Consider the following 70,424-nt stretch of genomic DNA (forward strand, 5'->3'; position numbering starts at 1 on the left):
CGATCTCGAGGTAGATCACGCTTGTATATGATACATCGTCATCAATATAATCGAAGCAGGACGTAGGGTATTACCACTTCGAGAGGGCCCGGACCTAGGTAAATACTGTCTCCTTCGTCCCTGTTACCACCAATCCGAGATCCATAGCTCGGGACCCCCTACCCCGAGGTTTGCCGTTTTACCACCGACAGTGGTGCTTTCTATGATTCAACACAAAGCCCCTTGGCTTATATAGATGCCGGGGGTATCTAGGGTTACACATAGGTCAGTTACATCTGAAGATAAATATTCCAAAGATTGCATTCCTCCCATGGACTATGCACCAAGTCTTCGGAGGATCCATATTGATTCCTCCATGGTGCCTGACGAATGTAACCCACTGGTTGGCTGTTTGGGGGTCCTCGACCCAGCCCATGTCTGGGAGGCACCGTGGTTACCACCCCCTATCCAGGACACCATCATGTGCACCGCCCTATCAGGACTGTTGCCGGTTTTCTATACCGTCAGCATCAGACGCCTTTGGGTGCCTGGTGGAGTTCTACCACAGTGGCGACGTGTTGAGCTATTGTCAAAGGGTTTACGCTGCACGAGGTGTCTCCCCGTCGTCGTCACTGTCCAGCGTCTGTCGTCTTCGTAATCCTTAACATGGGCTTCTCCCCGACCTTGGCTGGTTGTGTAATGTATGTGAGGGGCGGTGGGCAAAGGAGGAAGTGGTGACGCACTACAGCCGGATCCATGGCCACCGTGTCGCCCTCGCCTGGAGGTTGGCATCATTTGATAAATCCACTGCAAAAGTAGTGACACAACAACCACCACAACGAAGGAGAATCAGCCCAGCTCCATTTTTTCAGTGTTCATCCACTTGCTCTAGGTGGAAACGCGCCATCCACTCTTTTATGTTTGGTCCCTTTTTAACCATGTAGCGGGTTTTGACACTCGGCAAAGGGTTTGTCGAGTACCCTTTGTCGAGTGTGACACTCGGCAAAGCCTTTGCCAAGTATTTTCAGCCTTCATCTAGTACTCAGGGTACTCGACAAACAATCAGATTCCAATAGTGAATACTCACCCTCAGCCAAGGTAAAAAGTAGCGCGCTATACAAAATAGCGTTGCCCCTGAAAATATGCTATTGACGAGACATTATACACTGATAAATTCAGCGAGACAATCCTCTACAAGCTACAGCGTGCTATTAGCGACGCCGCAAAGTTCCTTTGTAGCTCAGGCTACATGGAACCTCTTATCCTCAACCCTCCAGCCTTGCTTTGAGATCCGTACTCTCCAACTAACATACAATAAGAAGATTTTTCTTTTTTGTTTCTCTAAAATGAAACAACATATGAACTTCAAACTTTGCAGATCGAACAAACACTAGAACATCAATGTGTGGAAAACCTTTCATATTTTTTGGTCTGATATAAATATACAAAATGAGATTTTGTTTGACTAAAAATATTATTTTAAGTATTTCAAATGCATGAAAAAATCTGAAAGTTTTTTCCCAGATTGTAGTTAGAATGTATTGTTGTTCTGCAAAATTTGAAGTTTATATGTTGTGTCGTTTGAGAGAAACAAAAAAGACAAATGCGTCTGCACGGATCGTGATGCGGAAATGGATGGCAAAGATAAGGGGTACCATGTAGCCTGAGCTACAGAAAACCATAGCGGCGCTATAGCACGCTATTTTTTCCAGTGCCCTTAGCCAACAGCAAGGAGAGGCACCAGCATTCCAAAAGACGAGGAAGGCAACAACATAAAACAAAACCAAGTCACCAGCAACCAACTAGCCAATCAGGTAGAATTTACATAGAGCGGCCTTCCAACAGCGGCCCATTAATTGGACATAAACAGGTATAGAGTTGAGACATACATTAACATATGACAAGAAGTCCGCCAAGGACCTCCAAAGCAAACAACCATTGAACATTGTCTACAATCTTCAAAGATGCATACACCCCATCATGCCAGGGGTCACTCCACCTAGGCTGTTGCTTCAGTTATTGCCACTTTACTTAGGACTGTAGGCCTCGATTTGCTGCTCCAGCTGCATCGAAACAAGAATGATAGAATAATGGTTAAGAAAAGTCTAAGGCGCATAATGGTGCTCGGGTCAAATGGTTTCATAAATAATCCATATTGCAAGGTGGTCGATATCTTTTTCCGGTACTTAGCAAAGCTTAAGTTTAAGCTGGGAAGGAAAGAAATTCCACTTCTTTTTCTAGAGCTATCCCATACATCTAGCAAGTGTAAATTACAAAACAAAAGACATTTCAGAGACCTCAGAAACCAAACAGTATATCTAGATAAGTTTCAAACACCAACATGAACGAGAACAAGATTACTCTTTTTTATCTTAAAAGCGAGCAATCTACATAATTATATAGTAGTGTGAAGTTGTAAGTCAAAAGCAAAGATGGGCACATAAGGTGCTTACATGCATCATGGTCTGGAACTTGTTGCGCACATCATAGAACTCATTCCTCAAAAGAGTCAGCACAAAGAGGCATCTGACATAATGAAAACATACCACACTCTTAAATTTTGGAGAGATTAAGTAAACTGAACTAAAATTGTTTGAAAACTGTAACCATCTATTTGAAGAAAAATAACTCAATCCATCTTAGAATCTAGTTGTCCTATAAAAAGATGCCTAGAGTCAACAAGTTAATATACAACATCAAAGATTGGCTTATTCAGATAATAAACCAAATTCTACGAATCATGTGTTATATTAAGTGAACAAGCAGGTTAGTTCTTAAGAATATTTGATTGATATGAGCTTAATATAGTGCTTAAAAGACAAAATCAGCTGGCAGGGTTTACATACAGAATTTGAACAATGCTGTGAGTGTACAACAATTATTGTGTAACATATCTTCTATATCTAAATAGTTAGCCATCACTAACATATTTCCCTCAACATGCAAGCATGTCACCACGCCATGTAACATGCATGGAGAAAAGGTCCAGCTCAACATGCAACCATGCATAAAAAAGTTCCCAACTCAGCATGCAAATATGCATGAGAATTTCCCTCATGTTATGTTATTGATAATTAATTAAAAAAATTACAAATATACAATGATCAATCATAACAAATTATATGTATTTTCAGTTTTAGTCCCCATATTACTACTCCAAATATTCACGTTCTATACAACCAACATCATCACTAATATATTGCAAATAATTCGGCAACAACATGTGTAGTATCATCTAGTATAAATACGAATTGAGTACTGACCCTTTGGGTTTTTCCTTATAGAACCGACGGAAGTATGTGCAGGAGACGCCCAGTTTCTTAGCACCAATGCTGATACATGCCAAAGTGAGCAAGATCAGGAAACTAGAAAAAAGAAATCTCAAACTTAATGCCATGGCATGTTGATACAAATAAGCATACTTGCGATGTCATGATAATATTCTTGAGGAGCCATTTCCTATCATCATTGGTTGTCGCAATAAAATAAATTGTTCTATAAACCATAAATTAAAAAAACTAATTGTGTTACATGCAATAGCAGATCAGTAGTTGCAGAAATGTTTAGGAAACGACAAAGTACTCCTAGCCGATCCATATATAGCATTGGCATGAAAACCGACATATTCTGTTGCATGAAACACAACTAAGAATTTCTCAAACTTTGTTGGCTGAATACCGATTCAATAGTACCAGAAATGTTGTCAAGACGACAAAGTTTTCCCCTTCTTAAAAATTGACAAAGTTTTCCTTGTTGAGGTATAGTGTTGCCATTGGCAGGAATACCAACAATTCTGTTACACAAAACACAACTACACTCGGGTAAGTACTTATGTGTATACGACAACCGCAATCGATACCGCACCGACGACACATTAGAATAGAAATAACAAACTAGAAAAGGTACCATTGATGTTACACGGATCATTAAAACACTAGGAACGCTCGCAAGACGACAAAGTATTCCTCGCCGAGCCATAACATATATTGTCGTTGGCATGGATACCGGTACTTCCGTTACACAAAATACAACTAAACTCAGCTCTTCTACTTATGCATATACGGCAACAGCAAACGACACCACGCCGACACATCCGAACAGAACGCGTGCGGACAAACCAAAAAAAAACTACCATATTCCTCGCCGAGCTATAACATTCCCATTGGCATAGAATACCAGTGCTTCCGTTACTCGAAAGGCATAAATACCGGTATCTCCGTTACTCGAAACACAACTAATTAATCTAGATCGTCTCTTCTAATCATGGCCAGTGGCGGAGACAGGGGTGCCAGCCAGGGCCCTGACCCCCCCCCCCCCCCCTAACATCACTGATTTAGGCCTAGTATGAATAGTAACAGCGATGTTTTTTTCTGCTAAAATGGTGTTTTTCGATGGATTGGGCCACCCCAACAAGCTTTAACAATACTCGGCCCCCCACTGATCGGCATGCCCATGACAAACACATCTGAACCGCATGACATCTCGGTGCAGCGGAGCAACAAGCAGAGAGTTAAAAATGGACGGCGGGGATATATAGAAAAGAAAAGGGTTTTTATATCATCATCAACAACCTGCTGCAGCTCCCCTTGAGCTGGCATACTCTGTTGCATGAAACACAACTAAGAATTTCTCAAACTTTGATGGCTGAATACCGATTCAATAGTAGCAGAAACGTTGGCAAGACAACAAAGTTTTCCTCGTTTTTCTGAAATTGACAAAGTTTTCCTTGTTGAGCTACCTATGTGTATACGATAACCGCAACCGGTACCGCACCGATTTCTGGTATCCCGGCCAATGTGGCAGGGATACCGACAATTCTGTTACACAATACACAACTAAACTCGGGTACTTATGTGTATACGACAACCGCAATCGATACCGCCCCGACACATCAGAATAGAAATAACAAACTAGAAAAACTACCGTTGGCGCTACACAGAATAGCATAGCAGATCATTAATACCAGGAACGCTCGCAAGACGACAAAGTATTCATCGCCGAGCCATAACACATATTGTCGTTGGCATGGACACCGGTACTTCCGTTGCGCAAAACACAACTAAACTCAGCTCTACTACTTACACGTAAACGGCAACAGCAAACGGCGCCACGCCGACAGACCCCAAAAAAAAAACTACCATCTTTCCTCGCCGAGCCATAACATTCCCCATTGGCATAGAATACCAGTTCTTCCGTTACTCGAAAGGCATGAATGCCGGTATTTCCGTTACTCGAAACACAAATAGTTAATCTAGATAGTCTCTTCTAATTATGGCCACACGACACCGCAACCGACATGATCGGCATGACCATGACAAACACGTGCGTGCATCGACATCTCGGCCAAGCAGCAGCAGACAGTTAAAAATGGGGATGGAAAGAAAAGAAGGGGTTTTGTATCACATCAACAACCTGATGCAGCTCCCCTTGAGCTGACGCACCAGGGCGTCCGCCTTGTCGACGTCCACCACGCGCTGCTTCCTGCGAGTCAGCCACAAAGCAGACGAGATGAGATAACGAAATCATAGGGGGAGCGGGGGCGTGGGGCACGGACATGAGGCCGGCGAGGTCGGTGAGGATCCTGTCGGCGTCGCGGATGAAGAGGGTGACGGCGTCGGCGACGAAGCCCGGGGGCGCGCTGCCGTCCTCCTCCATCGCCCGCAGCTGCTTGAACTGCTCGTCCAGCGTGCCCTAGAACAGATCGAGCATCGATCACGTACGCCGAAGGAGAAAAAGGTCAGGCCACTGGTCCTCACCGACTGGCTACAGCTAGATGTGGGAGTGGGAGGTGAGGGAGGGACTCACCGAGGCGTGCATGACGGCCAGAAGCGTGTTGAGCTTTGCCCGGAGCGAGACGAGCGGCATGGCGAGGCGAGGAGGTCCGGAGGGAAGGAGATGGATGGTGCCCTCTTAGTACATGGGTGAGCTCACGAGGTTGTCTCACGGCGGGCACGGCGTCGTTTTGGCAGCGAGTGGTGGGTTTACTCTACCGCCCTCGTCCGGGCGTGGCGCCATTGATGCGCTCCGAGACGGCGTGCATGCAGCTGGCGGGCGATGGCGCCTTTCCAAAGTAAAACAAAACCGCAACGACGTTATGTGTCTGCTTGTCCACGTGTTCACCGTCAACGAGTTGAGTGGTGGCTTACTCGGAGACTGCCGATCGTTTGGCCTCTACCCCTCTCTAGCAAGTAGCAACGAACAAGCAATGAACTCTGGTGTCTACCGATGGTGCCGCCCATATCTCTCCCTCTCCTCTGGCGCCGCTCTCCGGCAAGCGGCGGTTCCCCCCTGCGGAGGCGCGGCAATGTCCTAACGGTGGCGGAGGCCTGACGGCCAGCAGCACACAACACAGTGATAACGGCCAGCAGCACCAGTTCCGGCGCAGTTTCAGAGGAACGGCGAGCCTCCCCCCTTGCGCAGAGGGGAAACAGCACGAGCATTTCGAAAGACGCTCAAGAGGACCCCAACAGCATACAACAACAAAACCCAAGTCACCAGTAGGAGTTTACACGCAGCTTGAGGGCGGGCACAACACAAACAGAGGGTATAGCGTTGACACGGTACAAGCAAGTTCTGTTTCAAGGGGTCGCGAGCCCGGGGTTCCGCCGCGGGAATCGGTCGGTCCGGTCCCGCGCACACGCCCTCCAGAGCCCCCGACACCCCGTTACACTGCCTACAAGCTTCAGAGATACATACACACGTCCCCCCATCATGTCAGGGGTCACATGGAGGGAGCTAAGCTCCTTTGGCTCCGGTTACTGCTACTCTACTTGGGACTGCACGCCTCGATCTGCTGCTCCAGCTGCATCAAAACAAGAATCATAGATCAGTGATCAAGAGAATACTTCCTCTGATCTAAAACAAGTGTCATGATTTTAGTTCAAATTTGTACTAAAATCAGGACACTTTTTTTGGATCGGAGGGAGTACCAATCTGTAGATTATGATACTACTAGTGAGAAGTTGAAGCCAAAGGACAACATAGGCACATAAGGAACTACCTGCATCATGGTCTGGAACTTGTTGCGCACATCACAGAACTCACTCCTAACAAGAGCCAGCGCCATGAGGCACCTGAAATAATGCGAACATACCACACCGTCAAATTCTGGAGAGATTAAGCAAACTGAACTGAAATGGTTCAGAAACTGTAACACCCTGTTTGGGGACAAAAAAAACTCAAGCCATCTCAGAATTTAGTCATGCTACAAACAGAAGTCTAGAACCAACAAGTTAAAAGAGAATCGCCAAAGAGGTGTATTCAGATAATAAACCAAGTTCCACCAATCACATGATTGCAGATGAAGTGAACACTGAACAGGCAGGTCCGTTCTTAAGAATATTTATTGGTATGAGCTAAATATATAGTGCCGTACAAGACAAAATAAGCTCGCAGGTTTACATAAAGAAGAATTTGAACAACACAGAGTGGAGAATAATTACTGTGCAGCATATATATATATATAATAAAGTACTGAGTACTGACCCTTCTTTGCTTTTTGCCTCATAAAACTGGCGGAAGTGCATGCAGGCAAGCTTCACTTTCTGAGCACCAACACTGAAAAATGCCAAACAAGTGCTGGTCAGGAAATTGGAAATAGGCTACAGTAAGCAATGCCAGGAAATATGCTCAGAGCCTCAGAAGCAAAATGTTCACAAAAAAAAATATAGTGTTCCTTTCCAGGCCAAACTACAAGGAAATCTGATAATTTCTTTACACAAGACACTACTAAACTTGGCTCTTCTACATATAGATATAGGGCAGGGCAAACGACGTGAACTGCATGCCCATGGCGTAGACACCCAGCACCGACAAATCCGATCAGAAAAAGATTCATTTGAGTTATGTAGAATAGCAGATCATTAATAGCAGAAATTTCACGAAACTACAAAACAACAATTTTTCCCTTGCCAAGCTACAGTAATGCCATTGGCAGAAGCTGAATAGTAGATTCGATAGTACCAAAAATGTTCGCGAAAGGACACGAACGGCATATGCCCACTGCACCGAGACACCTGAATGGAAACAACATCGATGCCGTTGACAGACCAAAAAACAACACATTGGTGTTACATAGAACAGCAGATCATTAACACCAGAACTGTTTGCAAACCGACAAAAGTTTTCCTCGCTGGCCCATAAAATTGCCATTGGCAGGAGTACACAGTTCCATTGCATGAAACACAGCTAAACTCAGCTCTCCTACTTATAGCTATACGACAGCAGCAAACGACAGAAACCGCATGCCCATGACGTACACACACTGCACCAACATATCCGCCCGTCGACAGACCAGAAAAACCACCACTGGGTTACGCAGAACACCAGATGATCAACACCAGAAATGCTCACAAAACAGATATTTCGTCGCCAGGCCAGGATATTGCCATTGGCAGTAATACCGACAAATCCTTTGCACCAATTGCAACTAAACTCAGGTCTTCTACTTATGGCTACACAACAGCGCAAACGACACAAACAGCATGCCCCACTGCACCGACACACCTGAATATAATAGATATTTCCTCGCCAGGCCAGGATATTGCCATTGGCAACAATACCGACAAATCCTTTGTACCAATTGCGATTAAACTCAGCTCTTCTATTTATGGCTACACGACAGCGCAAACGACACAGCGGCATGCACCGACAAATCCTTTGTACCAATTGCGACTAAACTCAGCTCTTCTATTTATGGCTACACGGCAGCGCAAACAACACAGCGGCATACACCAACAAATCCTTTGTACCAATTGTGACTAAACTCAGCTCTTCTGTTTATGGCTACACGACAGCGCAAACGACACAACGGCATGCACCGACGCACCTGAATAGAAACAACATCGCAAATTCCGTTACAGGGAACACGACTAAACTCAGATCCTCTACATACGGCTATACGACAACCGCAAACGACACAAGCAGCATGCCCGTGACGCACACAGTGGACCAACACGCCCAAATAGAAACAACACCGATGCAGTAGACAAACCAGAAAGGCAGCCATTGGCGTTGCACAGAGTACCATACCATTATTACCGGAAAACGTTCGCAAAACAACAGATATTTCCTCGCCGAGCCAGGATATTGCCGTTGGCGGCAATACCGACAATTCCGTTGCGCGCCCAAATAAACTAAACTCAGCTCCTCTAATTACGGCTACATGACACACGGTGCGCCGACACATCTGAACCGCACAAAGATCGACGGCGCCCGGGGCGGAGAAACAAACGCACAGTTAAAAATGAGCAGTAGTGGGGGTGAGGGTAAAGTCTTTTGCCATCATCACCTCGAGCTGCTCCCCTTGAGCTGGTGCACGTGGGCGTCCACCTTGTCGAAATCCACCACCGGCTGGTCCCTGGACAGCAAAGGCGAAGGCAGACAGGATGAGCTCCCGAGACGAGTCAACGAAAGCAGAGAGGGAGAGATTGGGGGGGTACGTACAGCAGGGCGGCGATGTCGGCGATGATCCGGTCGGCGTCGTCGATGAAGAGGGTGGCGACCTCGGCGACGAAGCCCGACGCGCTGCCCCCGTCCTCCTGCAGCGACTGCAGCTGCTGGAACTGCTCGTCCACCATACCCTAGATCGCACGCAACCCAAAGTCAGCCAGCCGAAACCCGTCGCCCGCGCCCAGAGAACGGCAATTGCAGCCCACAGCCGCACGGCGGTCAGATGCGAGGGGCGTTGAGGGAGGGGGAGGGGGCTCACCGTGGTGAACATGTTGGCGAGGAGCGCGTTGAGCTGCGCCCTGAGCGCGGCGGCCGCCATGGCGAGGCGAGAGGGCTCCGATCCGGAGGTCCTGGAGTCCGCCGGGGCGACGCGCGGCGGTGGACGCGGCCGGAATTCGCGGCGGCGGCGGCGGCGGCGGCGGGGGGGTGGACGGGGACAGGAGTGGGGGAGGAGTATGGGGGGATGGATATGGACGGGACCCCCCTATAAACTCGCGTCGATTGTAAGCTGCCGGCCGGCCAATCCTTTTGATTTTCCAGTTTTGGAAAAGTTTTTACATTAGGGCTTTTTTTCACCTTGCTTGGTGCCTCTTTTCCCCTTTTGGAAATTTTTAGAATCTTTCTTTAGTGTCATCGATGATAAATAATGTTCCTTAAAAAGATGAGGGAGTGAAGGTTGGGGGTACTTTTTTCGGCAAATGATGGGTTTCAACCCGGAGAGCACGTTTGAGCAAAATCCAGAGCGGAGCCTTTAACCACAAGGACCACAAGGGCATAATGTGCAAAACATCGACATTGCCAGCTGCAACCGTGGAAGCACATACGCTCAAACCCAGGGTTTTCACGAGGGTAGGGATACTTGGCCTGTAATTGTTTGTGTGTTAGTTCGGTGGGCTCGAGAGGAAGGAGAAGCTATCACACGATAAGGGTAAAGGGGAAGAGCTCGACGGCTGCACGTGGTCTAGAGGGGAACGTGTGGATCGGGCCGATCACACCATTCCTCACCAAGCGCAAGCGTAGGAATAAAAGCAAGTATGGGGAGCAATCAATGGAGTCGGCGATCGAGCAAGAGGGCGGACAGGGAAGGGGGGAGAGTGCATTGGTGGAGAGGGGAGACGAGACTAAGTGGAGTGACGGGAGGGGAAGAAGGAGAAGCGGTTGCATGGTAAGCTTAACTCGATGTGGTAAGGGAAAGAATCTCGACAGCAGCGAGACAGGTGATAACATCGGGGCGTGGTCTAGAGGGAGGGACGAACAAATCATGACGATGACAACATGCCCTCGCCAACTATCAATGCAATGAAGGAATCGATGGAGTTGGCGCGGGGGGGGGGGGGGGGGGGGGGGGGCAGAGTCCATTAGTGAAGAAGGGAGGTGACACTGAGTGAAGTGACAGGGTGAGGACGAAAAAAGAAAAAAGAAGTGGTTGCACAGTAAGATTAACCCACAACAATCACAAAGTCCTTCAACATTTGAAAGGTGGACGTTTTGCACTTGAAAAAGTGGCAGTTCGAACCAAGGTAAGTGATGGTGGAAGGGGTGCAAACTGAGAAATACCCCAAAAAATATGTGCTTTGTAATTGGCACGTCATATGCAAAAATCGGCAATATATTGGACGCCATATTCCAATGGACATAATATTTGAACTTCAAATATTCAAAAGGGCATAATATTCGATAATACATCTTAGTATGAAAAACTCGTTAAATAAGATTTACTTACGTTTGTCCTCCATTCCATAATGTTTGAACTTCTAGGTTTGTCAAACGTAAAAATGTTTGACTTAGCACAAACCTAAAACTTCATTTTCTTTTAAACAGATGAAGTACCATTGCTATACACAAAACCTTTTCAGATTCACCGCCCGAAAACCTATAACAAATAGTAATGGCGGGTACCTTGAAAACACCGTGTTTGCTTTTACACATCTTTAGAAATATTGTTAACGAAGAAACAACAATGGTCAAGTTTCATAGTATTTAGACACTGTCTTGCTGTCCAGATCCTCATATATTCCCAAACAGAGGAGCAACTAATAACAATTTGCACGGCAAGCATCACCATCACCATCAACATGATGATTCCATGAATTTTATACTACTACAATTAAAATACAATATCATGCCATGATCAGATCGGTCTCCAAGGCCGGGATATGCTCCCTGCTGGCCAGGGAGATCTGTCCACCACCACATTCACCCTTGCTTTCGGTGGAGCACATGATCCTCCTTGTCCCTCTGTCTCTCTGTCTATCTGTCTCCATGCCTCTGAAAGTTTTTCCTCTCCATGATTGTCACTCTCATTTGTTAAGGTGGTATGTATATATCATTGTGGGAGCACATGCTGGGGGATCGAGGATCGAGACTCGATCCCCGGCCATGTGAAAATCACTAGGCTCTGTACTCGTCGCCGCAGTCGCCGATGACCTCCATCAGGTTCCGCCCCCGCTGCGACGCCTCGGTGATGCTGCCCATGTCCTCCTCGTCCAGCAGCAGCAACAGGATGGCGTTGGTGTCCCTGATGTGCTCCGAGAGACCCAGCCTCACGCCCACCATCGACCCCGCCACCGATGTCTGTCCCCAAGAACAATCACGGTGTCAGCAGTCATGGGTTATGGCGAATACCATGAGCAAACAGAGATGAGATGATAGACCTCGAGGCCAGTATGATGAATATATTACTTCTCCAGAGGGAGAAAAATATGATGAAGATGTGGAGCGTAGAGGATTACCTGATTCAGGATGTATCTTACGGCGACGGTCGAGATGGGGACGCCGTGTTTCAGTGACACCTTCTTCAAGGTTTGAAGCAGAGCCTGGAACAGGCTCCAGCCACCCCAAGCGTCGATCATCTGTCGTAGGATCAATAATGAGAACAGCAAGAGAAGACTGGATGGAAGGTGGGCAACACGTTCAACCGAAAGGATTACAAACTGCTCACCCTCTTATACTTCTGCAGGGACGGGGTATTCAGAGGAGGTCCGGCGAAAGGTATGTTGATGTTGGTGTCGAGGAACTTCTCGGACAATAGGCCACCCATCACTGTGCCATACCTGCATCCAAGAATAATCTCCCAAACTTCAAGCTATGTTCTACTGAAGGAGAAGAACAAGACGGGATGGAGGGGAGGGAGCAGACGTTATAAGCTTCACTCCGGTAAGCTCGCAAAGTTCTGCCATCTTTTTCTGCGGGCGCATATCCACAATAGAATGTTGAACCTGGTAATTTTACATCATCTCTCGTTATTTTATCTGAGGACCATATGATCATTGACACTAGTAAGGGAATAAAAATCATACATGAGATAAGTAAGCAGTCATATAAATACCTGGTTGCTGACAATTGGTATTCCATTTTCTAGAATTATTTGCAGCCTCTCTGTATCGAAGTTTGTCAGAGCTACAGTCTTTATCTTGCCTTCAGAATTTTCAGAACAAGAAGGGGCATGATGTAAGATAATTTATTCACACTCAAAAATCATAAGTGAACTATTATCATCTGGTACAAGTTTAAAATATTACCTTCCTCCTTCAGGTCTGTGATGTGCTTTAGTGCATCTAGATATCCGGGATTTGCGTAGTCCCACCTGTTATGTGACAAAGGGTCAGCAAAAAGTACTAGCTGTGGAAGTAGTTATATGATGCCCCCCCCCCCCCCCCCCCCGCCCCCCAAAAAAAGAAAGTACTTGGCATGATACACGATCCTCAGGTTTTGAACAAAATGACACTTCTCGTGTTTTGGAATTTCGATAGGCACATCTGCATTCCAGATATTTTTGTCTCTGTATCGAAGGTTTTGAACAAAATGATCCTCAGGTCTCTCATGCAACACATCTAAGAGTAATGACAATGGCACAACTCTCGGCATACTTTTGTCTATGAACGAGCATTCCAGATATTTTTTCGAAAATGAAAACAAGTAAAAAAAAGATGCCCCATCTGCCACCAAATGCTAGCAGGAAGATACCTAGAGGTTTGAAGGACCAGAGGAAGAGCGACAGCGAAAAGAAAGCAACATAGATACACAGCGCACAGGGCTTCGAATACATCTACGACATCAATCTCTAAAATCAAGGAACCAGGACCAAACTTTATACTGAGCCCTCTAGCATATTAACAAGCATTCCATATGATCAGGATGAACTTATTGTCCAAAATACTAGACAGGAGATTCACTACTTAGTATCAACAGGGATCCATTTCCAAATGAATTCCATCAAAAGCCTTCCAGTTGTACTGACAATGAAGATGAAATGCTCATGAAATGGACCCACACTTCCCAATTGCTAATCAGCACGCCACGCAAACATACCAATGGAACTGCAGCATGTCCAAGGCAGCGACGTCCATCCTCTTCCGGGACCTGTTGATGTTCTCCTCAACGAAGCTTCTTGTCATCTTAACCGGCGGCGGCACCCACTTTGTAAGCCTGCACAAGCAGCTCAGCAACAGTCAGAGAACAGCAGCAGGAAAATGTGCTACGGCCGCATCTCCATGGCACCAAATCGCTCGCTCACCCCCTGACTTCTTCCAGCATCTCGGGCGGGCGCTCGCGCCGGACTTTGTTGATGAACATGCCGTATAAATCCTCCGCCGGTCCATCTGCCAAGACAACAATCATGTTTTCATACCAAGTTGAAAATATGCTCCAGTCAAGGAAAAAAATAAAGACCATCAACTCATGTATCAACATTTAACGCTTCGACGATCGTTACTTGCAGCTCATAATAACACAGAAACAGAGCACGCTACGTACACAGCCTCCTGCTCGAATCAAACCTGTCATGGACCAGAATGCTGATCAGGCTACGCCATCACGCCAGGAAAACAGACACACAAGCAGAGGAGGTTTTCTCGACGTCCAGCAAGGATAAGTGTGCCTGACTCACTGGACAATTTAGCAGCGCTGGTTTCAATGTGTTTCGGAGCGTCGTCGTGTGGGTGTTGGATTTAGACTCCTGTAGCTTTTTCAGTTGGTGTGATTTGGCCAAACTGTAATGTAACTGAAACTCTGAACATGTATCCCCTCTGCTTCTATCTAAAACTGTAATTTTGTTCTTCGGCCCATAACAAAACCCAGTTAGCAATTTGAAAAATTGAGCATCTTCAGCTTACAATGCATCAGTTTTTCAAGAAGCAATCAGACGGCATCGAGCAAGCCTGCCCACTAGTGTCAGATATACTCTAGCAATTCATCCGTGGGAAACGGGGCCCGAGGCGCATGCACGCGAGGTGTTCGCGCAAATTCCTAAGAGGGACTGCACACAGAGATGGGCGAATGGGTGGGGGGCTACGGACAGTGGTCGGCCATGTCGAAGGTGGAGAGGCCGGCGTCGGCGTAGGCGAGCATGGCGTCGACGGCGTCGGCGCGGTCGATGCGGCCCCACCCGCCGCTGGTCTGCCACATGCCGTTGAGCACCCGGCAGATGGCCAGCGACGAGTCGGTCCCGCCGCGGCTGCTGGCGAGGGTCGCCGCCCTCGCGCCCGGGGTCGCCGACTCCACCGCCGGGCCCACGAACCCCGCGCACCTCGCGGGCCGCACGCGGCGCGGTGGAGTGGGCGCGGGCGGCGCCGGCGAGAGGGCGCGGGCTGCTGACGACGACGACATGGCTGTTGCACGAACGGAGCGTGCGCGCGCAAGAGGGAGATAAGGCGCTCTTGGCCCTTGCGGCTTCAGTACAAGTGAGAAATTAATTTCTGTAAATTTCTTACGCTATACAAAGTGTCTCAAAAAAAGAAACTTACACTGTACTACTCCCTCCTCCGACAAGTATTTCCGGACGGAGTTTCCAAGGTAAAGCAACAGTGTAATTTTCCAAAGTGGCACAAGTTTATTACTCCCTCCGTTCCTAAATATATGCCTTTTTTGATAGTTTAATTTTTACAAAGCAACGTAAACAGGATTATATCGAGGCTTTTCAACCATCGACGCACCGTTGTCGCCGCTTCCCTACCGTAGTCAGGTCTGACTTTGTCGACGACAATCCAACAGTTTTTGTCAATGACTTCAGATCACGCCGCCGTCGTCGTGTGCGCGCGGCGAGAAACTCGGTTCCTAAATACTTCCTCCGTTCCTAAATATAAGTCTTTGTAGAGATTGCACTATGAATCATATACGGATGTATATAGATGCATTTTAAGTTTAGATTCATACATTTTGCTCCGTATGTACTATGTAGTCCATCTAGTAAAATCTCTACAAAGACTTGTATTTAGGAACGGAGGGAGTATATTTTTCTAGCAGTAGATTATAACGTAAGTTAAGCACAACGTGACAAACGAAGCAAACTCTATGCTATGAAGAAGCCGGCAAAGGGACGGGCATTCCGGATAGCATGTGTTTTCCTTTCTTCGCAAACCGAAAACAGATAGATATTCAGAGACATCAACACAGTTGGGCGCACCGCAACTCAAAATCGCACAGAAAAATAGACGGAACGAGCGGCCGTGAGGCGCCAGCGTGTGCGCACGCGGGACGCGGAAGCATGATCCAGAGCGTGCGGAGGCGAGACGATCCTACTCACAGATGTCGGCCATGTCGAAGGTGGCGAGCCCGCCGTCGGCGTAGGCGAGCATGGCGTCCACGGCCGCCGCCGGCGCCGCGCGGCCCCACGACGCGCCGCTCACCTGCCACATCCCGTTCACCACCCGGCACACCTCCAGCGCGTCCCCCGACGCCTTGCTCCTCACCGTCGCCGTCTTCCCCTCCCCCTTCTCCAGCCCCGGCGCGCCCATCGCCGCCACCGCCACGGTGCGCCTCCGCCTCCCCCTCGCCGGCGCAAGCCGAGGAAGGCCGGCGGCCATCACGGCGCCGGCACCAGAGCGGCCACACAACAGCATCCTCACAAAAGCTTATGCCAACAAATGCGTATTGAACTGACCGCAAGGGTGCGGGCTTTATTGAAACCTCAAAGGTGCGGAGAAACTGAGAGAGTATGTGGTATACAGACATCACAATAGCATCGACCAATTATACTATTTATGCGTGTATGTATTTGCAAATCTAATGTCCAACGTGACAGACACCTCAGCAGCAAAGCCACATCAGATCTTGCTGGCGAACTGGAGGCCGGCGGCCTTGAGCTCGTCGGGGCTGGCGGCGGGCGGCTGGGCCCTCGCGAGCTTGGCGATGGCCGCGTTCTCTTCCGGCGACCCGCCCTCCAGGAACGCGCCCACGCACTTGCCGTCCTTGACCCAGTACGACCCGAACTTGGGCTTGGCCGAGCCGGGGTCGGCGTCGCCGAACAGGATGGCGTCGCCGACGTTGTCCCCGTAGAACTGCCACGACAGGTCGAACGACCGCGAGTAGAAGTAGGGCAGGTAGTCGTACTCCTCCACGGCAGACCCCGCCTCCTTCCCCTTGATCGCCTGATGAAGATAGAGATGTGGCGTTGGTTGTTGCAGTTCAGAGGCCATATATGGAGAAAAATGGAAGATGAAAATATGTCCTCACCTTCACAGCTTGCTCCGCGGACTTCCTGGAATGGTCGACATGCTCCACTCTCCTCTCGTCGTTGTAGATCTTCATCGGGAAGGTGGCCACGTCGCCGACGGCATACACTCCAGGGACACTTGTTTCGAAAAAAGCATCGGTCTGCACGAAATTTGCTCAGGCGCATCAGACATTTGGGCATAAACAAGAACAAGCGAGAATGGAACTCAAGATGGCCCGGGCTGACAAACGCAGCTGCTTAGAGGAGAAAATAGCACACGCTGTGGCAGCACAACTGCCGTTCTTGCTAAGGGGGCATACAGTTGAAGAATCATAGACACTTTCTTTAACTGGAACAACGACATAACCTTCTGCACCAAAAAAGGGCAAGTTCGAAGCAAACTAACCTTGATTCCACCTTTCTCCTCGGCAACTTGGCCTTTGAAGAGATTAGTCAACGGTCTGCCCCCAACACCGACGACAACAATATCAGCGTCGAGCACACTGCCGTCCTTTAGCTTAACTGCAGTCACCTGGCAAGCAGGAAACAAAGTGATAAGCATATGCACCCGCGATGAGAACAGTAGAGCTGAATTCAGATTTGGAAGCTGTACATACATCACCATTGGCGTCAGCATCAAAACCAACAGCAACTGTACCCTTCAGGATCTTGACTCCTTTGTTAGTATAGTAACTCTCGTAGAAAGCCGCAATCTCGGCAGTGAAGAGACGAGGCACTACAAGAAATGAAATTCTTGCGTTATACAGTTGTTGTAAAAAAACAGAATAACCTTCTAATTATAGTTTGCTTCACATCATAACTGCATGCCAGTGGCATGAGGCCATGAGGCGAAGTTGAATAAGGATTAGTGATGGTATGTGAGTCATGGACACTTACTGCACCAAGGTTCAGGAAACACCATAGTCACATCAAGATCGTTCATCTTCAATACTGCGCTTAGTTCAAGGCCAATGTAACCTCCTCCAACAACCACTGCCTTCCCACCCTTCTTTGCTTGGATAGCTGCATAAAGATTGTCCGCGTCGTCAATTTCCCTTAGGTACAGAATGTTGTTAGAATCAGCTCCTTGAGTGCCAAAATCAGAGAGCTTAATGACCTGAAAATCGAGTCAAAACAGAAGTTTTACATCATAATAAGTAACAGCAACAGCAGCTAGTAATTGATAATTCTTTTATAAGGTCCGAGGGCAACATTTTGTTCCATCGTATACCCTTCATGTACAAAACAAACTGCTGACAGTTCAAAATCAAAATAAGAAGTCAATGACACATACCGAGGAGCCAGTAGCAATTAGCAAGGTATCATATGTAAAGGTTGTTCCAGCTGCACTAGTCAGAGTCTTGGAAGCAAGATCAGCTTTGACAATTTCAGTGCTCAGGATAAGCTCGATGCCTGCCAACACATGAATCATGAGTATGCTCAGATCCAAAATCATTACATTAAGATCAAACACATGGAATGGATACTCTTGCAGACATATATTGCTTTGTCAACCTATAGTTCTCAAAAGGAAAATAGACCCTGGGAAAATCGTCTGCTGAATACTAAAAAAATTGAATAGGCCAGAATAGTTTCATCTGAGGATCTCTGTTTCGTATGTTACAAAATTATTTACCACGAGATTCAACAGGAAATAACGTTTCCTGATTAATTCCTTGAAAAACTAGAAGATTGAGTAGTTACTTAAGCAGTAGGATTATCCACACATGGGGCTAGTGCAGTGAATAAGATATAGCCAAAGGCGATAGTATGACAAGCTAATACCGCCAATTGGCCGGTGCCTGGGCCATACACCCTTACAGCTAAAGAATAGTGCAAGGAAGTAATCACAACTCAGTTTGGATAACTTGTGTAGCATGCAGGTTAAAACGCACACAACCATGAACTGCCAGAAAAATACAGGGGACTTGGTCAGAAATACATACCTTTCTCTGAGTACCATTCAGGCAAGAGCCTCTCGCCTCCACTTCCCACACACACATGGAATCCTGGCAATCTTGCAGGATCTGTTCACAGACAAGAACGCAAAGTGTGTGTGTGTGTGTGTGTGTGTGTGTTAGTCTTAACGAAGTGTGTGATAATCAAATGCGGTTTAGAAAAATGGGGTGGATCATGCATCAAGGGAAAAAGGCATGGACTGAAGAACTTACTCTGAGGGAACAGGTACGCCTTGCTGAGGGCAGGGCGCTCGTAAGGAGCCACCTGAAGCAAAAATCATGGTAAGAAATATGTTGTATCATATCATCTCTCAATAGATAGATAAGTAAAACCACAACTTGTTTGCGGCGACCAAACGGATAAACATTAGCAGCAGCAAGACGGGCAATAGGCTAATCATGGCTGCTACTACAGGGACCCAGGGAGAAGGTTGGCCAGCCCTGCTAGAAATCTAGTTTTCGCTTACATACGGCTAGCAGTAACCATCATGATTTGAGTGACTAGTCCCGACTTGTACTACTCCGTCCATCACATATTAAGTGTCGCTCAAACTGATGTATCTAGCACTGAAATGCGTCTAGATACATCCGTTTTAGAGAGAATTAATATGAAACTGTGGTATTAGTAATTTGAAGATAAACCGGAGATCAGTACGAGCAGGCTATGGTGATGAATTCCGTTTATTTATCCATGGCACAACTGTGATTCAGTGAAGGTACGGCTGCCGGGGTGACAGAAACGTCTAGGATTGAAATCGTGGAGGGGAACGCCGGAGCCCAAAACGACCATCCAGAAATGCGTAGAGGTAGAGCGGAGAGGGGAGAGGGGGGAAGGGAGAATTATGCGTACGGCCTCCTTGGAGATGATGGCGAGCTCCCCCGGCTGCACGCCCTGCTTGGCGAACTCCCGCACCGCGTACCCCTGCGCCAGCGAAAATCGCCATGTGAGATCCGGGAAGGAAGGCAATCGATCGAACCCCCCGAAACAGAGCGGACGCACTTACCCCCGAGACGCCGCCGCCGAGGACGATGTACTTGAAGTGCTTCCCGGACGCCATGGCTGGTGGCGACGACGGACGGACGGACGGGCGCGCAAACCCTAGCGCGTGGAGGTAGGATCTGGCGAGCTGACCGGAGACGGAGAGGATGGAATGGACGGAGCGGAGGCGAGGGATTTGGGGGGGTGGAGTGGTTGGTTGCTTGGTTGGTTGTTGAAGAGTGTGGCAGGCCGAGCAGCGGCCCCGCGCGGGCCGGCTGACAGGCGGGCCCGGGCGCGCGGGCCGGCCAATGGGAGGAGGCCTCGGCGGCCGATTGGCTGGCTGGCTGGGCTGACTTGGCTGGGCGGGGCACGTGGGCCGATCCTGGCCGCCCAGGACTCGTGATGGCCGTCCCGGCAACGTCGTCCCGACTGCACAAGAGATGGATCGATGCCGGCCAGATGGTGTTCGATCAGTGGTGCACGTCACTGGCCGGCCGGCCGGCTACTTGCTCCTCCACTCTCGGGCACAATCAGAATAAGCTAATGATGCCACTCACTCCCTGGCCTCTTCCGGACGCTGGATGCGCGATGCGCGCCGAGAACCATCATCCATCTCGCAGTAAAAAACGACCCCCGCGTCGCCTCGCTCTGGCCGCTCGTGGGGCAGAAACCCTAGCGCCGCCGCCGTTCTCCTCCTCCCCCGCCCGTCTCGCTGCCGCCGGAGGGCGCGTGCCGGCGAAGCCGGGCCGGCCTCGAGGAAGGCGGCGGCGGGGCTCTATCCCCTGCCGGTGCGGGCGCCGAGAGGGGTCGCTTCACGACGCGTCGAGGAGATCCACTGGCGCTCGGCGGCGCTCTGGATCTGCGGCTCGCGCGCCGGGAGGGGCCGCTTCACGACGCGCCGAGGAGATCCACTGGCCCTCGGCGCGGCTCTGGATCTGCGGTTCGTGCACCGGATCCGCATGGTGCGGGTCCTTGGCGGCGTGGTTGAGGTGGCTGGCCGCGCGCCCGTCCAGCCCCTGGTGTGCGTGTGCATCTGTCTGCGCGTTGGGGAGTTGGGCGCGGTCACTGCGGCACTGGGCTAAGAGCGGCCGGGTTTGGAGCTAGGGCGGCTGGAGGGCCGGAGGTGGCTCGGCTGGTGACTATTTGCAAGCGGATTGCGTGGTGGCTCCCTGTCGAGATGATGGTCTGGGGTGGCGTGGTCTGGGCAGTGCCTCCGGGATGCTCTAGACTTGCACCGTCGGTGATGCTCCGACTAGCTTTGTGCGGGGCAGCAAGTGGCATCTACTGCTTCGGTCTGGTGGTGGTGTGTCGGAGACGTCGTCCCGACATAGGTGCTCGGTTTCCTACCGAAAGTCATGCTCAACTCGGTTTGGGCTGATGGGGAATGATGCCTTCGGGCGGGGCCATCGAGGGGATCCGACACCTCTCCCTGCTCCATGTTCTTGTCTCCTAGTGAAAACCCTGTGTAATGGTGGCGTCGGTGGTGCCATTACTTTGTTGGAAGCATTGCCTTGGAGTCAAGTTCGGTGTCGGGAGCACTTGGTCTGTGGTGGTGTGGTGGATCTGGAGCGGGCAACATTTTTGGTGAGCTTGGAGCTTTTGGTGGTGCATCCTTTTGGGGCTGGTCGTTCGGTCGATAGTGAGAGCAGCAGGAGCAACCTTCGCATACAACAGTAGCTTCGGGCGAGCTATGTCTGCTTGCCTCCTGGGATCGGAGTGGCATATGTCTCGCTCTTTCGGGCATATTGTTCCTCTCAGGTATCCTCGATGTTTGTAGACATGCTCGTGGTAGCCCAGTACAGTACGACAGTTGTCGGTGTGCACTCTGGTAGCAATGTAGGCGCTCGAGTGCCCGCCCGGGTGTGTTGTGGGATTTTTGGCTTTTCGACGCCTTGTATGTGCCGTGTTGCTTTAGGCCTAGTCTAGCTAGGCGCTGATTGGTTTTTGCCCGGTTTTCCTCGATAAATTGTGCAACAATATTTTTCTTCTTCTTTTTTACCATTCACCTTTATGCGGTGCTTTCCTCCTTTGGGGGTGTTCTTGTAATACCTCTTTTTGATCAACAAATTTGGCAGCTCTCCAGCCAACGTTCAAAAAGAGAACCATCGATCTCAACCCTGGACACATCGGCCTCGTCCGTAGTTCACGAGGCTGCCAGACACTTTGCTCCGAACATCATGCCTTGGCGTCCGAGGTGCTTCACGAAGATTAACCATTGAATCTTTAGAGATGAACACTTTTAAAGATCTTTTGGTGACCATCGTTGTCGTGGAGCTATAGAAGGTAACTGCAACACAGTATGTAATCACCCCGCTCGTTCGACCGTATCTGAATCACCGCCATCAAGCCATGGACCATAGCGCTATCAGCCTGTCACCGCCAACATAGAAGTGCAACACCTCACACCCATGGTCCACCTCCTAGTAGAGAGCCTGACGCACGCGATCCCAGCTGTAAGGGCATTTTTATCCCTTAGTTGGTTTTGGTGATTGATGACAATGCTTTTGCGGACTAATCATGTGCATCAAATATTTCAGATATATTGACTAGGCACAAGATGATTGGGTTCCCCTCAAAGGCTATAGAAGACGGCGTTTCTCTTCGGTTCTTTTCGGTGGTATTGAGTCGTAGGGAAGCCGTACTATTAAGAGGGGGTCCGCTTTGGAAGGTTGGGTGGATTCATCACGTACACATCGTCCCTTGCACCTCCTTTCCTCTTGCCTTTGGAGCATCCTAAGTTTTCCTTGTCTATGCAATTATAGCTCTTGTCTGCCGAACTAGGAAGTGCGGTAGTACTGCTCGTCAGAGCGGTAGTACCGCAGGACCTTGCGGTAGTACCACCCGCCGGTGCGGTAGTACCGCAAGGCCCCACGGTAGTACCGCTTCTGGTAAGCGGTAGTACCGTGGTCCCTGCTTAGTTTCGCAACTACGCAGCTGTAAGGGGCGGATGTAATTTTTTACATCCGCACCTCGCGCGGTAGTACCGCGGCTGACTTACGGTACTACCGCGTCGGGTTTTTGCATCGACTCCAACTCTGCGGAAGTAGCCACGGATGTAATTTTTTATATCCGTGCCTTCCCATCCCTGGACAGCCCCTGCCTTGCGGTAGTACCGCAAGGGGGAGCGGTAGTACCGCGCCAGCAGTACTACCGCCCTCTGCCGTAGTGCTGTGTGGCTGTTCTGGTCTCTGCTGCATGGGCGGTAGTACCGCGGGGCTCTGCGGTAGTACCGCGTGCCCCTGCGGTAGTACCGCGCCTCAGGTGCGGTAGTACCGCGTGCCCCTGCGGTAGTATCGCGTCTCAGGTGCGGTAGTACCGCGCTGCGCAGGCTGAGTTGGTGGATAACGGTTGGATTTGTTCTCCCACTATATAAGGGGTGTCTTCCTCCTTTAGTTGACCACCTCTTCCACCTCCAAGCTCCATTTTCGCCCGATCTCCTTCCCTAGCCAATCAAACTTGTTGATTCTCTAGGGATTGGTTGAGGAGGCCCCGATCTACACTTCCACCAAGAGATATTTGAATCCCCCCACTAATCCCTTGTGGATCTTGTTACTCTTGGGTGTTGAGCACCCTAGACGGTTGAGGTCACCGTGGAGCCATAGTCCATTGTGGTGAAGCTTCATGGTGTCGTTGGGAGCCTCCAATTAAGTTGTGGAGATTGCCCCAACCTTGTTTGTAAAGGTTCGGTCGCCGCCTTCAAGGGCACCAATAGTGGAATCACGGCATCTCGCATTGTGTGAGGGCGTGAGGAGAATACGGTGGCCCTAGTGGCTTCTTGGGGAGCATTGTGCCTCCACACCGCTCCAACGGAGACGTACTTCCTCTCAAAGGGAAGGAACTTCGGTAACACATCCTCGTCTTCACCGGCTCCACTCTTGGTTATCTCGTGCTTTTACTTGTGCAAGTTTATTTGTGCCTTATCTCTTGCTTGCGTGTATGCTTATTGTTGGTGCATCATATAGGTTGCTCACCTAGTTGCATATCTAGACAACCTACTTTGATGCAAAGTTTAAATTGGTAAAGAAAAGCTAAAAATTGTTAGTTGCCTATTCACCCCCCTCTAGTCAACTATATCGATCCTTTCAATTGGTATCAGAGCCTCGTCTCTTTATTAAGGACTTTGCCGTTCGAAGAGTATGGTTGACGTCGTAGACGGTGTGGAGGAGCACTCCGGTGTGAATCCGGTCTCGTCTACGGGAGATGGGGGAACCGCGGTCTCTCGTGAGGAATTAAATGTGGCGTTGGACACATTGAAAACCTCCATGACTACCGAGGTCGAAAGCATGTTTAATAAATACTTAGAAGGGCTTAAAATTTCAACCGCACCGTTGAAAGTGGGTGATCCCGCCAACAAGGTGACGGATGCTACCTCCGACAAAGGGGAAGCTACTAGCGAGAAAGCTCCTTCTTCTAGTGGTAAAAATGGCACCGGCATCTTTGCCCATGTGGAACCTCCACCTGTCTATGGTGGACCGCTCCCTTCCACTCATTTGAATCATGCCGGCCCGGCTCCGAAGATTGAGAAGAATGTAGATTTTGATTCTTGGGTCTATCGTTTTAAGCGTCATTTAAATCATGTGAACACTAACCTTTGGAGAATCATTGAAGAAGGTTTTTATCCGCATGACCGAAGTAACTTCACTCCTAGAGAAGTTGTGGATCATCAATTCAATGAGAATGCTCTCTTCATCATCCAAGAAGCAATCCCACCCGAAGATCTTCCTCATCTCCGGCCCTACACCGTGGCCAAAGATGCTTGGCTCCAAGTTGTTTCCCTCTATCGGGGAAGCGCAAGCATTCAACACTCCAACTATGAAGTGGTGCAAGATGAAGCCGATGAGTTTTCAATGAAAGAAGATGAAGAACCTCGTGAGCTTTTTCGGAGAGTAACCAAACTCGCGGTCTCTCTCCGAGATCATGGAAGTAAAGATACGGATGACAATTGGATCAAGCGCAAATTCCTCAAGGCAATGATGCCCTACCACAAAGCCATGTCCTCTGTCATTCGTCAAAGGCCGGACTTCCACACCTTGTCCTCAAGTGAAGTGTTGGATGAGTTCGTTGCTATGAGCATCTTGGACAAGACCGCCGACAATGCGGTTCTTCGCTCTCAAAGAGTAAAGAAGCCCAACCTTGCTCTAAAGGCCAAGGTTAGTATGGAGGAAGAGGATGAAGAGGAAGAAGAGGAGGGAAACTCGAAGATACGAAGTATGCCTATCATGAACACATGGCTCTTGCTTCAAGGCAATTTTGGAGCAAGAAGAACTCAAGGCCAAACTTCAACAAGAACAATTCAAGTGGCGCAAAGGGCAAGCAACGGGTGAGGACTTCCTTCAATTGTGGCAATGTGAGCCACTTTGTTGCGGAGTGCCCTTACGAGAAGAGGGAAGACAATGGTGGCAAGCTCATCCGAAAGGACAAGGCCAAGTCATTCCCCAACAAGAGCAACTTCACCAAGAAGACTCCTCCCAAGGCATTAGTCGTACAAGAAGAGTACAACGAGGATGATGACGATGATGAAGATGATGAGTCGGTTGCCATGGCCTCTGTGGCCATTGCGATGACTCCACGGATGTCTCTCTTCGACTCACCCAATGAGAACATCGCCGCCAAGTGCCTCATGGCTAAAGCCACCAACAAGGTAACCCCCAACATCAAAACTACCATCATTAATCATCCTTCTTCGACGGATAGCATTGATGAACATGAGGGGACAAATGTGGAGGAAATGAGTTTCAGACCTTTATGGGTAAACTCAAGGGCAAATCCAAGAAGCACTTCGTTGCTCTCTTGGAACAACTTGGTGAAGCCAATGACATGATCGAGGCTCACGAAGACACCATCTCTAAGATGGAGGGGCATAGTCGTGACTATGCCGATGAGATTTCAGATCTCTCCAATGCTCTTGACGAAGAGCGTGGTCTTCGTTTGGCTCTTGAGGAGCCATACAACGATGATCATGCTAAGTTAAAGAAAGATCTTGATCATGCTCTTGTTGTGTCTCGTGTGCTAAACTCCAAGAAGGCAAAGCTTGGGGTTGATCTTGCTAGACTCAAAGAGGAGTTTGACATTCTTGACAAGGCTCACAAAGTCTTGAAGGGTGTTCATGCTAGCCTCAAGGAGTCGCATGATCAACTCCAAGTGAAGCTAACTAAGGAGAAAGCCACCTTTCCTCATATGGTGTTAATTGATAATGCAAATGCTACTAATCCTTGTTGTGAGCATGTGCATCTTGTTGAGGAGAATGCTAAGTTGAAGGAGCAACTTGAGAAAGGCCTTGTGTCATGCATACAAGGTGAGAAGAACCTCAACGACCTTTTGAGCAATCGAAAGGAAGTTGTGGCCAAGGAGGGGATTGGGTTCGCACCCAAGCCCAAGAACAAGAAGAAGAATGACAAGACCAAACGACCTCCTCCTCTCAAGCAAACTTTTGTGAAGGAGGGAGAGGGTGCTTCCAAGGAGAAGAAGAACAATGCGAAGGGTGGCGGTGTCAAGAAGGGCAATGCCACCCCTTCCAACAAAGCCGGCGACTTTAATCCTTCTTATGTGCTATGCCGTGCTAGTGATGGGCATGTTTATGCCAAATTTGTTGGTTCTCCTCATGAGTATATTGAATGGTCTATTTGGGTTCCTAAGACCCTTGTTACTAACATCAAAGGACCCATTACAAAATGGGTACCTAAAACCAAGCATTGATCTCTTGTAGGTGTTTGCTTCCGGTGGGGGATCATGGTTGCTCGATAGTGGAGCTACAAATCATATGACCGGAAGCAAGGACTTGGTGGTGGACGTGCACAAGATTCCATCTATGCCCACCAATGTCGAGTGGGGTGATGCCTCGTCCTCTAAGGTATTGGGACTCGGCAAAGTTGTCATTTCTCATGATCTCACGATCGAGAAGGTCATGCTAGTTGAGTCCCTTGCATACAATTTACTTTTCGTTCGTCAACTTGCAATCATGGGTTTTGCCACTTTCTTTGATATTGATACCATGGCCCTCTTGTGGAGCAAGACTCTTAAAGTAGCCTTTGTTGGGCATGTCAAAAACGGTCTCTATGTGATCAACTTTTTGGAGCGACCCACTAAGACCGCGACATGCCTAATGGCTAAAGTTGACGTGGGATGGCTTTGGCATTGCCGGTTAGCCCATGTCAATATGAGATCTTTGCAAAGTCTTCTCAAGGGGGACCATGTCCGTGGACTAACAAATGTTAGTTTTGCTAAAGATCGTGCTTGCAGTGCTTGTATCGAAGGAAAGCTACATGAGACGGCTCACCCTCCCACAACTATCATTTACTCGAAGAGGCCTTTGGAGCTCCTTCATTTGGATCTCTTTGGGCCTCCATCCTTTGATAGTCTTGGGGGTAGGAAGTATTGCTTGGTGATTGTGGATGACTATTCAAGATACACTTGGGTGTATTTCTTCAAGAGGAAGAGCGAGACCCAACAAACCGTCATTGACTTTGCGAATGAAGCCCAACGTCAACACAATACAAAGATCTTGACAATAAGAAGTGATAATGGCACCGAGTTCAAGAACTACACCTTGGATGATTTTCTTAGTGATGAGGGGATCAAGCATCAATATTCCGCACCTTACACCCCTCAACAAAACGGTGTTGCGGAGAGGAAGAACCGGACGTTGATGGATGCGGCAAGGACTATGATGGCGGAGTTCAAGTCTCCATACAACTTTTGGGCCGAAGCCATCAACACCACGTGTCATGCATCCAATCGGCTCTACCTCCGCAAGGGCTTGAACAAGACTCCATATGAGATACTCACCGGTAACAAGCCCAACCTCAAGTACTTTCGGGTGTTCGGGTGTAAGTGTTTCATTCTCAAGAAAGGTGTTCGGTTGTCTAAATTTGAGGCTAGAGCTTATGAGGGCATATTTGTTGGTTATGCTACAAACTCTCATGCTTACCGTGTCCTCAATAAATCTACGGGACTTATTGAGGAGACGTGTAACGTGGAGTTCGATGAGAATAACGGCTCCCAAGTGGAGCAAAGTGGCACTTGTGATGTAGGTGATGAAATTCCTCCTCAAGCCATAAGAAGAATGGGTGTTGGTTTTATTCTACCCATTGAGGAACCCCTTGTGGCCGAAGGAGAAGGACAATGCTCCACTCAAGTGGAGCCATCACCAACCCAAGCTCCACACGCTTCCGAAGAACAAAGTGAAGACCCTCAACCTCATGAACAAGACCAAGGGCAAGATCATGCTCAAGACGGTGGTGACACACCAAGTGATGCCCAAGGTCAAGTTCTCTCCTCCGAGCAAGTTCAAGATCAAGAACAAGCTCAAGACGGCGCTCAAGATGATCAAGTGACCGCTCCTCGACTCACCACCGAGGAGGAATTGGAGCGTCGTGCCGCCAAGATTGCATCCAAGCTCTCCACCAAGGGTCATCTCATGAAGAATGTGCTTGGAAGCATTCAAAAGGGGGTAAGCACTCGTAGACAATTGGCAAACTATTGTGAACATCACGCGTTTGTCTCTTGTGTTGAACCCCATAAGGTATATGAAGCACTCGAAGATCCGGATTGGCTTAATGCCATGCATGAAGAACTCAACAACTTCGAGTACAACAAGGTGTGGAGATTAGTGCTGAGGCCAACGGGGAACCACAATGTCATTGGAACGAAGTGGATATTCAAGAACAAGCAAGATGCTCATGGGACCATCATTCGCAACAAGGCACGATTGGTGGCACAAGGCTACTCCCAAGTCGAGGGTATCGACTACGGTGAAACCTTTGCTCCCGTTGCTCGCCTTGAATCTATTCGTTGATTGCTTATGCCTCTCATCACAACTTTAAGTTGCAACAAAGGGATGTGAAGAGTGCTTTTCTTAATGGTCCCATTAATGAGTTGGTTTATGTCAAGCAACCCCCCGGGTTCGAGGATCCCTACTTTCCCGATCATGTGTATCAACTCGATAAGGCACTCTATGGCCTTAAACAAGCCCCACGTGCGTGGTATGACCACCTTATCGAGTTGTTACAAGATCGTGGGTTTGAAGTTGGGCTAATCGACCCCACTCTTTTTACTAAGAAGGTCAAAGGGGAGTTGTTTGTATGCCAACTATATGTTGATGACATTATCTTTGGTTCCCCTAACAAAGCTTTCAATGAGGAATTTGCCGCACTCATGACCTCAAAGTTCAAGATGTCTTCCATGGGAGAGTTGAAGTTCTTTCTCGGTTTCGAAGTGAAGCAAAGAAGAGAAGGAACCTTCATCAACCAAGCCAAATACACACAAGACATGCTCAAGAGATTCAAACTAAGTGATGTCAAGCCGGCGTCCACTCCAATGCCCACCAAGTGCCAACTTGACATCGATCCCAATGGTAAAGCGGTGGATCAAAAGGTATATCGCTCCATGATTGGTTCCTTGCTTTATCTTTGTGCATCTAGACCGGATATCATGTTGAGTGTGGGAATTTGTGCACGGTTTCAAGCCGCACCTAAGGAAAGCCACTTTGTGGCGGTCAAGCGAATCTTTCGATATTTGGCTCATACCCCAAACTTTGGCTTATGGTACCCAAGAGGAGCAAACTTCAAGCTTGTAGGATATTTGGACTCTGATTGGGCGGGAGACAAAGTGGATAGGAAGTCCACTTTCGGAGGGTGCCAATTCCTTGGTTGCTCTTTGGTAAGTTGGTCTTCTAAAAAGCAAAGTTGTGTGTCTCTCTCGTCCACCGAAGCGGAGTATGTGGCTGCCGGGAGTTGTTGTACACAACTCTTATGGATGAGGCAAACTTTAAAGGATTACGGTGTCATTTGTGACAAAGTGCCTCTTTGGTGTGATAATGAAAGTGCCATCAAGATTTCTCTCAACCCCGTGCAACACTTCAAGATGAAGCATATTGAGATTTGGTATCACTTCATCCGAGATCACATTAGGCGAGGGGAGATCGAGCTCAACTACGTCAACACCCAAGATAACCTTGCAGATATTTTCACGAAGCCTTTGGATGAAGCAAGATTTCGCGAGTTAAGGCATGAGCTAAATATCATTGATTGGAGCAATGTTGCTTGACCCCCTGCACACCCCACCACACTCAACTTGTTGTCTATTCTAGGTGTAGGCATGGACATAGGGGGAGTGTTGTTCTCTCAATGAACTCTCCCTCCCCCCATTATGCATAAAGTGATCAACTCTTTCACATGAGCCATTTTTGATGGTACTTGTGCTTCAAAGACGAGTTTTGGTCATGGGCCCAAGGATAATTCTTCGCGGTGCCATACCAATTGACTCAAACATAGGTGGCTCTGGCCACCGCCCTGTCCTTGGAGAGGTTGTATCTCGTTTTTGGTATGTGTTGGTTCTTGCCTCTCCTTCTTCGTGGCGCGCTTGTGCTTGTGGTGTCCAGTGTGTTAGTTCCTTTTTGTGGTCTCTCGCTTGAAGGTTCCGTGCTTAGGAGTTTTCTTTGGTTGAAAGTTTTTTTGAGCCCACGGTACTACCGCGGCCTGCCACGGTACTACCGCAAGGGGGGCGCGCGGTACTTCCGCACCCAGCGCGGCAGTAATTTTTTACTGCCGCCTCGGGGAGCGGTACTATAGCCTCGGTGCGGTACTTCCGCCCGGGCGGTACTACCGCGATGACGTATGGTACTACCGCGCGAGGAGTGAGCGGTACTTCCGCACCCAGCGCGGCGGTAATTTTTTTACTGCCGCCTGGGGGAGCGGTACTACGGCCTAGGTGCGGTACTTCCGCCCCGGCGGTACTACCGCGATGACATGCGGTACTACCGCGAGAGGAGTGAGCGGTACTTCCGCACCCAGCACGGTAGTAATTTTTTACTACCGCCTGGGGGAGCGGTACTACGGCCCCGGTGAGGTACTTCCGCTCGGGCGGTAGTACCGCGATGACGTGCGGTACTACCGTGCGGTCACGGACGCGTGGGGGTTAAACACGGGCAGGGGGAGTTCTAACTCCCCCATACCCATTCGTCTCTCTCCCCACTTCGTCTCTCTCTCTCTCTCGCTCAAGAACGGCGCCAGAGGCCCTCGCCGGATCTCCGTCTCCGGCCGCTCTCCTCGGATTCCGACCGGTGGGATCGTTCCCCCCCACTCCCTCTTGCCATGGAACAAGGTTTCTCCCCAATCCCTCTCGTTTTCTTGTTCGTCTTGTTGCTTTTAGGTTTTGGGGAGATGCAAGTTGTTCTTGAGATTTTAGGACAAATCTATGCAAGAGTAGGATGTAGGAGAGTAGTTTTGTGTAGTGTTGGTACTTGCTATAGTTGTCCCGTGATGGATTTGATCGACCGTAGTACCGCGTGTTGACACGGTTGTGCTCAGATCTCCATGGCTATTTCGGATTTGCAACCGTGCGGTACTACCGCTCCTCAGGTGCGGTACTACCGCCAGTCCGGTACTACCGCCCTACTGGCGCGGTACTACCGCACGTCTGGTACTACCGCCCTGTGGGCGCGGTACTACCGCACATCCGGTACTACCGCTCCTTGGAGCGGTACTACCGCACATGGCACAACACGCGTTACTACCGTTGTCTCAAATCCCTCTTGTGGCACTTCTTACGTGCCATGTCTACTTGTTTCACCTGCTTTGCTGTGGTCTTTGCATTGACCCTTCTCGTGTTTCGTGCGTGTTTGTTTTGTGGTGTGTGTTTTAGGTGGTGGCTCAGGTGCTCCAGCTCGCCGCTCCAATCCACCCCGTGACACGGGGTCCAAGCGTATGCGCAACACAGAGGAAGCAGAGGGCTCCAATGCCCCCCAACGCAGAACCAAGACCACTGCCAGTAAAGAGAAGGAACCCGCCAAGGGCATGGATGAGATACCGCTTGCTGAGTTCATCGCTCGGAGGAAGGTCAATCCGTATGGAAACCCTCGTGCCAACTTTCGGGGGAATGATCTATTCTGGACCAAGCAGCATAATCTCATTTATCTGGATGTCATCAAGGCCAAGAAAAATACCCATGTGGAGGTGAAGTGGATCAACATGCATCACATGCGCAAAGAGGCGCACCGGGAATACTTTGGTGAGGCTTTGGACCTCGTGGAGCAATTTGGCATTGAGCATATCATATCATTCCACAAAGACTATGATCCTGAGATCCTTGCCCAGTTCTTTGCCTCCGTGCATTTTCATCCCAATGAGGAAAGGACCATGACTTGGATGACCAATGGCCGACAGCTGACTGCTACCTGGAAGGAATTCATGACCCTGCTTGGGGTTCCGGATGAGGGGCTCACCACTCCCCAAGGTGTTCGCCCTCATGCCAATCCTGAGTCTGCCAACAAGAACAAGCTCATGCCCTACCTTGTGGAGAAGAAGCTCTCCAATGGCAAGTCAACTTGGGTACTCAACTCCTTTCTTGACATCATGCACCGGATCTTCTGCAACACTCTCTTCCCACGCATTGGGGACAAGGACAAGGTGCATGCCTATCTGGTGGATATGATGCTCTTGTGTGAAGATGCTCGCAACTCTCAGACACAGCCACTTGGTGTCTCACATATCATGTGGATTGAACTTCGGTTTGCGGTATACAACCGCAAGGTCCCCATCTATGGACCTTATCTGTTTCAGTTGATCTCGGCTACTTGGGAGCGGGTCTACCCTCAGGATGAGTTTGAGGCCCCTGGTTGGATCCGGCATGAGCCCATCAACCTCCGTATCAAGTCTCAGTGGGCCAACACAACCTCTCGTGCTGATACTGCGGCTGCCAAGGACATGGATGCAGATGAGGAGGAGGAGGAGGCAGCAGACGAGGACAGCTCTGAGGGTTACATCCCTCCCACCTCTGAGCCTTCTTGGGCTAAGCGACTGAAGAACAAGATGAAGATGTTGTTCTGTATGCAAGCCAAGGGGCAGTACCAGACCCATGTGGCTTCCAAGGAGACTCGCCGCCGTGACAAGCGGATTTTCAGGACTTTTGGCGAGAACATATCTAGCGGGTCAGAGGTGAACATCACCCCAGAGGCAGAATGGCTGCACAAGCAGGGCTATCGGTGGACCGAGTCTGAGGAGGAGTCCGTCCCAGCTGCAGAGTCCGACGAGGAGCGTGCCAGTGACTACTCCGCTTGAGCCACCACTATTGCTGTAGGTGTCCTCTCTGCCTTTTTGGCGTCTCGATGCCAAAGGGGGAGAGAGTGTAGGATTTGTTGCGAGTTATGTCGTGTTTGGGTCAGTTGAACTTCGTTTATTTCGTTTGCTTTGGTTTGCTTTGGTTTGTGCTCGTGAGACCTTCTATCATATGGTGTAAGACATATGCACTCTATCGTACCGTAGTAAGCTTATTCTATCGTGTGCTTATTACATTATGCTCCTGTCTATCTTGCTTAGCTTTAGCCTTTTTGCAAGATTTTCCATGTCTATAAAATATAGGGGGAGTGTTGATCCTAGTATGTGTGCCGTGCAGTCCAAAGCACTCATCGAGATAGCACACATCTAGGGGGAGCCCGTCTATATTTTAGAGACTTGGGGTTTGCCCTTGCTCTTTGCGTTATACCCTCGTGCAAATCCCATGTTGTCATCAATCCACCAAAAAGGGGGAGATTGTAAGGGCATTTTTATCCCTTAGTTGGTTTTGGTGATTGATGACAATCCTTTTGCGGACTAATCATGTGCATCAAATATTTCAGATATATTGACTAGGCACAAGATGATTGGGTTCCCCTCAAAGGCTATAGAAGACGGCGTTTCTCTTCGGTTCTTTTCGGTGGTATTGAGTCGTAGGGAAGCCGTACTATTAAGAGGGGGTCTGCTTTGGAAAGGTTGGGTGGATTCATCACGTACACATCGTCGCTTGCACCTCCTTTCCTCTTGCCTTTGGAGCATCCTAAGTTTTCCTTGTCTATGCAATTATAGCTCTTGTCTGCCGAACTAGGAAGTGCGGTAGTATTGCTCGTCAGAGCGGTAGTACCGCAGGACCTTGCGGTAGTACCGCCCGCTGGTGCGGTAGTACTGCAAGGCCCCACGGTAGTACCGCTTCTGGTAAGCGGTAGTACCGTGGTCCCTGCTTAGTTCCGCAACTACGCAGCTGTAAGGGGCGGATGTAATTTTTTACATCCGCACCTCGCGCGGTAGTACCGCGGCTGGCTTACGGTACTACCGCGTTGGGTTTTTGCATCGACTCCAACTCTGCGGAAGTAGCCACAGATGTAATTTTTTATATCCGTGCCTTCCCATCCCTAGACAGCCCCTGCCTTGCGGTAGTACCGCAAGGGGGAGCGGTAGTACCGCGCCAGCAGTACTACCGCCCTCTGCCGTAGTGCTGTGTGGCTGTTCTGGTCTCTGCTGCATGAGCGGTAGTACCTCGCCTCAGGTGCGGTAGTACCGCGTGCCCCTGCGGTAGTACCGCGTCTCAGGTGCGGTAGTACCGCGCTGCGCAGGCTGAGTTGGTGGATAACGGTTGGATTTGTTCTCCCACTATATAAGGGGTGTCTTCCTCCTCTAGTTGACCACCTCTTCCACCTCCAAGCTCCATTGTTGCTCCAAGCTCCATTCGCGCCCGATCTCCTTCCCTAGCCAATCAAACTTGTTGATTCTCTAGGGATTGGTTGAGGAGGCCCCGATCTACACTTCCACCAAGAGATATTTGAATCCCCCCACTAATCCCTTGTGGATCTTGTTACTCTTGGGTGTTGAGCACCCTAGACGGTTGAGGTCACCGTGGAGCCATAGTCCATTGTGGTGAAGCTTCGTGGTGCGTTGGGAGCCTCCAATTAAGTTGTGGAGATTGCCCCAACCTTGTTTGTAAAGGTTCGGTCGCCGCCTTCAAGGGCACCAATAGTGGAATCACGGCATCTCGCATTGTGTGAGGGCGTGAGGAGAATACGGTGGCCCTAGTGGCTTCTTGGGAGCATTGTGCCTCCACACCGCTCCAACGGAGACGTACTTCCTCTCAAAGGGAAGGAACTTCGGTAACACATCCTCGTCTTCACCGGCTCTACTCTTGGTTATCTCGTGCCTTTACTTGTGCAAGTTTATTTGTGCCTTATCTCTTGCTTGCGTGTATGCTTATTGTTGGCGCATCATATAGGTTGCTCACCTAGTTGCATATCTAGACAACCTACTTTGATGCAAAGTTTAAATTGGTAAAGAAAAGCTAAAAATTGTCAGTTGCCTATTCACCCCCCCTCTAGTCAACTATATCGATCCTTTCACCAGCCAGGTGCCGCACTCGCCACCTGCCTTCACTAGCCGCAAGGAGCAGCTGGCGATCGGGAAAATATCTGGTGTACCGGAGCTTGTGGTGCTACCGATGCACCGAACTCATATTGCGCTTTTAAAATGTTCAAAGGATTCTGAAAAAATTAGCACATTCACACAACATCAATGTAGGTTGCCACAAAATTTCAAGTCAAAATTTGAAACATAACTCAAAAAACAAAAATGACAAATTCAACACTAATAGTACATAACATAACTTGGGCTTTAGATTTGGCCCATTATCACACTAATGTCAAATTTGTCATTTTTGTATCTTAAAAATGTTTTAAACTTTCATACAAATTTTTGTGACATCATACATTGATGTGCGTTAATGTGCTAATTTTTTTAGATTTTTTAAAATGTTCTATAGCATTCGGTGCACCGGTAGCACCATTAGTGCGGGCACACATGATACATCCCCGCGGGCGATCCGTGGATGGTTGGTGCGGACGGGCGTGTGCGGTTGCTAATCCATATATTCCTGACCTCAGGTCTAGCCACAAGATCCTCCGCTGCATGCCACATGCATGGCTCCAACGAGCCAGATTCACGCTTATGATATGTCTACAACGTATTTACTTTTTGTTTTGGCCTCTAATTTACATGATTTGAATGAAACTAACCAAAACTAACGTTATTTTAAGCGGAACTACCTTGGTGTTATTTTTTGTGCAGAAAAAAAATTCTCGAAATTGGACGAAACTTCACGGAGATTTTTTATGGAATAAATAAAAATACTGGAGCCATCGGCATCCGTCTTCCCAAGAAAATAAGAGAGAACGTTTCATTGTGTTTTACGATACGGAGCTGTCACCATCTCTTGTCTTCATTGGGAGCCCTGATCCGGAGTCTTTTTGTGGCTCTGGAGAGAGGGATTCGTCGTCGTCGTCATCACTAACCCTTTTCCATCAATTATTCCCCAATTCTCACCACTAAGAGTGTGTAATCCCTTGTAGGCATACTAGAGGTAGATGGAGATGAATGAGATTTATTATGTAATCATGTTAATTTGTTAGGGCTTGATCCCTAGTATCCACTATGTTCTGAGATTGATATTGTTATGACTTTGCTATGCTTAATGCTTGTTAGTAGGGCCCGAGTGTCATGATTTCATATTTGAACACTTATGCTTTCATGAATATATTTGAGATGCTGATCTTACCTACAAGTTGTATACCCCCGTTATCGTTCCGAACCTTAGACTTCCAAGGAATACCAAACGGAATAAAACCTTCGCGATGATTTTTCTTGGACCAGAAGACAACCAGAAGACTTGGAGATGAAGTCGGAGGAGCCACGAGGCAGCCACAAGGACGGAGGGCGCGCCCAGGGGGTAGGGCGCGCCCCCACCCTTGTGAGCCCCTCGTGCACCTCCTGACCTAATTTCTTCGCCTATATATACTCTTATATCCCCAAACCAACAGGGGGAGCCACGAAAACACTTTTCCACCGCCGCAACCTTCTGTACCCGTGAGGTCCCATCTAGGGGCCTTTTCTGGTGTCCTGCCGGAGGGGGATTCGATCACGGAGGGCTTCTACATCAACTCTATTGCCCTTCCGATGAAGCGTGAGTAGTTTACCACAGACCTACGGGTCCATAGCTAGTAGCTATATGGCTTCTTCTCTCTCTTTGATTCTCAATACCATGTTCTCCTCGATGTTCTTGGAGATCTATTCGATGTAATACTCTTTTGCGGTGTGTTTGTCGAGATCCGATGAATTGTGGATTTATGATCAGCTTATCTATGAATATTATTTGAATCTCCTCTGAATTCTTTTATGCATGATTTGATATCTTTGTAATTCTCCTTGAATTATCGGTTTGGTTTGCCAACTAGATTGGTTTTTCTTGCAATGGGAGAAGTGCTTAGAATTGGGTTCAATCTTGCAGTGTCCTTTCCCAGTGACAGTAGGGGCAGCAAGGCACCTATTGTATTGTTGCCATCGAGGATAAAAAGATGGAGTTTTCATCATATTGCTTGAGTTAATTCCTCTACACCATGTCATCTTGCTCAATGCATTACTCCGTTCTTTATGAACTTAATACTCTATATGCATGCTGGATAGCGGTTGATGTGTGGAGTAATAGTAGTAGATGCAGAATCGTTTCAGTCTACTTGACACGGACGTGTTGCCTATATTCATGATCATTGCCTTAGATATTGTCATAACTTTGCGCTTTTTCCATCAATTGCTCGACAGTAATTTGTTCACCCACCGTATTATTTTCTATCTTGAGAGAAGCCTCTAGTGAAACCTATGGCCCCGGGTCTATTTTCCATCATATAAGTTTCCGATTTACTCTTTTTGCAATCTTTTAATTTCCGATCTATAAACCAAAAATATTTACTTTACCGTTTATCTATCTCTATCAGATCTCACCTTTGCAAGTAGCCGTGAAGTGATTGACAACCCCTTTATCGCGTTGGGTGCAAGTTGTTTGATTGTTTGTGCAGGTATTCGGTGACTTGTGCGTTGTCTCCTACTGAATTGATACCTTGGTTCTCAAATTGAGGGAATTTCTTATCTCTACTTTGCTGCATCACCCTTTCCTCTTCAAGGGAAAAATCAACACAAGCTCAAGAAGTAGCACTAATATCTGTAAATCTCACCGAATCACTCGGGCAAGTCTTCAAGGTAGACTTCCAAACTTTCACAGACTTCGTTCATCAGTAATCCACAATGACTCTTGGATGCTCAGAACACGACGCCTAACCAGCTGGAAGATCACAGTCTTCAAGTGTAACAGGTCTTTGGTTCACGCAGAACAGAAAGGCTTCAGTGATGCTCAATTACTTTGGGCTCTGGGTGTTTTGGGTTTGTCCTCGCAAGGAATTTCTCTCGAAGGCTTAAGAGGTGGGTTGCTCTCAAATGACAACAGCCGTGTAATAACTCGGAGCAGCCACCAACTTATGGTGGAGGGGGTGGGTTATTTATAGCCAGGAGGCAACCCGACATGATATGACCGAAATGATCCTATGTCAGTGGCCAACCGACACGTGTCCAACAGCCGGATTTCAAACACACGCGACAACTTTACTTGAGCTCCAAGTAAAGCTGACTCAAGCAACGCTGGAAAAGGTTCCCTCTCATTGTCTTCACTGGAAGACATAGGATTTTAGGTTGAGCATCACGCCAGTTTTTAACTTTGTTTACATCTACCCCCCTTAACAGCACGGTTATTCCTATGACTCAAGAAAGAAGAAAATGAAACTATCAAAAGACTACGTCGTCGCGCTCCATTGTCTTTAAGCAAAAGTCTTCACATTCCATTGACTTCAAACGAATGTTTTCGCGTACCACCATTATCTTCAATGTCTTCATACATTTTTAGGAGTCATCTTTGATGGGTAAGCCGAATCTTTAGGGACTTTTACCTGTGTTCTACTGTGAATCTCATAAACACATTAGTCCCTCAACCAAGTTTGTCATCAATACTCCAAAGCCAACAAGAGGTAGCACTAGATGCACTTACAACCATGAATTGAGATATCGACGGGGAGTACTTTAATTTTAGAAGTTTATGTATTCACCATGTGTTAATGTTTTGTTTCAGTTATGTATTAAAAGGAGCGCCTTAATTTCCCTTAGCTTCCATTAGGCCCAGCTGCCACGAGGGTAGGACAAAAGATGTTATGCAAGTTCTTATCACAAGCACATATGACTATATACGGAATACATGTCTATATATGACTGATGAATTGGAGCTATTGTGTATCTAGGTTGTGGCAGTTACATATTGAATATCATCTGAATATCGCTTACTACTCATACCTATGCTTTAATATTATTGTCTGTGCTCACGTTACTACTGCTGCTTTGTTTGCTACAAAACTGCCTCTATTGTTATTACTGTTGTTACTTTGTTACTATTGCTTTCATATTGTTGTGATACTAATAAATTGCTGCAATGAAGTGATTCTCAGGTTTGGTAGAATTGACATATCAACCGTTAAGACTTATAAATATTCTTTGGTCCCCTTGTCTCGAATCAATAAATTTGGGTGAAATACTACCATCGAAGACTGTTTTGATGTCATCAGTGCGCTCCACAAATGAGCCATCGGCAGCCCTCTCCATCCTAATGCAGCACCACCTGGAGCAGTCGAGACGCCTCGCCATCACCATCCTCGAAGACGTGGCGGGATTTCTGACCGGCCTACTCATGCGACAACGGGGGGAGGACATGGGAGGAGGAGGTGGCGGCGCGCTTCGCCTACGAAGGAACACCGCTGGGGCAACTGTTACGCAGAGTGGTTGCTACAAGCATATCGGATCCAATTATCTTGGCATGATCCCTCTTACCTTACAAGATATGAAGTGTTGATGCTATTAAGTAATTGGCCCAAGCAATTAGCATGTGTAAATTTATTTCCTTCAGCCGGTCACCTCCGACCTCAGGCTGATAAGAAAACGCGCCCGACTCTCTTGTCATATCAACATGAGAGATAATCACGAAGAAAAAAAAGTCAATTATTCTGAATCTCTCATCCCGAAAACTCCTCCTGTGAATCTCCACCCATTCGAATCCTTTCTCTGGATTTTTTTTGAAGAGTGAGGTGTTGCCGCGCAATTCAAAGGAAACTGAAAAGTTGAGGACGCATTGCAAAGAAGAAATGAGTAGCATTATATCTCCTCTGAAGAAGAAAGCGGATCCTCACACTTCAACTGCAGATGCTCTTGCGGAGTTTTCACTATAAAATGTATGCAAAACTGGAGTGGATCTGACCTTACATCTTATTTCAGTCCGGAGCATATACAAACATTCAGGAAGAAGATGCCAAGTGAAATACTGCTTTGGTCCTCAAATAGGACCAGTGTTGTTGGAAAAGAAGCTCATGACATGGCTGATGTTTAGTTTCCAATTGTTATGATTAAATTTTCCAATGATGCATATACCTGTTTATGATAGTGAATCGTAGCAGACTTACGTAATTTTTTAGGGGAAGCAACACACGTTTGCTCATAAATTAGAAGTTTTTCCATCTGAGGTAAGATGGTACTACTCGTAATTCATGTGTACTTTGTTAGTTGGATTATCCAACTTTTGTGCAAAATTCATGTACACTAGTAGCTGGCGCAGGCCATCGCGCACCTCCCGAATGTTATTGGGAAACACTTGTCAAGTGGCTCCACATGCGATAGTCGCACGATGGAACTGTTGTTGTAGTGCACTTTCCCAACCGTAGACTAAGCCAGCCTAATACACACCATTTAATATATGTTGACGAAGAGCCATCCTAATGTTCCTGATATACATGATAAATGTACAATGTGTATGAAAAAGCAGTCATCAAACACAAATGTTAATCATTCATAAGAAAATTATTCCTGATGAAGAAAATGTACAATATGTATAAAAAAAGTAGTTCTCAAACTAATATATTTTTAAAATGGGAATCATGATAAATGTATAAAAACATATTGATGATGTATACAAAAATGTAGACATCAAAAAATTTATTTAAAAAAATGTTAGTTGTATATTTAAGAAACGTTTAACATGTGTAAAAATAATATTTCACATGTACAAGAAAAATGTACATAGAAAATCAAGAAAACAAATATAGAAAACACATAAACACAAATAATTATCAATGAAAAAGGTTTTGAAACTGCAGAAAAATGATGAAACCATGAAGAAAAACACGTAAACAGAAAGAAAGAAAAACTCAAAGGAAACCAAAGGAAAACGGTGACAAAGAAAGAGAAATGAAGAAAACAAGAAACAATGAAGACCAAAGAAAGAATCAACGAAAATCGAAGAATAAAGAAAAAGAGAAATTAAGAAGAAACCAATGATAACCAAGAAAAAACTACAAAATAAAAAGAAGAAAGACAAGAAAATTTAAAACTAGTGAAAACATTAGAAAAGAGACAACGCTAACGCCCACATGTGTGGTGGAAGCCAAACCCGCCCACACGCCCTATAACACACAGACTGTGCTAAGTCACCGCATGCATGCATGTGGGAATCTTTTTGGATTTTCAGTTTTTAAAATGTTTTATCTCTTAAATGAAAAATCCGATTGAAGATCCGTTTTCATCATTAAATCCCCCGCGACGAGATCTTCAAAACTAGATCTCATATCAATATATTTTGACGAATTTTTTGGGTTAAAAGTTGCCATGTCTATTGCACATGAATTGCTATGATGTTTACACTGAAGTTGCCATGATATGTTTCAGCTATTTTCTTCTATATTTAAAAGTTAATTTTGACATATTATAAAACAGGGAACTAAGAAACTAGACTTGCCATGAACCATAAACTAAAATTGCCATGATACATGCACTTAAAATTGCCATGATTCATACAAAAAATAATTTTCATGGTCAAAGTACTGGAATTGCTATCATAAAAAAGCTAAAATTGTCATGCTCTACAAACTAAAATTGCCACATGGCAACTTTAGTTTAAGCACTATGGCAACTACAGTGTAAACATCATGGCAACTTTTCGGCAAAAAAAATTTCGTCGAAACATATCAACATGGGGTCTAGTTTTGAAGATCTCGTCGAGACGGATTTAATGATGAAAAGACATTTTTAATTTGATTTTTAATTAGGAGATAAAACATTTTTAAGCCAAAAACCAACAGATTTTTGCTGATGTCATCTGTTCATACGTGGCAAAATGAGTGGTGATAGAGGCCTGTGGCAATGTGCAAGATGCGACACGTGTGGGCGTTATTTTTTTCGTAGAAAAGAAAGGAAACCAATGAAAACAAAGAAAATAGGAGTTTATAAAGTGAAAAAAAACACGAAGGAAACCGGTAAAAAAACAAGAGGATTAAAAAACAAACCGAAAGAAAACGAAAAAAATACGGAGCACGGCGAACGTACAGCGAGCGAGTCCTACCCTAATGGACCGGCCCACTCGCGGAGGTGACGCGAGATATAGCTAGCCTCCTAGCACGTACGCTCTACAATCTGCCACCGTTTATCTTTTGGACTCCTTCCCCACCGGTTTTAGGAAGGTTCTAGAACTTTCCACGAAACATTTTTTTTGTTTTTCCTTTGTCTTTTTTGTTCTTTCTTTTTCTCTTTTCCTTTTACGTTATTTTCTACTCTCTATTTTTTTGTTTTCTTTTATCCTTCTTTTCTTATATTTTCCCTTTCCTTTCTTAGTTTTTCCTTTCCATCTTTTTTTATTTCTTTCCTATTCTTTTTCTTTATCATGACGATCTTTCAGATTTGTGAACATAATTTCTCAAATCGTGAAAAATTAAGAAAATCATGCACATTTTTCAAACTCTTGAACATTTGTTGAAATCGTGAACATTTTTCACAAATTCGCAAACATTTTCGAAATTATGAATATTTTTTGATTGACAAACGTTTTTCACAAACTCGCAAATATCTTTGGAATGTGAAAATATCTTTTAAGCCAGTAAACTTTTTTTTGAATCGGAGACATTTTTCGAATCGAAGAACATTATTCAGAAATTGGGGGAACAATTTTTGTAATTCATGAACTTTTTTTTGTTTTGACAACATTGTGAAACGCATGAACAGTTTTTGAATGGTTGAACAATTTTTCGGACTGACGAACATTATTTGAATATTTTAAAAATGTTCATGAAATGTTTTTGAATTTGTGAAGATTTGTTCAATTTCATAGCATTTTTTGAATAAACTAAAAGTTTTGATAAAGTTTAAAACATATTCTTAGTCCATGAACATTTTTTCAATGCAATTTTTGAAAAAGAATTCGGAACATTTTGAAATCCATAAATATTTAAACTAGAAAAAACAATAACAGAAAAGAAAAATGGAAAAGAAAAGAGCGCCCCGAACATTGGCGGTCCGAAAAGGGCGCGCAGCGGTAGTCAACTATGTCTCGCATTAAGCCAGACGAACTTCCGCCTCGCTGAACGCCTCGCATTCGAGCAAGCGTATGAGCCGGCCCATTCTGCCGGACGCCTGTGATTCGTTTCTGTTTCTGTTTTTTATGTTTTTTTTCCTTTTTCGATTTCTACTTTCATTTGCGCCTCCAAATACTCTAAAGATATATATGACAAAAATATACTCTACATAAAGTTTTTTCTAAAAATAGTTATGCATTTGAAAATGTTATAAATGTGTATAGAAAAATGTTGACCATGTATGAAAAAAATGATGAATTTTTTATAATGTGTATACAAATTTTAATCAAGTATTTGAAAAAAATGTTGAACATGTATTTAATAAATGTTAACCAAGCATATGGAAAATGTTAACTGTGTAGTCCCTCCATCCGGTGAAGGGTGTACGTTTGGCTTTAAAATTTGTTCACAAAAGAGTGTACTTCTATCTTCCCAGTGCACATGAAAGTAAAAAAAAATGCTTCTCTGTCATCACACGGTAATCAAGACCAATAACATTCTACACTTAGCTCATTGGGGTTTTGGTAATAAAAAAGAAAGAGATGGTGGCTTGCATCTTCCCAATGCATTTTTTACTCCACTCCATTATTTGTCTTAAAATTTCTATATGTAGACCTTTCACCGGACGACGGGAGTATGGAAGAAATGTTGACCATGTGTTCAAAAGATGATGAACAAGTATCTGAAAAATATGTTGAACAAGTATTTGAAAAAATGTAACTCAAGCATTTGAAAAATGTTAAATGTGTATAAAAAAAATCTTGACCATGTGTTTTAAAAATGATGAATTTTTTTATAATGTATATTAATGTGAATGAAGCATTTGAAAAATGTTGAATGAGTATTTGGAAAATGTTTATCAAGCATTTGAAAAATGTTAAACGTGTATAGAAAAAAATATTGATCATGTGTTAAGAATATGTTAATCTTGTATTTTCAAATATTAATCATGAACGTGGAAATGTTTAAAAGTGTCGATATAAAAAAGTTGACCATGTATTCAAAAAATGTTAATCTTGTATTTGAAAAATGTTAATCAAGCTAATGGAAAACCAGATTCATTCCCTATCATCTCCTAGGATACCATCTCCTAGTAGTACTCAACCTACTAGAAGCCAAAGAGCCGATTTTTACGCTGGTTTTCTTGTTCTTTTTTGTTTTTCCAATGTTTTTTTGTCTATTTCCCTATTTTTACTGGGGTTTTCTCTTTTCATTCCTTTTTCCTCATTTTTATTCTTTATTCATTTTCTTTTTCTTTTGTTTTTTGTTTGGTTTCTTATTTTTCTTCTCCGATTTTTCTTTTGCTATTTCTTTGTTTCTTTCATTGTTTTTATCGGTTTATCTTTCACTTTCCTTCTTTTTTTTTCTTTCTTCGTTTTTTATCTTTGATTCTTTATTAATTTTCATTGTTTTTACCAAAACATTTGCCTTTTTTTTCAGTCCTATTTTTCATTTGATTTTTTTCTTCGGTTTCTTTTGTTTCTCTCTTGGTTTCATTTATTTTGGTTTTTCCTTATTTCTTTTGATTTTCATTCTATTTTTTTGTATATGTGAAGAACATTTTTTGAATGCATGTTTAACTTTTTCGCAATACAAATTTAGTTTCGTTTAATACATGATTTTTTCTATACACATTTTAAACCATTTTTAAATGCCTGATTTTCATTTTTCAAACAAAAGATTAACATTTTTTGAATACATGGTCAATATTTTTCCTATACAAAGTTTTAAACATTTCCAAGTACTAGATTAACATTTCTGCTATACACATTTAACATTTTTCAAATGGTTGATTAACATGTTTCAAATACAAGAGTAACTTTTTTAATAGACAATCAACATTTTTCCTAAACACACTTCTAAACATTCTCAAATGATTGATTAACATTTGACAAATACAATTTAAACCCTTTTAATACAAGACAAGATAAAATTTGTTTGATTAAATGCTCAACATTTCTTCTATACACAATTAATATTTTTCAAATGCTTGATTAAATTTTAAAATAATTGTTGAACATGTTTTCAAATGATTGATTAACATTTTTAAAATACACGATAAACTTTTTCACACGCATTGTATATTTTTTGTACACATTTTTTGTACACATGTGAAACATTTTCCCTATACACATTCAACACTTTTGAAATGTTTGGATAACATTTTTTATGAATTCTTATGTTATGTGTTTTTTGCAATATATTTATTTACAATATTTAAAAGTATAAAAGGAAGTAAAAAATAGAAAAAAACAAAATCAAGAAACATGAAAAAAACACACACAGAAAACGAGGGTGTGGCCTCTCACGCGGCTGGGCCGGCCCATGTGGCGCGCCCCCGACGCGAGGCTTCCCTCTGTATCACTATAAGCAAGACATAGGGGAGGTCCCCTTGCATCGCATCTAGCCGTCGTCGTTGTTACTACCACGGTCTGGACCGAGCGTTCACGTCGCTGTAGATGGGCTATGCATTGCACAGCCCATACGCGTCGCTACTTTTTGACGATCTTTGAGTCGATTCCTAAGCTGAAACTCACCTAAAAAAGATTGCCCCCCCCCTAGAAAACCCTAAAAAAGATTGTTTAACCCTCTCGTAGGGTTTCGCTTCCTCACGGCGTCACTCTTGGCTATTGACGTTGAGATCTTTCCCCTCCCATTCAGTTACCCTACGTTAGGGTTGTGGCTTCTAGGTGCGAATCTCATGCCTGATCCCTGTCCCAATCGTATCAAAGGGATAAGTGCAAAGCTATGCTTTATATAAATTTTGCTATTCTTTCCAGAGCACAGGGAAAGATACGAGGTGAATCAGTTTTCCTATTTTGTTGTTGCTGCTATATTCAGGTGTATGAAGGTTTAACATTGATCACTAATTTTTGAACCAGGAGCTTTCCCTCATTAGGAATATAAGCTGAAACTTTCTCATTGCCTTGATCCTTTGTTGGGAAGACCTACAAGATGACCAGGAACCATGAAGCTGACAGTTTGCGTTAACTGTGTAATGGAGCAGACTATGATTCGCCGGACATGCATCTTTAGCTATCATTGTGTAAACCTGGATATTCTGTGTAATGGAGCAAACATGATTCGTAGGACATCATCTGCTTGCTATCACTTTGTAAACCAATTCGGTGCCTCGGTCACTGAACCTTAAATGTTTCCTCTTCATTTGTGAGAATTAATTAATCTGCTATTTTTGCTTGGTTTTGGTTTAATATTTTTGGAGGACATGTATGTTACTATAATTTGATTGATATTTTGCTATAATGAGATATGTTACTTGACTAACACTATTTTGGTAAGGCAAATGCCAAATAATTGGTCGGTATTAAATGTTGGTTGCCTAAACAAAATGTTGTAAATTTTTGGTCGGCAAAACAAACTCCCATCTGACCGTTGGTCGGGAAATGTCCATGGCAGCCCTAATTGATTGTTGGATGAAAAAAAACCCTATTTGATAGTCGGTCGGGAAAGGCCCATGGCATCCAAAATGGACTGTCGGTCGGGAAAGGTCCATGGCAGGCCCAGCAGAATGTTGGTCGGGAAAGATACACTATAGCCGACAAGTAGTCGGTCGGGAAAGGGTTTTCCCGTCTGGACTTTCCCCAATAGACAATGTCGGCCGACATTAGTCTTTCCCGACCGACTGTCTGTTGGCACAACTTGTATTCCCGACCAATCTGGCTTTTGGGGATGTAGTGCTGTGGTGTAGTGAATGCAGTGTCGTGGTGAAGTGCGGGTAAGTGAAGAAAAAGATGGACACATGCGAGGCTAGCACCGTGATGAACACTGCTGAGGTAGAGGAGATGCTGAAGAAGTTGGGGATCGCGGAGGATGACTTTGATGATGTGGTAGTAGAGGAAGAGGAGGAGCTCCCTGCTGAAGCAATCCAGTGGATGGCAATCGCGCGAGTGCACATAGAGAAAACTTATGCTCAATACTGGTTTTCAGAAACATGAGGGTGGCTTGGGACTTGGCGAAAGAGGTGAAGATCTGGCCAATCAGCAATAATATGTACATGCTGCGATTTGCTTGTTTAGGCGACTAGGAGGGAGTCATGGACGATGGGCCCTCGACTTACCGAGGCAAGACGGTGGTTTTGGCGTCATATGATGGATTTACTAAACCATCAGCCATAGCCTTGGACACAATTGAGATCTGGATCCAATTCATGACCTACCAGATAGCTACCACCCATTGCTTAAATCCCTTGCATCCAAGGCTGGCGAATTCATCTATGCGGAACCTAAGTACCATGATTTTGAGGGTAATGTCTCTAGAATCAAAGTAAAGATCAACGTGCACAAACCGCTGAAAAACGCAGCCACTCTTGTCAAGGGGAAGAAGAGATAAGTCTTCACAGTTTCATATGAGAAGCTAACAGATTCATTCGGGGTTTGTGGTTATTTGCGCCACATGTACAAGGAATGTCGGGATGGAGTGTATCCACTGTTAGCCCTAGTTTTCAAAAATCTGCGAGCTAGCTGGTTCAAGGGAGCGGGGAGAGGACCTGGAGGAGGGAGAGGGTGAGGCCGTGGCCACGGTGGCAGGACCGGTCATGGACCAGGGTGCACCCAGGAGGAAGCTAGCGGGGAATCAGAGTATGAGGACCCTAATGCCTTCATGCACAAGGCCGAACTGAACAAAAAAAAAGCTTCAGAGCTCGCAACAACAGTTGATCCAGTGGCAGCTGAGTTAGCCATAATAGCTATGTCGGCCCAAGGCAAAACACCGACGCTACCTTCCCCTCAAATCCCATCGACCCCCTCGTCTCGGCAGGAACAAAACAGGTCAAGCACAAGTAATTGCAGCAGATAAGAACACGTTGCATAAGAATGGTGGCAACACAAAAAACCCAATGGCAAAATTGTTAGGCTCCCTAGAGGAGTGCCGCCATGTCCAATGTGTGTCTTCTGCTGGAATTGTTGCAGTGCGGGCAGAGCCACGACAGTCAGTGGGCTTTGTGATTTCACAAGGAAATTTTCCCCTACCCTCCTATACATAGTAGAAACCCAACAAGAGGCTCGAGGGTAGAATCTTTAGCAGGAACATTAGGGTATGATAATGGATATGCGATTGATAGCCAGGGAAGAAGTGGCGGTATTGGCATTTTCTGAAATAATGAAATAAAAATAGATATTCTTGGTTACTCCGTGTATCATGTTGAGTGCTCCATTCTTGAACCATGCCTTGATCCTTGGAGAGTTACAATAGTGTACGGTGAAGCTCAAACCCACTTGAGGCACCAAACATGGGATACTATTAAAAACATCAGTACTTCCAGCAATCTTCCATGGCTTTGCCTGGGTGATTTCAATGAAGTTCTACATCCGGATGAGCATGAAGGAGTTGGACAACATAGCAGTGTGCATATCCAAGCTTTTTCAAGACAAGGTTGATGTCTGCATGCTGCTAGATTTGGGTTACTCAGGCCATGATACGTCCATTTTGTATCATGCTTTTATATTGATATTTATTGCATTATAGGCTGTTATTACACATTATGTCACAATACTTATGCCCATTCTCTCTTATTTTACAAGGTTTACATGAAGAGGGAAAATGCCGGCAGCTGGAATTCTGGGCTGGAAAAGGAGACAATATTAGAGACCTATTCTGCACAACTCCAAAAGTCCTGAAACTCCACGGAAGTAATTTTTGGAATTAATAAAAAATACTGAGCGAAGAAACTACCAGAGGGGGGCCACCCACCATCCACGAGGGTGGGGGGCGCGCCCTACCCCCTGGATGCGCCCCCTGCCTCGTGGGCCCCCTGGCAGGTCTCCGGTGTCCATCTTCTGCTATATGAAGTCTTTTACCCTGGAAAAAAAATCATAAGCAAGCTTTCGGGACGAAACACCGCCGCCACGAGGTCTGACCTCACCCGCCTCATTCCTCTCGATTCGTTCGTACCCATGTGGACATGGCGCACCCCGAAAAGATACGAATTACAGACGGTGCTACACTTGGGTGAACACTAACTACTTTGATATTTTGAAGTGAGAGATCACCCTTATAAAAAGCGACTACCGTGCAATCAAGAAGGGTGCATCAAGAGGGATAAACATCTCAGACAATTCAAAATAGCATGATATGGTATAGCCCCTTCTGACGGAGAAGTCTTTCATTTCTTCATCTTCGGCATTCGCGTCGGTGTTCACCTTCGCGAAGATTGCCACCACCTTGTCGATGCACCAGATAATATTGCTATCTCCATAGCATATAAAATTAATGCATTACTTAAGGTTGACACGCAGGTCATGAAAGTGCAATCATATGGCTCCAGCCATCATGCCGAATCATGACACGCAGGTCATGTTAATTACATTATATAGTATCTCATACATAATCAAATTGAATATGATACTTGCTATACCTCATCGCATGCAAACCATCCTGCAAAACCAAGTTAGACGCCTCTAATCGATTTATGCAAAATTTTATTTTAGGTGGCTCCTATGGTTTTGACTCAAACCGCAGCTACCAACGTTTATCATCAAGTATGATTATTCAAGTCGCTAGATTAACTTTCCAGGGTGTATGAAAACTAAGATAATAAAATCTCGAGCCCCATACTAAACTTCATCATACACATGACCCCCATGCAGATCATATCTGCATTGCCCTTTCATCTGTGAATTTCATCTTTCCTTTCACTACGATGGAACCCAAAGAACTGATAGCACTTCGTTGATCAATCAGGATCGCGGATTGCCAGAACTTTGTGAAATTCCACCATGCCGTTTCAGGATCAGAAATACGCAAATTCCAGGGAAGCAACAAGAACATCGGGTAACAGATTTCATGCTATGGTTAGGTTTACCTTAATACTTCTTTTGTAGTTGCGGATGCTTGCAATAGGAGTTAATCATTTCTTGTCCAAGTAAGGACAGCGCCCAAGCACCGGTCCACCCACATATCAAAATTATCAAAGTACCGAACGCGAATCATATGAGCGTGATGAAAACTAGCTTGACGATAATTCCCATGTGTCCTCGGGAGCGTTTTCCTTCATATAAGAAATTGTCCAGGCTTGTCCTTTGCTACAAAAAGGATTGGGCCATCTTGCTGCACTTTATTTACACTTGTTACTTGTTACCCGTTACAAATTACCTTATCACAAAACTATCTGTTACCGATAGTTTCAGTGCTTGCAGAGAATACCTTACTGAAAACCGCTTGTCATTTCCTTCTGCTCCTCGTTGGGTTCGACACTCTTACTTATCGAAAGGACTATGATAGATCCCCTATACTTGTGGGTCATCAAGACTCTTTTCTGGCGCCGTTGCCGGGGAGTGAGGCGCCTTTGGTAAGTGGAATTTGGTAAGGAAAAATTTATATAGTGTGCTGAAATTTATTGTCACTTGTTACTATGGAAAGTAATCCTTTGAGGGGCTTGTTCGGGGTATCTTCACCCCGACCAGTAGAGCCAAGAGTTGCTCCTCAACCTGCTGAACCTACTGAAAATGTTTACTTTGAAATTCCTTCGGGTATGATAGAGAAACTGCTAGCTAATCCTTTCACAGGAGATGGAACATTGCATCCCGATTTACACCTCATCTATGTGGATGAAGTTTGTGGATTATTTAAGCTTGCAGGTATGCTCGATGATGTTATCAATAAGAAGGTCTTCCCTTTATCTTTGAAGGGAGAGGCATTGACATGGTATAGGCTATGTGATGATATGGGATCATGGAACTACAACCGATTGAAATTGGAATTTCATCAGAAGTTTTATCCTATGCATCTTGTTCATCGTGATCGTAATTATATATATAATTTTTGGCCTCGCGAAGGAGAAAGCATCGCTCAAGCTTGGGGGAGGCTTAAGTCAATGTTATATTCATGCCCCAATCATGAGCTCTCAAGAGAAATGATTATCCAAAACTTTTATGCTCGGCTTTCTCTCAATAATCGCTCCATGCTCGATACTTCTTGTACTGGTTCTTTTATGATGAAGACTATTGAATTCAAATGGGATTTATTGGAAAGAATTAAACGCAACTCTGAAGATTGCCTCGACGAAGGTAAAGAGTCAGGTATAACACCTAAGTTTGATTGTGTTAAATCTTTTATGGATACCGATGCTTTCCATGAATTTAGCACTAAATATGGACTAGACTCTGAGATAGTAGCTTCTTTCTGTGAATCCTTTGCTACTCATGTTGATCTCCCTAAGGAGAAGTGGTTTAAATATAATCCTCCCATTGAAGTAAAAGTAGTTGCACCTATTAAATTTGAAGAAAAGACTATCACTTATAATGATCCTATCGTTCCTACTGCTTATGTTGAGAAACCACCTTTTCCTGTTAGAATAAAGGATCATGCTAAAGCTTCTACTATAGTCAACAAAAGTAATATTAGGACACCCAAACCCCCTGAGAAAATTAAAGTTGAACCTAGTATTGCTATGGTTAAAGATCTCTTGGCTGATAATATCGATGGGCATGTTATTTACTTCTGTGATGAAACTGCTAGAATTGCTAGACCCGATACTAAAAATAAAAATAGACCTGTTGTAGGCATGCCTGTTATTTCGGTTAAAATAGGAGATCATTGTTATCATGGCTTGTGTGATATGGGTGCGAGTGCAAGTGCAATACCTCATTCTTTATATCAAGAAATTATGTTAAGCTTGCCAATAGAGATACTATTTCACCAGTTGGGATTGTTAGAGACGTTGAAGTCTTGTGTGGGAAAGTTAAATATCCTGCTGATTTTCTTGTTCTTGCTTCCCCACAAGATAGCTTTTGTCCCATTATATTTGGTAGACCCTTCTTGAATACTGTTAATGCTAGGATAGACTGCAAAAAGGATGTTGTTACTATTGGTTTAGGGGATATGACTCATGAGTTTAATTTTGCTAAATTTCGTAGACAACCCCGTGATGAGTAATTGCCTAGTAAGGATGAAGTTATTGGTCTTTCTTCTATTGCCATGCCTCCTAATGATCCTTTAGAACAATATTTGGTTGACCATGAAAATGATATGTTTATGATGAAAGAAGGGAAATAGATGAAGTATTCTTTAAATAGGGACCCATTTTGAAGCACAACTTGCCTGTTGAAATACTAGGGGATCCTCCTCCACCCAAGGGTGATCCCGTGTTTGAGCTTAAACCATTACCTGATACTCTTAAATATGCTTACCTTGATGAAAATGAGATATATCCTGTTATTGAAGAAAAGAAAAGAAATTATTGAAAACTCTGAAGAAGCACCGTGCTGCTATTGGATATACGCTTGATGATCTTAAGGGCATTAGTCCCACTTTATGCCAGCACAAAATTAAATTGGAGAAAGACGCTAAACCGGTTGTTGATCACCAACGACGGTTGAATCCTAAGATGAAAGAAGTGGTAAGAAAAGAAATACTAAAGCTTCTGGAGGCAGGTATAATTTATCCCGTTGCTGATAGTCAGTGGGTAAGTCCTGTCCATTGTGTCCCTAAGAAGGGAGGTATTACTGTTGTTCCTAATGATAAAGATGAATTGATCCCACAAAGAATTGTTACAGGCTATAGGATGATAATTGATTTCTGTAAACTAAATAAAGCCACTAAAAAGGATCATTACCCCTTACCTTTTATTGATCAAATGCTAGAAAGATTATCCAAACATACACATTTTTTCTTTCTAGATGGTTACTCTGGTTTCTCTCAAATACCTGTGTCAAAAAAGGATCAAGAAAAGACCACTTTTACTTGTCCTTTTGGTACCTTTGCTTATAGACGTATGCCTTTTGGTTTATGCAATGCACCTGCTACCTTTCAAAGATGCATGATGGCTATATTCTCTGATTTTTGTGAGAAGATTGTTGAGGTTTTCATGGATGATTTCTCCGTATATGAAACTTCTTTTGATGATTGCTTGAGCAACCTTGATCGAGTTTTGCAGAGATGTGAAGAAACTAATCTTGTCTTGAATTGGGAGAAGTGCCACTTTATGGTTAATGAAGGTATTGTCTTGGGGCATAAAATTTCTGAAAGAGGTATTGAAGTTGATAAGGCTAAAGTTGATGCTGTTGAAAAGATGCCGTGTCCCAAGGACATCAAAGGTATAAGAAGTTTCCTTGGTCATGCCGGTTTTTATAGGAGGTTCATTAAGGACTTCTCAAAAATTTCTAGGCCTCTGACTAATCTCTTACAAAAAGATATCCCTTTTGTATTTGATGATGATTGTGTAGAAGCATTTGAAATACTTAAGAAAGCTTTGATTTCTGCACCTATCGTCCAGCCACCTGATTGGAATTTACGCATTGAAATTATGTGTGATGCTAGTGATTATGCTGTAGGTGCTGTTCTAGGGCAAAGAGTTGATAAGAAATTAAATGTTATTCAGTATGCTAGTAAAACTCTAGACAGTGCCCAGAGAAATTATGCTAGTATTGAGAAAGAATTTTTAGCAGTTGTATTTGCTTGTGATAAGTTCAAGCCTTATATTGTTGATTCTAAAGTAACTGTTCACATTGATCATGCTGCTATTAAATATCTTATGGAAAAGAAAGATGCTAAACCTAGACTTATTAGATGGGTTCTCTTGCTACAAGAATTTGATTTGCATATTATTGACGGAAAGGGAGCTGAGAACCCCGTTGCAGATAACTTGTCTAGGTTAGAGAATGTTCTTGATGACCCACTACCTATTGATGATAGCTTTCCTGATGAACAATTAGCTGTCATAAATGCTTCTCGTACTGCTCCATGGTATGCTGATTATGCTAATTACATTGTTGCTAAATTTATACCACCTAGTTTCACATACCGGCAAAAGAAAAAGTTTTTCTATGATTTAAGACATTACTTCTGGGATGACCCACATCTTTATAAAGAAGGAGTAGATGGTGTTATTAGACGTTGTGTACCTGAGCATGAACAGGAAAAGACCCTACGCAAGTGTCACTCCGAGGCATATGGAGGACACCACGCTGGAGATAGAACTGCACATAAGGTATTGCAATCCGGTTTTTATTGGCCTACACTCTTCAAGGATGCCCGTAAGTTTGTCTTATCTTGTGATGAATGTCAAAGAATTGGTAATATTAGTAGACGTCAAGAAATGCCTATGAATTATTCACTTGTTATTGAACCATTTGATGTGTGGGCTTTGATTATATGGGACCGTTTCCTTCCTCTAATGGGTATACACATATTTTAGTTGCTGTTGATTACGTTACTAAGTGGGTAGAAGCTATTCCAACTAGTAGTGCTGATCACAACACCTCTATTAAGATGCTTAAAGAAGTTATTTTTCCGAGGTTTGGAGTCCCTAGATATCTAATGACTGATGGTGGTTCACATTTTATTCATGGTGCCTTTCGTAAAATGCTTGCTAAGTATGATGTTAATCATAGAATTGCATCTCCATACCACCCACAGTCTAGTGGTCAAGTAGAATTGAGCAATAGAGAGCTTAAATTAATTTTGCAAAAGACCGTTAATAGATCTAGAAAGAATTGGTCCAAGAAACTTGATGATGCATTGTAGGCCTATAGAACTGCATATAAAAATCCTATGGGTATGTCTCCGTACAAAATGGTTTATGGAAAAGCATGTCACTTACCTCTCGAACTAGAACATAAGGCATATTGGGCCATTAAAGAGCTCAACTATGATTTCAAACTTGCCAGTGAGAAGAGGCTATTTGACATTAGCTCACTTGATGAATGGAGAACCCAAGCCTATGAGAATGCCAAACTGTTTAAGGAAAAGGTTAAAAGATGGCATGACAAAAGGATACAAAAACGTGAGTTTAATGTAGGTGATTATGTGTTGCTATTCAACTCTCGTTTAAGATTTTTTGCAGAAAAACTTCTCTCTAAATGGGAAGGTCCTTACGTTATCGAGGAGGTCTATCATTCCGGTGCCATAAAAATCAATAACTTCAAAGGCACAAATCCGAAGGTGGTAAACGGTCAAAGAATCAAACATTATATCTTAGGTAATCCCATAAATGTTGAAACTAATGTTATCGAAACCGTAACCCCGGAGGAATACATAAGGGACACTTTCCAGAATGTTTCAGACTCCGAAAAGGAATAGGTATGTGGTACGGTAAGTAAACCGACTCCAAAACAGTTCTAATGGCAATTTTTCTCCGTTTTGGAATATCTAAGAAAATAGGAAAATAAGAAGTAGTCCGGGAAGGACACGAGGCTTCCACGAGGGTGGAGGGCGCGCCCTACCCCCTAGGTGCGCCCCCCTGCGTCGTGGGCACCTCGTGCGCTCTCCGGACTCCGTTTTCTTGCACGATACTTCTTTTGGTCGGTAAAAATTCATTATATAATCTCCCGAAGGTTTTGACTCTCATATCATGCAAATATCCTCTGTTTTTTGTTTCGAGCTATTTCTGTAGCAGATTTGGAGCAAGATGTCATCTCAGGATTATGACGGAGAGAGCTATGTCTCACACCTCATTGCTGACCCAAAGACCTATGGGGATCTATCTCCTTGTGGTCGAACTACGGATGAGGAGGAGGATGGTCATTTGATGAGGATCAATGATTCAAGTTCGGAGGAGGAGGATGTCCCTCTACCTCAACCTGGGGATATGCACGTGAAGTTTAAGAAGTCTAGTCTCCCTAAGAGGGCTAAACTGTCTAACAACCGATCTATTCCTTCTCGTTTTCGGCAGAAAAGCAAAGGAGATTTATGTGACAAGATCTTGAAGCTAGAGTCGGAGATCGATGATTTAAAGGAGGAAATTGCTCTTCTCAATTACAACATGAAGAAGCTGAAAGCACAATTTACATAATCAGCAACACCATCTTCTCCACCCCTGAAGAAGGAGACATAATCACATGGGTATGGGCACTCCCCTTGGCAACTGCCAAGCTTGGGGGAGGTGCCCCGGTATCGTATCACCATCACACTCCTATCTTTACCGTTTTTCTTAGTTCGATCCTTTTGGTAATATGTTGATCTAGTAGAATAAAGTTTTAGTATGATCTAGCTTTGAGTTTTGCTTTATGATCCTTCTATGTAATCGAGTCCGTGAGCTATATAATAAAGATTAGTGTTGAGTCAAGGGCTTGATTATCTTGCTATGACCTTGAGGGAATAAAAGAAATAGAAAGAATAAAAAGAAATAAAGAGATCATATTGGTCTTATGGAGAGTAATGACTTCACATATAAAGAGTATGATGATTAAAAGTTGTTGAGAGTTGACAAACATAGTTTTGGTCATCGTTGCAATTAATAGGAAGTAATAAAGAAAGAGAGGTTCTCACATATAAATATACTATCTTGGACATCTTTTATGATTGTGAGCACTCATTAAAATATGACATGCTAAAGAGTTGATGTTGGACAAGGAAGACAACGTAATGGGTTATGTTTTCTTATATCTGAAATAAAGTATATTGTCATGGATCATCCAACATGTTGAGCTTGCCTTTCTCCCTCATGCTAGCCAATTCTTTGCACCAAGTAGAGATACTACTTGTGCTTCCAAATATCCTTAAACCCAGTCTTGCCATGAGAGTCCACCATATCTACCTATGGATTGAGTAAGATCCTTCAAGTAAGTTGTCATTGTTGCATGCAATAAAAATTGCTCTCTAAATATGTATGATCTATTAGTGTGGAGAAAATAAGCTTTATACGATCTTGTGATGTGGAAGAAATAAAAGCGACGGACTGCATAATAAAGTTCCAAAGCACAAGTGGCAATATAAAGTGACGTTCTTTCGCATTAAGATTTTGTGCATCCAACCATAAAAGCACATGACAACCTCTGCTTCCCTCTGCGAAGGGCCTATCTTTTACTTTTATCTTCTACCCTTATGCAAGAGTCAAGGTGATGTTCACCTTTCCCTTTTACATTTTATCCTTTGGCAAGCACATTGTGTTGGAAAGATCCTGATATATATATATCCAATTGGATGTAAGTTAGCATGAGCTATTATTGTTGACATTACCCTTGAGGCAAAAGGTTGGGAGGCGAAACTATAAGCCCCTATCTTTCTCTGTGTCCGATTAAAACTCCATACCCATAAGTATTGTGTGAGTGTTAGCAATTGTGAAAGACTAAATGATAGTTGAGTATGTGGACTTGCTGAAAAGCTCTTACATAGACTCTTTCCGATGTTATGATAAATTGCAATTGCTTCAATGACTAAGATTATAGTTTGCCAGTTTTCAATGAAGTTTCTGATTTATACTTGACATTGTGAATAGATTGTTACTTTATCATAAGAAACCGTATGACAATATTTATATTTGTTGCTGTTATAAGAATGATCATGATCCCTCATGTCCGTATTTTATTTTATCGACACCTCTATCTCTAAACATGTGGTCATATTTTTCGTTATCGGCTTCCGCTTGAGGACAAGCAAGGTCTAATCTTGGGGGAGTTGATACGTCCATTTTGCATCATGCTTTTATATCGATATTTATTGCATTATGGGCTGTTATTACACATTATGTCACAATACTTATGCCTATTCTCTCTCATTTTACAAGGTTTACATGAAGAGGGAAAATGCCGGCAGCTGGAATTCTGGGCTGGAAAAGGAGCAAATATGAGAGACCTATTTTGCACAACTCCAAAAGTCCTGAAACTCCACGGAAGTCATTTTTGGAATTAATAAAAAATACTGAGCGAAGAAACTACCAGAGGGGGGCCACCCACCATCCACGAGGGTGGGGGGCGCGCCCTACCCCCCTGGGCGAGCCCCCCTGCCTCGTGGGCCCCCTGGCAGGTCTCCGGCGTCCATCTTCTGCTATATGAAGTCTTTTACCCTGGAAAAATCATAAGCAAGCTTTTGGGACGAAACACCGCCGCCACGAGGCGGAACCTTGGCGGAACCAATCTAGAGCTCCGGCAGAGCTGTTCTACCGGGGAAACTTCCCTCCGGGAGGGGGAGATCATCACCATCGTCATCACCAACGATCCTCTCATTGGGAGGGGGTCAATCTTCATCAACATCTTCACCAGCACCATCTCCTCTCAAACCCTAGTTCATCTCTTGTATCCAATCTTTGTATCAAAACCTCAGATTGGTACCTATAGGTTGCTAGTAGTGTTGATTACTCCTTGTAGTTGATGCTAGTTGGTTTACTTGGTGGAAGATCATATGTTCAGATCCATTATGCATATTAATACTCCTCTGATTATGAACATGAATATGCTTTGTGAGTAGTTACGTTTGTTCCTGAGGAAATGGGAGAAGTCTTGCTATAAGTAGTCATGTGAATTTGGTATTCGTTCGATATTTTGGTGAGATGTATGTTGTCTCTCCTCTAGTGGTGTCATGTGAACGTCGACTACATGACACTTCACCATTGTTTGGGCCTAGAGGAAGGCATTGGGAAGTAATAAGTAGATGATGGGTTGCTAGAGTGACAGAAGCTTAAACCCTAGTTTATGCGTTGCTTCGTAAGGGGCTGATTTGGATCCATATGTTTCATGCTATGGTTAGGTTTACCTTAATACTTCTTTTGTAGTTGCGGATGCTTGCAATAGGAGTTAATCATAAGTGGGATGCTTGTCCAAGTAAGGACAACGCCCAAGCACCGGTCCACCCACATATCAAATTATCAAAGTACCGAACGCGAACCATATGAGCGAGATGAAAACTAGCTTGACGATAATTCCCATGTGTCCTCGGGAGTGTTTTCCTTCATATAAGAAATTGTCCAGGCTTGTCCTTTGCTACAAAAAGGGTTGGGCCATCTTGCTGCACTTTATTTACACTTGTTACTTGTTACCCGTTACGAATTACCTCATCACAAAACTATCTGTTGCCGATAATTTCAGTGCATGCAGAGAATACCTTACTGAAAACCGCTTGTCATTTCCTTCTGCTCCTCATTGGGTTCGACACTCTTACTTATCGAAAGGACTACGATAGATCCCCTATACTTGTGGGTCATCAGGCCAGACCTTTGAGATGAAGGTTACAGGTGGTACTTTCACAATAGTGCGCCTAGACTGAGTGCTGGTTTCTGTGGACTGGCAGCAAAGGTTTCACTTGCTGATTAAACTCACCTGACAGTCGTGACTTCAGATCATGACGCGATATTGGTGGACTTTGCATCGGTAGCAACAACATAACACTATTGGTAATATGCCCTAGAGGCAAAAATATTGTATTATTATAATTTCATTTTCATAATTAAGAGTTTATATTTCACGCTATAACTGCTATGATCCTGGAATAGGCGATTCAGTGGAAAACTCATATGCACGTGTGGAATGATAAACGGTAAAGAATAGGTTTCTAATCTTGCCTCTAAGACTGGCTCAAGTGTTGTTGGTGATCATGTTTTCTAGATCTTAGGATATCACTAAGTGTAACGATAGTCCTAAAACAACATTCAGAGTATGACGTTAGAAGAACGATCATATTCAATCGACCCAAATTTGTGTGTAACGAATTGAGTTTATATTGTCTGTAATCAATTGTAACAACACAGTGTTAACGTGTGATTTTTCTCCTTAGACCATGAGAGTATCTTAATCACTTCTTACCGTACGGTGGACTTTGGGGTTGCTCAAACGTCACCTGTAACATGGTGATCATAATGACAACTTACAGGCTCATCAGAAAGTTTGACAAGGGACTAGATAGCCCGAGAGTGGGATTGGCTCCTATGATGATGGAGAGATATTCTCAGGGCCCTCTCGGTGTGATGGTAACAATCATCGTCTGGCCAGACACATGTGACTACGTCACGGGGATGCCGGAACACGACAACGAGAAAGAAGAACAAAACCAGTAACGAGGATAACGGTATCGTGAGCATGTGATGACTCAGGAGGACACCGATGTATCCTGGGTTTTGTGAAATATTGCGAAGGAAAGGTAACATCACATGATAACCAAATATTCACTTGAATATCATTCGTGTGCTCATAGGGATCGATATGGACGTCCACGATTTCGCTATCGGTCATTGAGCGAAGGGGTTTCGTTCATGTCTATGAGTTACCGAACCTACGGGGTCACAAGCTTAAGGCAATCACGATCTGCTGAGTGTTAATAGGACGGGAATGATGAGAATATATTTGTGGAATTGTTTCATAAATATCCGTAAGCGTTTCGGGGTCACCGAAAGGGTTTCGAAGAGTATCGGCTAACATCGGGTATTACTGATAAATAATATATAGGTGTAAAATGTTTCCGGGGCTGTTAAATGATATATAAAAGGGTCTAATATTTATTGGAAGGCTTTTATAATAAATTTAATACCAACGGTCCTTAAAAGGCCAAACCGGGTAAGGAGCATCGGGCCAACTTGGCCCAATAGGAAGTGGCGGCCCTTCCTTGTGTGTGTGTGGGGGGGGGGGGGGGGGGGGCGAATTTGAGTGGGGGAGGAGTCCAACTCCTCCTCCCAAGGCTAGCGCCCCAAGGAGAGACTTTCCCTCCTTGGCTGCCCTCTCCCTCCCCTCCAACCTATATATACCAGGGTTTTTTGCTCTATGGACATATACAAGTTTGGAGCCTCCTCTAGTTCCCTTTAGTTCTAGTTCTAGTTGATCCTAGTTGATCTAATTAGAGCTAGACCTAGATCCTCTAATCCTCATAACTAGAATCCCAGTGTGGTTCTAATCTCCTTCCTCTAATTCTCTGGCGATGATTAGTTTCGGATGGCGAAGCGCTGCTAGGTCATGAAGGCTGCACGCTTGCAACCAAGTAGAGAGACTCTGCTTTCGGTCTTTAATTCGAGGGACTGTTCGTCGGCGGTTTGCGGGATCGTTCCTCGACGGTTCAAGGGACTCCAAGTATGATCTAAACTGACACGTTCTTCTTCTGCTGCAACTCGGTGACGGTAACGATCATGATCTCAACCCGTAATGCATCTTCATATTGATCTTGGGTGTGCGTAGGGGCATTTTTTTTGTTTTCTACTACGTTTCCCAACAAACACAAGGGCCAAGACCTTTCGTTACGAGGTTACGAGGGAAGGACATGAGCAATGGGGTGATATGATTAACACGACATTGCTGCATCGGGTACCACCTTCAGAACAAATGAGTTGAGTACGAAGTTGGCAGCCCTCTCTTGCGCTGGAACAATGATACATTTGGCAGTGCATGCAAGGAGATCAAAACAAAGCGAGAATCAGAAAAGCTTTGGTGTGATCCAAACATGACGGTTCCCCACTCACGCCGAGCTAAAAATCAATGAAAAATTAGTAGAGATGTACCATCGTGAGGAGGTGATGTGGCGACAACGAGCTAGAGCTGAGTGGTTGGCCTCGAGAGACAAAAACTTGAAGTTTTTCCATCTTCAGGCTAGCATCGCAAGGAAGAAAAATATGACCAAAGCTTTGCAGAATTCTCTTTGTGTAATGGCGGAGGATCCGAGGAGTTGAAAAACATGGTCTATGAATCCTACAAATCTCTGTATACGTCTGAGGGTGTAAGTTATATGGATGCAATACTAAAAAGTGTCCCAAGCAAGGTCACAACTGAGATGAATGATATGCTAGTTTCCCCTTACACACTCGAGGAAGTCAAAAATGCCACTGCGACACCCTGGTTTTTGGCCTGTTGGCCTAAAGTCCCGCGTATGCCACTGCATGCAGTGACCATGCGGGATGCAGTTGTTCGACATGCAATGCGCGCGTGGACGCCGGGACCCTCGGCTGCCTCCCAAACGCCACCCTTGCGACACTACAGCTTGCCCGCGCCGCCTCACTTGCTCTCCTTCTTCCACCTGGCCAGCTCCAAGTCCTTTCCGATGTCAGCAAGCGGCTCGCCGGACGCGGACACGGCGTGCCCGTGCGGGAACATTGTGCGTTAGTGCATCGCCTAACCCACATCGTGCGTCGCAGCTTTGCCCGCGTGCATCTACAGCTTCCCCGTGCCCCTCTAGTGACTTCACCACCCGTTCCCGAGCCACACGCCTCGCCAGAGCTCCGGTAGCTTCCTCACGGTGGTGCCCGGTGCTCGGCATCTCCCTCTCTTATAAATAGACCCCTCTCGAGCTGCTCAAACCATCCACCACTTCTCCACTGGCCACAAATCGACCACCGATGAGCGAGGCAAGGCCAGGAGGGCCTCCTGCCTCCGATCATCTCAGGAGTTGCCCGCGGACCCCCCTCGACCATTCTCTCGCTCCTGCCCTCCTCTGCTTCCACGACTTCTTCAGGCGAGCTCGTGTTGATCTCCAGAGCACGACGGTGCAGTTGATCAGTTGGAACAACATCGGGAACACCGACTCCGACGAGCTCCACCGCCCATCTTCTTTGGAGAGGAAGCCAACCTCGCCGTTCGTCCACCTCCGACCAAGCCACGGGGACGTGCGTGCTCCCCATGTTACTCTGAACCCATCACGACCATCGCCGACAGCCGCCATGGTCTCCTCACTGGAGGATCATCGGCAATAGAGCCGCCCACCACTGTTCTCTCTCTCTCTCTCTCTCTCTCTCTCTCTCTCTCTCTCTCTCTCTCTCTCTCCCTAAAACTAACACGGGGACCCTACTCGTAAGCTTCTCTCTTCCCCTCTGAATCATTTTCTAGTGGAGGCGCCCTAGCAAAATACGCCTTCTACGTGGCCCTCCCTGGAATTTCTGTTAATTCAATTTAAAATTAGATTTTGACCCAAACTTTGACTAGCTATGATTTCTAAACCAAAAGTCCAAATGAGTTGAAACTTTTTGCTATAGTTTTGTCATGAGCTGAACTTTCTGTTGGTGCAATTTGAGATTATCCCTTGCTGTCTAGAATTTATGGTATTAGAAAAGGATTTATGTGACATTTTCTTTTTGTTAGTAAATTTATTTTTAGAGGAAACTAATTGTGTGGGAGAAGACCAGGAGTATCGTGACACTCCTCTGAACTAAGGCAAGCCACAACATTCATTTGCAAGATGGCATTGCAATGGCAATGGTTCCACTTGAATATTGATTACTTATATGCCTTATGAATTTAAATTATTACCTCCATGCTACTTGTTGCATTATGCTCATTTCCATGTCATATGTACGTTGTAGACAGTAGAGTAAATGTTATATGGTTAAGTTAGGATTCATCCACCATTTAGCTCGCTATCATGCACCCTATTGCATTCTATGGCTCGAATCATTTTCATTCAAGTTAAACTTGACTATAATCAAACTTGAACAAAGTTGTTAATCGAGTCATAGTGCCACCGAATCGAGCTCACTAGTGCAACCACACTTTCCTGGATGAGGATGCTCTAATTCGCTCTAATGTCATGCCTCTCACCGGTGCCTCCAACGAGGGAATATTATGTGCACGTGCTACCCTAGCCCGGTAGGCGTCAATAACCTTGTGAGCCCAAGTTTTATGGTACCGAGGTCCCCGTTTGGGACGATAAAGTTTAGTTTGGCCACGGCGGTGGCGGACACAAAGGTGGCGGATTCACGAGTTGACATAGGGGTGACCCATGGCATAGCCCAGACGGGAGTTTTTCGGAGTGGCCGGGAGAGTGTATACAATAGATTGATTTTGTTGGAACATCATTAGTCCACCCGAATGGGAGCATGAGACCATGAGTTCCATAGTGTGGGTACAGTCTACTAACCTCTGCAGAGTGTATAATCTATCGATAGCCGCGTCCTCGGTTATGGACACAGTTTGTAGTAGGTCACACTATGGGTCAACATAAATAATTAACTTGCACACTTATGAACCTCGAGCTTGCACATGAAGAAGTCGGTTGATCTTGAGGTGATCGTGTGTTGATCATGATTGTATGGTTGATACCGATTGTATGGTTGATACCGATGGTGGTTACGAGGTAACCCCCGAGATGGGTAAGTTGGTCCAAGGGACCATGACAGTATTCCACTTGCACACTGCGATTGGTAACATCATGCTCATGATCATGTTTAATCTGTTCATTCCATGTTATTGTTTGTCATATTTGCTGTGAGCTTGCGAGTACATTCAAAGTACCCCGCCAAATGCAGGAGAAACCGTGCAAGGAGTTGAGGTTGATCGGTACTTCATGATCTAGGCTGTGTCCTAGCAGTGTCCATGTGGCATGGAGTTTTGCTACCTCGTTGTTCCGCTACTGAGTAGTTGTCCCTCTAGCATCAAGGCTCTTGAGATGTTTAATAAATAATGTACATAGTGGAGCCGCACCATGTGTGCCGCTTGGCCTCGCTTTCTTATGTAATCATCAAACCTATGTATCCGCAAGAGATCAATAAAGCAGTTATGTATGTACCAAGTTGTTATGTGTTGCCAGAAGACTTGATCTTTGGAATGCAAGGTAAACCGGTTACTCTGAGCCAGGGTGCCACAATTACAAATGTTCCCATTGAAGGCTCCATGCTCTGATGGGTTCCCTGCCCATTTTTATCAGCGTCATTGGGGTATTTGTGGTAAAGAAGTAATAGAGGCGGTTTTGAGAATCGTGAGAGGGGAAGATAGTCCTGAATGCATCAATGATACAATTCTGGTTTTGATTCCAAAGGTAACAAACCCAACCCTCTTAACAAAATTTAGGCCTGTCAGTTTGTGCAATGTTTTATACAAGATAGTTTCCAAGGTTACTGCAAATAGATTGAAGCAAATTATACCTGATATCATATCTGAGGAGCAATCAACTTTTGTCTTTGGAAGAATGATCACGGATAATATTATTAGTGCATATGAGTGCTTACATTTCATGAAATGCAGTGAGGGAAAAAGTTAGTAGCTACTATGCTTTGAAGCTCGATATGAGGATGACATATGATAGGTTGGAGTGGGACTATTCTAAAGCCACGATGTTGAAATTGGGATTTTCTCCTACATGGGTACAAATAGTTATGGGCATGGTTCAGACGGTATCTTTCTCGGTTCTTTTTAATCGTGAGAGACTTGATAAATTACAACCCAACAGAGGTGTCCGACAGGGAGATCCAATATCCCCATATATTTTCTTAATTGCAGTAGAGGGCCTTTAATGCCTCCTGAAATCCAGTTTTTCTTCATCACGCTTAAGTGGCACCAACAGCTTCAGCTGCGAACCATCTACTTTTTGCAGATGACAACATGTTGCTTCTTAAGTCAAGTCATGACAACATCTTCCTTGAGAGCCTGAGGGCATCCTCTATTGCACGAGTGTCACCTCTTTGTCCGACAATTTTGGTAGGGAAGTAAATAGGGGAGAAGGAAGCCAAGCTGGGTCTCATGGGATGTTATGATGAGACCAATTATTTGAGATCTCTAATCTAGCCCTACTTGCCAGGCAAGCCTGGCACTTGCTAGACCATCCCGGTTCTCTGAGTTCATTAATCTTAAAAGTTGTCTACTATCCAAATAACTCTCTTTCTGATGCAACCTTGGGACCACATCCTTCACAGATATGGCGGGCTATTTTGCATGGGAAAGACATAATGACTCATGGTTTGATAAGGAGATTAGGAGACAGAGAATCCCCTGATATTTGGAATGACAACTGGATAACTAGAGAGCATATAAAGAGGCCGAGAACTTCACAAATACCGCAGCCGCCAACAAGGGTCGCTGAACACATTAATCACACTGTGTCGTCAAGGGATGAACAACTTATTTAATCGTTACTTATTCCCATTGATGCTGAGACTATATTGAAGACCCCTCTTTGCATGAGACAGATATCTGATTTTGTGCTTGGAGTGAGGATAGAAGGGGTATGTTCACTGTGCATTCCGCTTACAAGATGATACAGTGAACCAAGATTAGTAGAGAGTCATGGCTGTATGAGCAGGGCGGCCGATCAAACTCAGAGGCTGATTGTCCAGGATGGACAGACTTTATGGCATATAAAAGCCCCCTCGAAAATCAAGGTGTTCATGTGGAAATTAGCACAATACTCACAGTGTCCTTCTTCATCATAGAAACATGTCGACGATGAGTGCTTGTTGGTTGTGCGGGTCTAAGGATACATGCAGGCAGGCCCTGCTGAATGGCTTGGTTTCAAGGAGAACGTGGGCACTATCATACGAGCAAATTGTCGAGCGGTTGAGTCTGAATGTAAATGATGACACCAAACAGTGGCTATTCACCATGCATGAGGTGTTATCGCATGAGGAGGATTTTATCATGTTTACGATCACTTTCGCGGATGATATTGGGAACTCGGCACAAAGCTATACATGAGGAGATATATAAAAGCCCTTTCACTTTTCGGGCTTTTGTGCAGAGTTACTTAACTGAGCCGAGAGCTACCCATAGCACTCGAAGTCCAGTTCAAGGGGCACCTGTGATTAGGCCAAATCAATGTATCGCTCCTCGGGATGATATGGCGAGGGTCAATGTGGGTTCGGCAGTTGGACTAGGCGGCACTCGAGGCGCAATGGGAGCTATATGCAGAGATCAAGCATGTAATTTTCTGGGTGTGTCAGCCATTGTGTTCCCACATATATTATATCTTGCTACTGTCGAATCTTCAGCAATCAGGGTGGCACTTGCGCTTGCTGATAATCTCTATGAGAGAAAGATTCAGGTGGCTTCATATTGCAAGGTGGCATTGCAGATATACATCAGAAAAGTGCAGCTATCTACAGAGCAATCATACATGAGATCATAGATCGGAAGGCTACTTTTACTAATTGTATCATTAGCCGTGAATTTAGGAGCTTGAATGTTGAAGCTCACAAACTCGTGAAGCATGCTTTATCCCTAGGGGTTGACCGCCATATTTGGTTAGGTCACCCCATAGCTAAAGTTGTCTCGCCTTGCTTCAAAACTACAGGGCGTGCGCTGCGGCTTTGACCTAACGACCTCCGTTTGCTGGAATTAATCGGAATAGTTGAGAACAAAGTGACGAACGGATGCGTAATGCGTGGGAATCTGCCGAATAGTTCGGGCCGAATCCTGAAGAAAGTTCAAAGTGCTGTTTGATAAGCCTGCATAGCATTAGTTAGTTGGTCAGGTAAAGGCTGGCCAAGCCAATGATGCTTAGCTGGTCTTTTTGAATGATTAGCCACACTGGGACTGAGAATCTTGGACAGGGGAATCTTGGACAATGGGCGAAAGCCCGATCCAACAATATCACGTGAGTGAAGAAGGTCAATGCTCCTTGTAAAGCTCTTACGTCGAGTGCGCGATCATGACAGAACTAGAGGAAGAAGCCCCGGCTAACTCCGTGCCAGCAGCCACGTTAAGACGAGGGGTGGGGGGCAAGTACTCTTTGGAATGACTGGGCGTAAAGGGCATGTAGGCGGTGAATCGGGTTGAAAGTGAAACTGTGAAAGTCATAAAAGTGACGGAATGCTCTCGAAACCAATTCACTTGAGTGAGACAGAGGAGAGTGGATGGTCTTCTATTCGTCCCTATAAACATTGTGAGGGACTAAAGTTTTTTATTGACAGGAAAAGAGACTAAAGTTGAAACAGACACTCACTTTTATGAACACGTGAACACACAACCGGTGGCTCCATGCATGCATGCATGATGCATGCACGCATTACGCGGGCCGTTTCCAAGCTAACTAATGGCGCCCGGCCGACGACGCAGTACAGCTAGTAGAGCACTCGCTGCCAAACGCCTACGTGAGAGACCCTCGTGAGGCCAGCTATACAACCTCCGCTCCTCATCCCGTCCTCGTTCACTCCGCAGCCGAATTCCCCCGTCTCCACCGCTCAGTCCCCCGGACCGGACCGCCGGACCTCTCCTCGCCTTGCCATGGCAGCCGCAGCACTGAGGGCGCAGCTCAACGATCATATCGCCAGCATGTACACCGATGTGAGGCCCTTCCCCTCCACTCTAGTCGTGTGGTTGTGGATTTTGGCCTGGCTGGCCGACTAACTTGGCCTTTGCCTTTGCCTTGGCATGATCGACGTCGATCCAGGGTGTGGTGGACGAGGACACGTTCGAGGAGCTGCGGGACGAGGGCACTGCCGCCGAGGTCTCCCGCCTCTTCATCTACGACGCCTCCGATATCATCGACGACATCGACACCCTGATGTCCGCCTCCACACCCTCTATCATGTCTCCCTCTGCTCTCTGTCTCGGGTACTGACTCATCTTAATTATCTGCTCTGGAAATCGCAGGGAGGAGCCCGAAGTGGACTTTGACGAGGTGGAAGCCCTGACGCAGCAGCTCATGCGGTGCACCTCCAGGTGATGACCATCATAAACCCTTTCTCTCTCTTCCACCTGCTTATTTTTAACTCTATGTTTGTTTGCCCGCTGCGTCAATGTCATGCGATTGAGATCAGTTTATTATACTGGGCAAAGCTATTTGTCGGTTGCACTGCCCCATAGGCGTAAGAATCGAGTTTAGTTGCGTTTAGTGTAACGGAGTTACCGGTATCCCGATTAATATCAATGTTATGATGAGGATAAATTGTTGTCGTTTTCGGAATATTCCTGGTATTAATGATCTGCTATTCTGTGTATTACTAATGGTGGTTTTTCTGGTATTAATGATCTGCTATTCTATGTATCTCTAATTCTGTTTTTTCAAGTTTGTCCATGGCATCGATGTTGTTTTTTATTTGGATGTGTCGGCATGGGGTGTGTACCTCACGACACGGCCGCACAATTGAGGTTCGTGTCGTTTTACAGGCATCGTATAGCCATAGGTAGAAGAGCCGAGTTTAGTTATATATCGTGTAACGAAATTGTTGGTATTCTTCCCAATGTTAATCAAATCGTCTCGCTTGGCGAAGGGAATTGTTGTCGTTTTGCAAACGTTTGTTCTACTATCGTGTTTGTTCTTCGGGCAATGCCATTATTCTAGGCCGAGATGAAAAAATTATCGTTTCATAAGCATGGCCGGTATTAATGATCTGCAATTCTACATAACGCCAATGGCCATTTTTTCTGTTTCTCCATTGGAACGGTGTTGTTTCTATTCAGATTTGTCAGGTGCAGGGTGTGTACGTCATGGATGTCATTTGGGTGTCGTATATCGAAAATTACAAGACCTCATTTTAGTTGTGTCTCGTGTAGCGGAATTGTCGGTATTCATGACAATTTCATGGTTCGGCAAGAAAAACTTTGTCTCTTTGTAAATATTTCTGGTACGACTGATCTGCTATTGCACGTGACGGCAATGGCGTTTTTTTTCTGGTTCATCAAACAATTTATGGAGTTGACAATCATGATAGGAAATGGCTCCTTGAGGATATTATTGAGTTGACGTCTCAATTTATACTAAGTTTGATAAGTTCCTAATTTTCTGATCTGCATTTTTTTGCATGTTTCAGTGTTGGTGCACAGCAAGTGAACCTCGCCTGCATGAACTTCGGCAATTTCTATGCCATAAAATACATACAAGGGTCAGAACTCAATAGCTTATTACATATGTTACACAATAATTATTCGCAACACTGTTTTTCAATGTCTCTATGCAAACCTGCCAGCTCATGTTGTCTTTTCTGTCGTTCTTTTCAGCTCATACCAATCTAACGTTGTTAAGAAGTAATCTGATTTGCTTTTTCACTTCATCTGCAATCACGTTGTTGATATTACTCGGTTCATTATCTGAATATGCTACCCTTTGATGCTTCTCTTGTATATTATTGGCTCTAGACTTCTGTTTATAGCACAACTAAATTCTTATATCGCTAGAGATTTTTCTTTTTTGAAATATAGGGTTACAAGTTTTGAACCATTTCATCTGAGTTCTGTTAACCTCTTCAGAATTTGACAATGTGGTATTTTTGCATTATTTTAGGTGTCTCTTGTCATTGGATCTTGTTAGGAATGAGTTCTATATTGTGCGGCATGAGTTGGAGGTCATGATGCAGGTAACACCTTATGTGCCTAATGTTGGATTTTGATACCAACTTCCCACTAGTTTCATAACACATAGATTAGTCATATTAAGATAGAGAAAAGGGAACAATATCTTTAATCTTTAATCTAATTCTTTTGACATTTAGATTTGGAGCACTTAGTTTGAGGTACCGAAAAGTCTCATTTAGCCGTCAAATGATTATGTGTTAATTTTGTCATCATGTTTGCTAGATGCACAGGGTAGCTCAAAAAAGTGGTAGAATTTTTTTGTTTCCCAATTAAATTAAGCTTCGCCAAATGCCCAAATAAGAAACTAGCTCAGTTGGAATATGGCAGATTAGTGAAACCATGTGACTTGAGCACCATTATGTGCCATAGACCTATCTTAATCATTTTTCGGAAGGTACTTTTCTTAATCATTGACCTATTATTCACCTTTTGATGCAGCTCGAAGAGCAGATTGCGGCATGTGGTCCTAACTCTTAAGTAGCGGCAAGTGAAGGGAAAAGAGCGTGACCCCATGCAACCCCTTGCATTATGTGTTCCATGTGTCTCCGAAGATGTAGCGGTTTTCAAAGGGTGTCTAGCACTAAAGGGTGCGCGTAAAACTTAGATGAATATTCTCGCGTCGGAACTTTGGGCTCGTAACGCTGTGAACGGGAACTGTTGTCGTGTGTTGATGTCAGTGTGAAGTCCATATTCTAGTGTGTCGTGGATGTGTGCCCCGCCTACGGGCTGTGTGTAAAATCTCTACCTGCTTGTTTGGTCTTCTAGTGACTTTGTTTTGCTGTATGTTCTGTTTGGTTTTCTCTATAAGCAAGTCTTGTTGTTGGTTGCTGTACCCAGAGTGTAGCCAATCAACATATTTGGGCATGTTAAACATGACTTTTCGGTCTGAAATTTTAGCGCGGCCTTCTTATAAGAGTACGACGGCACCATG

At 45.0% G+C, this 70,424-nt stretch overlaps 5 protein-coding genes across 7 annotated transcripts; 1 reads left to right on the forward strand and 4 right to left on the reverse strand.

The window, feature by feature from the left end:
* Positions 1–1,752: 1,752 nt before the first annotated feature.
* On the reverse strand, positions 1,753–5,938 carry LOC109754073 (histidine-containing phosphotransfer protein 2-like). Of its 2 annotated transcripts, none has more exons than XM_045227298.2 (6): positions 5,785–5,938; positions 5,534–5,652; positions 5,392–5,460; positions 3,243–3,311; positions 2,433–2,505; positions 1,753–2,042 (listed from the first exon to the last, which is right to left on the reverse strand). In XM_045227298.2, the coding sequence occupies exons 1-6, from the start codon at positions 5,842–5,844 to the stop codon at positions 2,007–2,009; spliced, it is 426 nt and encodes a 141-aa protein (XP_045083233.1). In that variant the 5' UTR covers positions 5,845–5,938; the 3' UTR covers positions 1,753–2,006. The 2 variants fall into 2 exon arrangements, with proteins under 2 accessions (XP_045083233.1, XP_020168582.2); XM_020312993.4 differs by having other exon boundaries at positions 5,534–5,670; positions 5,785–5,929.
* Positions 5,939–6,437: 499 nt separating this feature from the next.
* LOC109754072 (histidine-containing phosphotransfer protein 2) lies at positions 6,438–9,934 on the reverse strand. The gene is made up of 6 exons (XM_020312992.4): positions 9,689–9,934; positions 9,424–9,560; positions 9,269–9,337; positions 7,465–7,536; positions 6,980–7,052; positions 6,438–6,781 (listed from the first exon to the last, which is right to left on the reverse strand). The coding sequence occupies exons 1-6, from the start codon at positions 9,746–9,748 to the stop codon at positions 6,746–6,748; spliced, it is 447 nt and encodes a 148-aa protein (XP_020168581.1). The 5' UTR covers positions 9,749–9,934; the 3' UTR covers positions 6,438–6,745.
* Positions 9,935–11,343: 1,409 nt separating this feature from the next.
* LOC109754070 (uncharacterized oxidoreductase At1g06690, chloroplastic) lies at positions 11,344–16,268 on the reverse strand. Of its 2 annotated transcripts, none has more exons than XM_040386395.2 (9): positions 15,953–16,268; positions 13,946–14,030; positions 13,741–13,857; positions 12,951–13,015; positions 12,758–12,846; positions 12,568–12,647; positions 12,371–12,482; positions 12,162–12,281; positions 11,344–12,003 (listed from the first exon to the last, which is right to left on the reverse strand). In XM_040386395.2, exons 1-9 carry the CDS (start codon positions 16,266–16,268, stop codon positions 11,821–11,823), a joined length of 1,167 nt encoding a protein of 388 aa, XP_040242329.1. In that variant the 3' UTR covers positions 11,344–11,820. The 2 variants fall into 2 exon arrangements, with proteins under 2 accessions (XP_040242329.1, XP_020168580.1); XM_020312991.3 differs by lacking the exon at positions 15,953–16,268 and adding an exon at positions 14,727–15,185.
* A 29-nt stretch (positions 16,269–16,297) lies between these two features.
* On the reverse strand, positions 16,298–20,066 carry LOC109754069 (monodehydroascorbate reductase 3, cytosolic). The gene is made up of 10 exons (XM_020312990.4): positions 19,824–20,066; positions 19,670–19,741; positions 19,033–19,084; positions 18,808–18,888; positions 18,156–18,274; positions 17,759–17,978; positions 17,479–17,597; positions 17,268–17,393; positions 16,882–17,022; positions 16,298–16,796 (listed from the first exon to the last, which is right to left on the reverse strand). Exons 1-10 carry the CDS (start codon positions 19,875–19,877, stop codon positions 16,473–16,475), a joined length of 1,308 nt encoding a protein of 435 aa, XP_020168579.1. The 5' UTR covers positions 19,878–20,066; the 3' UTR covers positions 16,298–16,472.
* Positions 20,067–67,322: 47,256 nt separating this feature from the next.
* LOC109754074 (histidine-containing phosphotransfer protein 2-like) lies at positions 67,323–70,276 on the forward strand. Its single transcript, XM_020312994.4, has 6 exons — positions 67,323–67,483; positions 67,590–67,705; positions 67,793–67,861; positions 68,953–69,024; positions 69,423–69,495; positions 69,932–70,276. The coding sequence occupies exons 1-6, from the start codon at positions 67,424–67,426 to the stop codon at positions 69,968–69,970; spliced, it is 429 nt and encodes a 142-aa protein (XP_020168583.1). The 5' UTR covers positions 67,323–67,423; the 3' UTR covers positions 69,971–70,276.
* The last annotated feature ends 148 nt before the right edge of the window (positions 70,277–70,424 follow it).

The sequence above is a fragment of the Aegilops tauschii genome, chromosome 4 (assembly GCF_002575655.3).
Source record: "Aegilops tauschii subsp. strangulata cultivar AL8/78 chromosome 4, Aet v6.0, whole genome shotgun sequence".
Classification (NCBI taxonomy): Eukaryota; Viridiplantae; Streptophyta; class Magnoliopsida; order Poales; family Poaceae; genus Aegilops; species Aegilops tauschii.

Coding starts and splice junctions, on each gene's coding strand:
- LOC109754073 (XM_020312993.4), bottom strand. CDS start 5,844: ATGCCGCTCGTCTCGCTCCGGGCAAAGCTCAACACGCTTCTGGCCGTC. Junction 5,461..5,533: donor ACCGACCTCGCCGGCCTCAT/GTCCGTGCCCCA, acceptor GCTGACTCGCAG/GAAGCAGCGCGTGGTGGACG. Junction 2,506..3,242: donor TATAAGGAAAAACCCAAAGG/GTCAGTACTCAA, acceptor TCATTATGTCAG/ATGCCTCTTTGTGCTGACTC.
- LOC109754072 (XM_020312992.4), bottom strand. CDS start 9,748: ATGGCGGCCGCCGCGCTCAGGGCGCAGCTCAACGCGCTCCTCGCCAAC. Junction 9,338..9,423: donor GCCGACATCGCCGCCCTGCT/GTACGTACCCCC, acceptor TTTGCTGTCCAG/GGACCAGCCGGTGGTGGATT. Junction 6,782..6,979: donor AGTTCCAGACCATGATGCAG/GTAGTTCCTTAT, acceptor GTTTTGATGCAG/CTGGAGCAGCAGATCGAGGC.
- LOC109754070 (XM_040386395.2), bottom strand. CDS start 16,268: ATGCTGTTGTGTGGCCGCTCTGGTGCCGGCGCCGTGATGGCCGCCGGC. Junction 13,016..13,740: donor GACATGCTGCAGTTCCATTG/GTATGTTTGCGT, acceptor GTCACATAACAG/GTGGGACTACGCAAATCCCG. Junction 12,847..12,950: donor CACAGACCTGAAGGAGGAAG/GTAATATTTTAA, acceptor AAAATTCTGAAG/GCAAGATAAAGACTGTAGCT.
- LOC109754069 (XM_020312990.4), bottom strand. CDS start 19,877: ATGGCGTCCGGGAAGCACTTCAAGTACATCGTCCTCGGCGGCGGCGTC. Junction 19,742..19,823: donor TCGGCGGCGGCGTCTCGGGG/GTAAGTGCGTCC, acceptor TCGCTGGCGCAG/GGGTACGCGGTGCGGGAGTT. Junction 17,023..17,267: donor AGGAGAAAGGTGGAATCAAG/GTTAGTTTGCTT, acceptor AATTTCGTGCAG/ACCGATGCTTTTTTCGAAAC.
- LOC109754074 (XM_020312994.4), top strand. CDS start 67,424: ATGGCAGCCGCAGCACTGAGGGCGCAGCTCAACGATCATATCGCCAGC. Junction 67,484..67,589: donor TCGCCAGCATGTACACCGAT/GTGAGGCCCTTC, acceptor ACGTCGATCCAG/GGTGTGGTGGACGAGGACAC. Junction 69,496..69,931: donor AGTTGGAGGTCATGATGCAG/GTAACACCTTAT, acceptor CTTTTGATGCAG/CTCGAAGAGCAGATTGCGGC.